Raw genomic sequence first — 72,089 nt, forward strand, 5'->3', positions numbered from 1 at the left:
TAATGGATCACCTTTTTTCCTTGTTTTCCATTATATTTGTATGGCAAACAACCAAACTTATATTTTCGTGGCATGTTCTGATCACTTTGTTGGTCACAAGTAGGGTTTATGAAATTTTGATCCAGTGTTTGATATCTGCCGCAGTGAGTTTTTTCTTATACAAAAATAATTATCTAAAAAGGACCTAATGCAAATTTATTAATTAGGCACCTAACTCATGAGATGTTTTCTTAACAATTTCATGTCCAAACTTAGCCATCCTTTTATCTCAATTTTCCCTTGATATCCATGTCAAGGTCACAAAATATGACACTTCTTTCTCTATTTTTTATGCCTTAAAAAACTTTCTTCTCCAAGAATAGCTATATTGTTACAACAGCTTGTCCGCCTACCTAACTTTTCTAAATAATGATTGTTAGCTAAGCTATCTGCCTGATTAAATAGCAGCACTTCACACATATTTTTAAAAACAGACATTAACACAAAAAAGCAAATAAATAATAAGTGAGCAATAAGTAACCAAATAAGCAAGACCCACAATGCAAGAAAGTAAGAAAGGAAACAAATATGAGAATCAGTAGAGAGAGTGCAATGAGTTACATGACATGAAAAGATAACAATTAAGGAAAAGAGGTAAGTAATTCAATGGAAAAATTTCACAGACTGAAGCAAATAAGAAGCAATCAAAAATTCTGCAGCAGTCACGATAATGAGCAGCGCATTTCAACAAACTACAACAGGTATGAGGAAATATGCAGAAATAAAATGAATCAATTCAAGAAAAAAATAGTAAAGTAATAAATAGATTTAAATTATATTAATTCAGTAAACAGAGGAGTTTTTTTATTGATTTTTTTAAAATATCTAAAAAGAAGTCCTGCTTCTAATCTTTCCTGAACAGTTCTTATACCCAGTTTTTATCTAAACATTCACTACTCGTTTGGAACATTGTGGTAAGTCTTGAGTCTATTCATGTTCATCTGTCTAAGATTTCCCATCATGCAATGTGAGCTTAGTTCTCGAGACATTCTTGTTACAATTAGTGTTAAAAATCCGATAGTTTCTGTTTAACTTTTTTACATTAAAATCGATTTGAAAAATTATTGACTGGACTAATTTGAGTGTGCTGATGATAATTGAGATTCTGAAAGTGTTTTAATGACATGAAGTTTATTATCAACTAGAAAATTGTTTATATTTAGTTCATGTTAAAATCTATGGCTATTCCTGTGGATTATGAAACCTTTTTGAATAATGGACGTACACATACATAGTTGCATCAAAAATTATGCCTAGATGAATTAACCCTAAGAAGCAAATTATTATTGAGCAAACATCTATGTTATCTTTAAATAAGAAAACAACATTTGAGTAACTTTTCTAAAAACTTGTATAACTTTAGTTAAAATGCATAGAATATATTTTAAAAGAACAGCCAGGTTACATTGTTCAATCTCATTACAAGCTGGGCAAATGTGATTGGCTCACCCCCATATGACACAAATCTGTTTGGATAGTTCCAATAGTGGCTGTAGCGTACTGTTTCTGGTAGTACAATGGCAAGACAGTCATAGTCACAGACATTTTGCCACCATGAAACAATTGAACAGCACAACAGGTGCTTGCTGCTAACCAGCTATAGCTGATCTTTTAAGTCTCTTTTAATATCTTAGTTATAATACCCTATTTGCTCTAAAGAAGAGGGAGTTGGAATCTTCACCTAATGGTTCAATAATTTGATACAGTTTTTTTTCATCATTTTAGTGTATATATTAACATTTAGAATTTCAATTGTCATTACTTGCGCTTATTTGTACTGTCAGAGCTCAACTTTCAGCAAAGTCTCATTTAAGCATTATCTATTGTAATTTCATCAAATAAGACTGACATTCATGTATATTTGTCAACTTATCTCTAGAGGCAGCTTGTGGAACAGTGTAAAAGTAAACATGGATTTGTACGTGTATTACACTTTATGCTTGACAGTTTAGGTATTATTCAGAAACATTTTGATGTTAAACTTTTGTAGATTGTGTTGAGTATTAAACTTTTAAATTTATTCACCAACTTAAACCCCTTCAAAAGGACTAATATGTTAGAGTGTTTTAGTAATTTTTCACTAGATTTCAACGAAAACTTACTGATATTCAATCTCAAGATGCATGCATATATTTATGCTGCCATCACAGAATTTTTTAGAGAACTAGCTCGAAAACGTTTTGTTGCAAATACATGTAAGTTCTCCTCTCTCTTTTTCTTTTCCCCTTTCTCAGAGCGAACAAACATTGCTTGGCCTAATTTAGTTTGCTAGCAACTACATTTAATAAATTAACTCTAAGACAGCTAGTCTCGTTTGCAAATGGTCATTGGCTGTTTTGGTTAGGTTGGTAATATTGAGTGAAGCATGGATAATCCAGTTATAACCAGTTTTTAGCCAGTTTGCCTTATATGATTCATCCTGGCACAGCGTGTGTTTAGGATCTTTTCCAATGCAATTAATGCCTTGATTAGCAGCTCTATTGGCTGTTAGTTCACCTTTGTTAACTTACATACACATCTGGTAGAGATCACCAACTTCAGAAACCCTTCAATGCCTGTCAGCTGTAGAGGTTTAGTGTGACAGTCAGGTTTTTGGACATCAGTGGGGTGTGCCATTATCACAACAATTGAATGGAATTCAGCTAGCAACTTTGGTATGATTCTTATGGAGTCTGCAAAGCTTTCATGCTCTGTCCTGTTTCTTTCACACACTGATGCACACTTTGAAGCTATTTGCCACAATTTTCCCTACTAAAGTACAACCTAGTAGTGTTGGATTTTAGGTGGAGTTCTCCATGCATAGTCAGCAACTTGTGAGTTGGTACATGTATGTTTGTTTCTTTGATGGATTTGCAGTTCAACTTACTATGCATGCTGGTTATCTCATTATTGGCAGTGTGTAGGCATAGCTATATTAATTATAGCATAAAACTGTCTTTTCATATACATGTATTTACATGTATATTTATACATATAAAGTTATATACCATTAAAATATTCTAGTAAGGGCAAAAGAATAAATCTTTGAGGTTGTTTTGTTAACGCATGCACATTGAAAGGAGATTTTAGCTGAGCTTTATTTATGTAGCTCTTACATATGTAGTAGGTATAGGAAGTTTTGGTAGAGCCATCAGAGAACGATCAGTTGTGCTGCCTCCAAGCCAATAGTGATGAAAATTTGCTAAGTACAGAAAATATTGATGTTGAAGTACATGGTTCTTGGTTGTTCATGAAACCTATATGAATTTCTTTCTGGGAATATCGACGCAGATGGATTGTGAAGTTAGCTGTCAAATTTTTAGTTTTTGCAACACTTACGCTTTTTTCTCTAAGAATTCATTTCTATACCTCTGTAACTGCATGTGAATGAGTCTGGATGTAACAATCCTATGATAATCTATTCTGTGGACATGCTAGATCTGTTAATGACATGAAACTACCAAGAGCTTCCATGAAAGTGAAACATTTTTTGCAAAATAAACTTTCATTCTCTGTATGGGTTATGTGTATGTTTTTAGCTAACAAAAAGTTATTGACTTTTTTTTCAAGTATAGTAACCAATGAAGCACATAAAACGTAACCAACTTTGCCAACTGACACAGCTGTAGCAAGGTCCTCATTTTATTGCCTCTGGCTATAGAGGCCATTTATTAGAGAGCAGAAATTATAGAGGGCATTATAGAGACCACATAAAGGTTATATAGTTGGCATTATAGACAGCAGAAATTGCTACATGGCTTTGAGACTGAACCAAATTAGACCAGTATTCATAAACTAGTTTATTATTTTGCTAGCTTATTTGACATTTAACTCCTAGAATAGCAACCAATGACCTGTATAACATGTCAAACAACTGCTCTCTGTGAAGTCTCCTGCATTATCTCGCAACTGCAAATAACAAATTAGTCATCCGATAAGCAAAAATAACTTTATTTGATTGATGATTTAGAATACTTTGGCAACAGTTAAGCTATTTTTGCAACATATAACCTCTGTAAGATCTTGAGATATGGCTAGATGAAAAGAATGTGATACAAAAATGCGTTTGAAAATTGAAAAACAGCCAATTATTGCCAATACAATTGGCACAAACGCGATCAGATATTATTTATTAAAAGTATGTCAATTGAGTTGGCCAGTTTTGCTAATTTCTTTCCAGTTTTGCTAAAATCTGTCTTATTATTACGTAAAACAGCATGAACAGAAGCCCTTCTCTAACTAAAAATCAGGTTATAAACGCACATCACTTGTACTATTTCTATAAGCCTACTTTCACTTTGTAAATGGGGAGTTAATCCTTGGGTTGCACATGTGCCAATAATATATTAACAGTTTTCACCGCTAACACTACTGATAACAATTTTCAATTGTATATTTTTTAACAAATTCATGCACCATTCTAGGCTGGTAAAAAGATTTTACCAATATTATTGTCATTATAGAAGCATAAATAATATCTGAACTATTAAAATGTACCCTCGTGAACAATGATAGTTGTTCCAGCTTTACTTACTAGTGAATTGGCTATTAAGTTATTATGTTAGCTTATGAAATTATAGTGAATATATATATACATATAAAATGGTTTCCTCACCTTGTTTTATCCAAGCGGGTAGTAGTCTCTACTCAAACTTGGCTCTCATACCAAAGACATTGGAGTTTGAGAACTTGTTTCAAAATTTTTGCAACTTACTTGTGGTAATTGCTGTCAGTATTTAGCCAAGCCACATTTGATGTGCAGGTTTTATTGCACAAAATTGCTTTAACGACACCTGGAATTACATGCCTTCTCACATGCCAGCACTTTTTAATCACCTCACGCAGAGAGAAATAGTTCTGGTGATAGTGGACTTCTGACAATTTTATATACATGTATATGTATATACATTTAGATAAATGTTTATATACATGTATGTAGGTATATATATTTATATCAAAGTTTATATTAGCGGGTTAAGCAAATATTATATTGTTTGACTGCTATACCAATGTTTTTGCAAAAACCCTTTTCTAAGTTTACATTTTCGATAAACTTCTTAACCGATTGCAGTTTGGAGTCTGGATCAAAAGCGCCATAAAATTGAGTTACGGTTGCACATGTACTATCAAAGCAATCATCAAGGACCATAATGAATCACAGCTAAAACTGACAAAACAGCACAAATAAGCAACAATATATCTGCAATCAATCCAGACAATGTACAATAGACTGCGACAGCACGGAACTGCCGGTAGCTAACCAAAATAAGTATTATATCTACTATCTATAAGTAGATAGAATGAAACTCCAACCCACAGCCGGTTTAGTAAATTTTTGAGGATGTAAACTGAGGAAAGGATGTTTGCAAAAACATTGGTGTAACAGCCAAACAATATAATCTTGCTTTAACTCGCAAGTATAAGCATTACCATTTTATATAATTATATGCACATATATAAGCATTTACATAAATAAGTATATATATATATATATAGGTGTTATATATTACATATACATACATTTATGTAAACATTTTGCATGAGTCGCAGAGCTTAGCATAAAAATAACTATGCTAAGCTCCTCAGGGACTTCTACACCTATACTGACAACATGTTTTAGTAAACTAGCCAGGTATTGCAGTGCTGGACAAGCAGAACAAGAGAGCAACTATGATAATTATAATCGTGCCTGATTACTACAGAATAGCCAGCAAAAAGTTGGAGAAATATCTCTCTCTGCATGAGATGATTCAAAATAGCTGGCACGTGAGAGCACGTGTAATTCCAGTGGTCATAGGAGCATTAGGTGCAATAACACCTGCACATCAAGTGTGGCTTGGCTAAATACCAACAATAATCAACGCAAATGAGTTGCAAAAGCCACACTATTAGAAATGACTTAGATTTTGAGGCAAATGCTCAAACTCCAGTCTTTAGTAAGAGAGCCGGGCTTGAGTAGACACTTAGCAAAACAAATTATATTAATGGTTGAGGAGATCATACTTCTCTGTAAAATGGTTTGAACAGGATATAACCTTTGTCTAGCTTTTTAATCTATTACATCAGTAAGTAGAAATCAAACCAGAACTGGAGTTATCTAAATGTTCACAGCCACCAAGCTGCAACAGTGCTGGTACACAGGCAGATAAGGTACATGCCACATTGTACCATCTACAAGAAGACTAATAGGCAGAAAGTTTGAGCACACGAGTTGAGTGGAGCTGCTCTGTAGTGAGAGTTTCATCACTGACTCATCATTTGCCACATACTATTATAGGCTACAGCTTTTACAATTTGAATCTTCCACATTGTTAACCGATGTGTCAATTTTGTTATCAAGTTTGTTGAGTCTAGGGCACCTACAGTCTCATCAGCTGTCAGTAGAAAGTGATACTTTATGAATAACGTATAAAAATAGTTTAGATACGTTTTATGAACAATAACTATAATATTTTATATTTCTGATAGCTTGAGAATAGATATTACCAAGAATTGTGTTTTATTTCAAGACTGTAGCTCAGGTATTTAGATTTTCCAATTACATGGTCTATATGTCGTATGGTAATCGTAACCTCTACTCTTGTATGATGGTCTATAGGCGTGCATGGGCAAAGTTCAGCTGCTGCTTTAGTTTCACTTATTAAGGACTTATATCATCTATATTTGCAACATCGACTATTGCAGGTTTTTGTCTAGGAGATAACATAAGCCAAATGTCGACTATAGGTAAATGACCTTTTAGTCACAGCGAGAATCATGCGAGAGTCTGTAGACATAAAGACATATAAGTTATATTCAGTTGCTGGAAGAAAATATTTATTATTGCATATAATACACCTATGCTCTATGTTTACACTTCAGACGACTGTGTAATTTTATCAACTGGTAATATAAGCCACATGAAGACCAAAATTCAATAACCTAGCTAATAGCCGATCTTTAACCTATCACATCATAATTGAAAATTGGTATCCTTTGTGTTGGTGAAGGTAGGGTAAAACTGGTCATGGATTATTCCTAGGACAGCAATTTCACATATAATTTAAGGAAAAATCATTTTATATATCATTTAGATTTACTACTCGCTGTAATAAAGGAAGGAGCTCTAACGCTATACTTTATTTTAGCATCTTTCATACAGATTTTTATACGTGAAGACGCATAACAATTGCCACTGTCTGCCGTGTGATGTCTAGTCATACAAATATGTTAGCCGTGTACTTGATAGAAGCATCAGTACACAACTTAACCTCCTATGCATGTTTAAACAACTATTTTCTTAGTTTTTATACACAATTGGTGCTTTTTTGAGAATGTCTTCTGATCATCCAACAGATTGATAAACTGAACTTCATGCTATCAGCTAACACTATCCTCCCTAGGATTACTTTTATAATAAATCAAATGCCATGCTTGCTAATTCAGCTTACATGCAGTCTCTTTCATGCTATATAAAGAGGGATACAATTCTAATCACTCTGGCTGAAGTACACTTAGATGTATCTTGTTAATTTCCAAGCAAGGAATTTTCAAAGAGCAGAAATAAACACTACTAGTTTATAGTCTATAAAAGTATGAACATGCACACATAAGTTTTTCAGATTGAATATAGTGCTCAATGCATACCATTACATTCTGCTCTCAAGCCTAATGTTTCTTTCTATACCAAAGCACCAATCAAGGGAAATCGAAACAATAGTTCATCATCTTGTCACTGCCTTCATTTCATTAACTGATTTAATACGACACTCATACATATATTAACTGATTTAATACGACACTCATACATATATCAACTGATTTAATACGACACTCATACATATATTAACTGATTTAATACGACACTCATACATATATTAACTGATTTAATACGACACTCATACGACAAAAATATTAGTCGCATAGAACTTGAGGGTTATTGAAGGTTAAGGGTTAAAAGCCATCACCTCATCATGTTTCCATTACATCACACCATTACTAACATGCCTATCAAATAATTTTATTTCTAAAATTACACAAAAATATGTTCTTTGCACATATTTCAACTGTAGCAGAATGATGCTTGCAAATAACTGTTGATGAAAATAAACAATCTACTCCCAACAGTAGGACCACAATTTACGAGAACAAGTCTTGTCTATATATAGACTAAGTATAGTTTATATATAGTCCACATGTGTTTATAATCTATAGTCTATATATAGTTGGTAAGAGAATGAACACTCTTAGAACATATATTTTGACAAGTAAAGGGTTTCAGAAAAAAACTGATACAGTGTTTTCCAAATAAACTTTGAAACCAATCAAGAAATAAGCAAAACTACTGTTTACATAAAAGTAAATACTGAGCATATTCAACAAAGCATTTGCAATATAGCATAAATTAAATTTAGGTTTGTGTATTTTCAGCTAAAAAATTTTTTAAATAACTTATATGATAAGCCTCTGTGATCTGGCAGTTTAGCTCTGCATAAGAGTGATAGTGTCTTTAGCCACTCAACATTCTTGAGTGAATTACAAAATTTAATCTTGAAGAATGTCTTTCAATGCCTTACATCAATATTTGTCACAATTTTACTAAGTATATCGCAAGTGAGTCTTGCTTTTGTTTCTTTCAAGTTGTTTTGAACTGGAAATTTGTTTAATTCTTTTTGACCATGAAGTCATGTTACACGAAGATTAATCATATAATTACATTGAATACTGTAATGTAACTTAGTAAAATATATAGGCTACTAGCTGTATTACCCGCCTACAGGAACAGATTCACGTGCAGCATAAGGATTATTGAGAGTTGTCTTTCATACTGTAAAAAAAGTCCAAATATGCAGTCTACTGAAAAAGTTGTCTTGATCAGAGTATGCATACACATATACATGTCAATAATGTTGGGGAGAACAATGGAAATCTGCAAGGTGTTTTACAGCTAGATGTGTGTAAAATCTAGTAAATATTTCAGATTCATGTGTCTAGATTCATGAATCCGTTCATACCCGTCTATATTTGCGGTTGACAATCGCGCACTTCTGCCGCTGAGCCCTCGCCTCAGCTGACCAGTCTTTACCTGTCTCGCAGTTGACAATTGCGCTCTTGCACTCGCCTCGCAATCAATCGTTTCGCACTCGCAATCAATCACTTCGCTCTCGCAATCAATCGGCCCGCACCCGCCTTGCAATCAATCGTCTCGCAATTAATCACACTCGCTTTGCAATCACCTTGCAATCACCTTCCTCTCGCCTTGCAATCTATCACCTCGCACTCAATCGCCTCGCACTGGCAATCAATTACCTCGCAATCAATCGCCTCGCACTCGCCAACTCATTCATCCTGAAAGCCGCGCCTGGAGACTCTCGCTGCACTTGGGTGAAAAAGGTCTCCCGCGCATTCTCGGGTGACGCCACGGCCTCGAAGCCTAGCTGTGTTACCCAGGTAGTAAAAAAAGTTTTTGAACAGAAAATTGATTTGTATTTAACATATAGCAACATTTTCCATTCTAACTTTCCAACTACATATCATGAAAGAAGTCTTTTGTGCAGTTGAAATAAATTAAGAGAGAAAATAAAACAACTGTAAAGATTTTCAAACTTTTTCAAACAACTACAACTTTCAAACTTTATATCATGAGGAAAAGGTTTTGTGCAGGACAACTGATTTAAGAATAAATAAGACAACTGTAAAGGTTTTCAAACCAATGTAAATTTAAAATTTCATAACTTTCAGCGACCTATATCTTTTGATAATTGTATAGTGGAACCTCAGTTCTCAAACATAGTCAGTTACGGAAGGTAGTTCGAAAACCGAGTTTTTCGAGACCCGAAACAATTTTTTCTATTAAAATAAAATAATGTAAATTTTAATTCGCTCCAAGGTAAGAAAACAACTTCGGTAAAGTATTTTTTCAACATTTTACACCATAAGCTGTACTTGCTAAGCTTGTACTTGTAATTGCTATTTTACACCATAAGTTGTACTTGTACCCGGGCGTTGCCCAGGGGATAAAAGAGTCTTTGCACAGAAAATCTATTTGTATTTAACATATATAACAATATTTGCCATTCTAACTTTCAAACTACATATCATGAGAAAAGTGTTTTGTGTAGTTGAAATAATTTGAGAGAAAATAAAAACAACTGTAAAGTTTATCAAACTTTGTCAAACAACTGTAACTTTCCAACTTGATATCATGAGGAAAATGTTTTCTGCCAGTCTAATAAATTAAAAAATATAAAACAATTGTAAAAGGGATTGGATGTAAATTTAAAATAATTAGCAAGTAATAGCTAAATTAAGTCGGTTTTGCTACGATTAAAATATGAGATGATTCGGTAATGATACAATTAATACAAACTGAGAAAACAAAATAAAATTTGTGAATATGTTGAACTAATAATAACAATTCTTGCATAAAAGTGGGTGTATAAAAAAGTTACTGTTCCACCAGCAGCTATCCATCAAAACTTTGAATACAACGATACTGGTACGGCGATGTGTAATGAATGAATAAAATATTGTAGTGTCTTTGTCTGATCGAATTAAGGTGATAGAATCTAGATGCTATTCCTATTCGAGATAATACAATTGTCTGTGTAAAAAGTAGTAACCTTACATGTAACTGCAATTTAGCAATTGAACCTTAAGAAAAGCCGGAAATAGAGGTTCACAAAAGACGCATCGTGTTTCATAGAGTTAATAGAATTTAATCGCCAAATTCTAATATCGCAAGAATCTATTGTCGATATCGTTTTGCCGAAAACAAATTAGCCCTAATATGTTGAGGGCAAAAAGCATAGCGTTTCATGAAGATAAAAGAAAGCCATAGAGTTGTAATTATTACGTCAATTTTGTGTGAAAACGGCAATCGATGAATAGGTTATGTGTAGAGACGCACTAACCGGAGATTCTCGTTAATGCGCTTTAGATACCTGGTAGTGGCTAACAGCTCGAAAAGTATGGTACTATATAAGGCAGACACATAAACACACACACATACAGACAACGATTGCCGTTTATATAGTAGATACTTCAACTTTAGCGCTGAAATTTTTTTAACATTTTGTTAGTAGGGGTTTATAAGGCTCTCTTGATAAACTAACTTGCAGTAAGTCACTTGAAGCCGCTGGGGTAAAATAATTTAGTTTATATTTCACTTTAGTCACTGATACTTCCTACAAAAACCACTGTAGCTGATTCCACATTAATTCTGCATAATTGACTTTAACTGCAAAGGAAAGTTTTTAAGTGTTTTCAGATACTTGGTTCCAGACATGAAAAAATTAAGCAAACGGCCGGTACCAAAAAATATATTGTGTGTAATAGAGGGAATCTTTATGTTTAGTATTAAAAATCTTGTTTGTACTTACAATGTACATGTAGCCCACACTTGTAATTACTTATTAATTTTTGTTGTCAATACAAAAGCCATTCAATAAATAAAGTGAACTCATTTATGAAATGAGTTCTATTACGCCATATATGTTAAAAGAAGACTACATGTAATTTCTTTTCAAAATTTTATAACCTCCAATGATGACTTACTAAAGTCTTTTGAAAATTTATTTCTATGTGATAATTTTTGAGGCTTTCCAAAATGACCAACCAATAAAACATGCTCCAGATCTGAGCAAATATCAGCTGTCAAACTTTTGGTAGTTGAAGGGCATAAGCCTTTCGAAATTTATGGAAAATTGGTGAATGTTTACGCAGAAAAAGGTTGTGGCCAGAAAAAATATCTCTAAATAAGCAAAATTGTTTAGAGAAAGAAGAAAAATACTGATGACGAAAAGAGATCTGGTAGACCTGTTTATGTGGCAATATCTAACATGGTTGAAGCAGTTAATGACTATGTTCATTGATAGAGAGAAGGTAACAGTGGCATATAGTCAATTATATTCCAGAATATATATTGGATCTTACAAGATTATTCATGGAGGCCTGGCTTACTCTAAAGTCAGCAGTCACTGGATTTCCGAACGACTGACCCAAGATGACTGACAAACGACGGTTGAGTTCTGTCAATAGAACCTTTCTCAATACTAAAGAGAAGGTGATGAGTTCCTTAAAATGATTGCTATTTGTGATTTGACCTGGATTTGACACAATAAAACCAGAACCAAGCATCAGTCAATAAAAAAACATAGAAAATCTCCCGTTACGAAAAAAAAGTTTGATTTACAGCCTGCTTGTCATGAAGTCATGCTTACTGTTTTTTGAAACATGCAAGAGCCTATCGCTATAGCTTTTTTTTAAAGGCACCACTTTCAATAGTACCAACAACAGTAAACTTTCAATGTAGGTCAAGGATGCCAAGAATAAACATTTAGTTTGCAGGAGTCATATTCATCAGGAGTCATATTTAATCAAACAATACTATGCCCCATAAAGCAGCCAAAGCAATAAAAATAATCAATAGATTTCATTGGGAATTGCTTCCAAATTTTTCCTACAGTCCAGATTTTGCACCGTCTGACTTCAACCTGTTTGGGTCTGAGTAAAACCCATTGCAATATTGATAACAAGGTTAAGATTGCAGCAAACAACCTTTTAAAAGTAAATCTAAAGATTTTTATGCTAAAGGAATTTAAAAACTGGGAGTTCAATGGAGAGAGCGTGTCATTTTCACTGAATGGAGATTATGTTGAGAAATGTAAGTTGAGAAAATTGTAAGTTTTTGTTTTTTAATAAGACTTTTAATAAGCCAGTTTACCTTACTAATTAAATTTCTTTCAGAGTTTGCCATTATACTTTTAATGTAAAATAATTTTTACACTCATGTTGAGTATATTATTCTTACATGCAATCTTTAGTCTAGAACTAAAAAAAAACTAGTTAATTTTTTTAAGTTTTGTTGAGATTCGCTGGCATACAGCATAGGGCAACATATTGGGGATATGGAGTAAATCAGTAGTTGTTTTCTTTTGGCAAAACATATTTCATGACATATGCAGCTGTTTTTTCACTTGTCACTTATGCAAGACTGGCTCCTACCTTTGTAGTGATTACCCAGTATAAACTGAGAAACTAGATTTTAGAGTGGATGGTGAGGAATGAATAGGAGCTTTTAGAAGCACCAAAATAGCATGCTTAAGCATTTTATTTTATGAGTTTTAATGGGATGCGGACAGCCTACATACCACATTAAAAAGTTATGTTTTATGGGCAATTGGTTAACCAGTGTTTCTAGTAATCTTCCACTTAATTAGGTTTTATCTTCTGTTTAGGTAGCTGGAATGCAATAAAGTAGTTGGTGCTTCTGTAAAGTTGTTATAAGAGTTGATGTGCCTGAAACAGCTTTCTGGTTTAAAAAGAATTTGGTTATTTAAGAAATTCTGGAATTTTGACACGTCACTGCTAATAATAGCTCATCAGAACGGATGCATCACCACGGTTCAATCAATAAGTTGGTGTTGACCTGTTGATATTCATTTGATTTAATATGTTTCACCAAAATGACTGCTCGTAAACAAGTTAAAACTAAGTCTCTTTCTGAAACTATCAGGTAAATTAACGACCCTAATGCCATCTTTCATAACAAGCCTGATTATTAACGTTGTTTTGAAAAAGACTGGTCCGTCTTAGCCTGTCTTGACAAACTGTTGTTTTTGCGGAGTTGTCTCCTGGCAAGTGCGGCAAGCGAAGCAACAGCTAGTCACAAGACGCGCTGCACCTGATGCAACAGCTGCGCTTATGGGCAGTTGTTTTCTTCAGTCTATGCGGCTTGGCTGTGATGTTATGTCGGTCTCTCCATCGGTAATGATAATGGATTTCGCGCAAAAAATTTATATAGAAAAAAAAGAAGATTAAAACGTTTAACCAAAGATCAGTCTCTGTGGTAAACTTTAATTGAACCTAGGAATAAAATAAATTGAAGATAAAATCAATAAAAACAAATAAAACTGACTGATACAAAAATAGAAATAAAACTGACTGAGCACACAAATAACGATATGTTTAGTTGCTGTTGTTGCCTAAGTTCTCAAGTTCTACTAAAGTTTACCGCGGAGACTGGTCTCTGGATAAACGTTCTTATCTTAATTTTTCTACATAAATTTTTGCGCGAACTACGTTATAATTACAAATGATACGACCGACATAACATCGCAACCACGCCGCATAGACGGAAGAGAACGACTCTTTTGCAGTGCAGCTGATGCATCAGGTGCAGTGCGTTTTGTGAAAAGCTGTCGTTTTGCTCGCCCCGCTCAACGGGGGACAACTCTACAAAAACAACAGCTTTTCAAAACAGGCTAGGTCCCTGTTTTTCTCCTGAGGGTTTTAATTACAATCTAGCTTTGTCAATTTTAGTTAAGAAACATCCTGACAGTAAGATCACCTAAAGCAGCTAAAAAACCTCAAATGATAAAAGAGTAAATAAGCATTTTAAGGATATTTGCTGGAATTTTATGTGGCCACACATATTAATTCAAAGTATATTACTAAAATGTAATGAAAACAGCTCTAAAAATATATCCAGCAAGTAAATTTCCACTCTGCAAAAAGTTTGGTCAAATTTTATCTGCTTGCTTATACAAGTTTCATTTAATAAAAACAAAATGATAACGCTACTATATTAACACTTGACTAAAGTCTTCTATTCCATAAGTTTCATAAGGTAGTAAACCACAATACTAGCTTATCCTAATGAGATGCCAGAACTTTATGCAAAAAACAACATATTCAAAATAATTGTTTTTTTTCTTTTGTGGAAAGCTTTAGTCTTTTATCTAGTTTCAGAAGCAAAAAGATAACAGTAGTTTCAAATTTGAATAAATATTGTTTCACAAATTAATCTATCAGTATTCAGAGTTACCAAAACAAGAAGAATCTGGAGAACTCAATAGGCTCATAAGAAGCAATCAATCACCCTAATATTTACATACATACTCGTACCACATCTAATGACTAACCAATGAGACGCTTTAATTGCTGTTCATTGGCTTCTGAGTTATTGCATTCCTAATTTGCTTGCTATAAGAATATATCCAACATACAAAATAAAGATTTAGTGTTCATAGCAGACATACATTGGCAAACTTTCGCACAGTTGATGTCAAGATGTTCAATAGCCATTTATTTTCAGCGAGCAGGTACAGGTGGCTAGTTGCATGCACTGGTTTGATAACTAACATACTTAACTGCGGCTATGCATTTTCTACAATGGCCATGCTGCCTCTACATTTACAGAGGCACTATGGAGAAAGAACTTTATCGGTCAATATCGGAACTGTACAGCTTGCAATGTGCTTCATGGGAGGTAAGCCAGCTGAGTAGCAAATAGATTTCCTAATAACGATGTTTCGCAAGTTGTTTAGAAACCTTTTAAAACATAGATGAACTACCACTGTTATTAAATATGTTGGTTCAATATGATTATTAGGGATTGAATAAACCAGCATTGTTTCTTTAAAATTGGCAATCTCATTTAGTGTGTACTATTATTACTAAACTTTCTGTAGGTTCAAGCGAGATTGAAAAGTTAAGTTCAGGTATATTTCACTACTTGAAACTTACTCTGTATTAAAATTTTTTAAAATAGCTAAGCAGGTAAAGCTAGCCTACAAACATACAGAATCAGCTCTACGAAAATTTACTCGGAGTTATGTGGGCACACAGAGGTATTAGCATTTGCATATTAAAGTAAAATATACTTACATGTTTTTTAATTACATTTACATACATATAGGCCAACTAAAATCAAAAGTGGTTTCATAGTATGTAGAAAATTATAATGAAATTATTAGATGTCCTTGATTAAAGTTAGTAAATTCTGAAGCTGAATGTATATATTTTCAATAAGACCAATGATATAAATTAACCAATTGTATTCTTGATGCAAAGTAAATGTTTTAATGAATGCTCAATATGTATTTGATTTAGGAAATGACTTGATTACCCAATTATGATTACAATTGTTTGTAATTATTATATAAGTCAGCTGCTGATGAACTCTAGGTTTTACTCTTCATATTCTTCTTGAAAAGCAAATGTTTGAGAAACGTAATATTCAATCATTTGTTATTAACTGTATGCCTATTTAGGACAGCGACTAAAGATATGTACATATATGTATATATAGCTAACTCGAAATGTTGATCATATATTTACTTCACACTTAATTGCTACAAAAATAAACTTTGAAATATTATTTGTACATAAGTATACTTGCATACAAACAGGAAAGAAGAAAATTTGATGAGAGGCACAGAAGTCACTCTCAGTCTTACTCAGTTCATTGTGTATGAAATATAGTGAAAGGTTAAACAGAAAATTTGTGGCATTATTTTTCCATCTATTATTTATTCTGTTATCAGAAATGTAGCTTATGAACACTTTTATGTGTATCACATAAACTATAGTTTGATATTCTACCTAAGAGTACTGGCATGTATATCATCTAAGTTATAACATAATACTCTACCTATGATTACTGGTAATTATATAGTCTAAGATATAACATGATACTCTACCTAGTAAAAATAGTATATAGGCTATATAGTTTAGGCTATATCACAACTTTTTGTATGAAGTTGACAGAGTATAGGTAAATATATAAGATTTAGCATCATTGAAGTACGTGCCCTGTATTGTTTGCATCAACTATTATAGCACACGACTAACCAGGTGTTGCTCAGCACTACTTTGTAGGGTGCTTTATCCGACATTTTCTAACGGAGTTGTCAGTTTAATCTGATATATATTTTTCAGTACTACCGGGCAATCTAATAAGGCAAAAGCTTGGAGAGAGACGGACTCAAGCTATTGCTGCTGTGCTTACTGTAGTAGGATTGACTTCTACCGCCTTTTCTAGAGAGCCATGGCAGGGCATGCTAGCAAGTGGTGTTCTATATGGTAAAATAGTTGTTCTAGACTTGGTAATTATATCTTAATATTATTTTTAATTGTGAGGTCTTGTCCTGTCAATGCACTATCTATTCATAATTGCTAAATGAATTTAATCCATTTTATTTAAAGTTTTAAACACTTTTTTTATATAAAAGTGTTCAAGTGTTAACAGAGCTCTAAACACACACCTGATTGCAACCATCTGACTAATTTTAAGACTACATAGACTCAATATATGCAATGCTTATTTGTTAGTTATGGGCTGCTTTTTTAAAGCAGCTTCTTTCTAACTTGTGAAATATTACCAACATTTGATAGCAGTGCTGGTTTGTTACTATACTGTTATACATTGTTTATTCTTGTATCAAAACACCACAGATGACTCACATAAATAAGAAACATTAATTAAATTAAATGCAAAATTTTCAGTCAATAAAAAGGTCACATTTTATTTTGAGTAAAATAGCTGCCGACAAGTTAATGTTCAGTTAAATTGTTGCATGTCCCAATAGCTGCAATAATTACAAAATCAAATACATCGAAACCTCTATTTGAATGCCATCTTTATTTGAACGCCACTGCTAATAGAACACCACTAAAAAAAGTTAAAAAGTACAACTCCACCCTTTAATTATACTCCACTTTTGTTTGTCTGCTACTTCGATGTTTTTGATTTTTACAAACCAATAATAGAAAGTGATCAGTAGAAAGATATCCACAAAATAGTACGGATAATGACTCAGTTGCATCAATAACAATAAACTTTTGTGTTTTTGCTGTACTGGCTGCCATGATTTTAGTGATTATGTACCTGAAAGAATGATTGTCACGTTCATCAGAACTATACTCTTATTCCAAGTCGCTTAGGTCTAAACCATATCAGTTGTTGTCAGATTCGTTCATGTGGTTTAAAATTTTATCTAAAGACTTTAAAGTGTTTTGATGAACAATGAGCATATTCTCTTTAAAAGTACTTCATTGTTTTTACTGTACAGCGTAATAGCAGCCATTATTATGGCGTATTCCAACTTTAAAATGCTAACATTACCTTTAAGAATTTTAAAATGTTATGTAGGTTCCTCTAACTCTAAAACTTTAAGTTTTTTTCAAAGTTTTAAAAGCGACACCTTCGAAGTGCTTAGCAGCACCATTTTGATATTTTGTAATCAAAGTAGTTTCTTGTTTGATCTGATACTTCGATGTATATGAAAAACAGCTTAGGAAAAATGCTGAGGCAAACAGCATTAATGTTGATTTGCCTAAAGGAGAGCATAAAATATAAGCTAAATTAGCATCATTTTGCCCCGTGAAAGAGTTACATTTATTTTTCAGAATTCTTACAAGCGAGTCGAAAAATACAACCTCATCCTCTATTTAAGCGCCACCTCTTATTAAACACCCCTATTAGGCAATGGTTAAAATAGAATGACATGACATTCAAATAGATGTTTTACTGTACGTGAACTACATCCAACTCTTTAATCTTATCTATAGAATTATAAATTCATTGCGTGTGTAGTAGTAATCATTTTACTGATAACTTCTACAAATGTTTATTAGAGACTGGCTCAAAACTCTTAACAAGAACACAAAATTTCTAACGATTCAGGAAATAAAATATTTAACACATAATAAACATTTTATAGTTCACGTAATATTTTTGGTACTTTTCTTTTGAGATAAAAACGAAGCTTTTTCCATGCTAGACTTATTTATAAAATAAGTTTTTTCTCTTTTAGGAACTGGTGCAGCTCTAAATCACGTCGTGTCTTACTCCATGAACAACATATATTTTCCCTCTCACCAGCTTCCTCTCTCAATAGCCATGATGGTGAGCTTCAACATCGCTGAAATTGGATGGCCTCCACTAGTAGGTAGGTCCAGTTCTGCTTCCTAATGAATTACTCCTAAAGTATTAAAACAACTTTTTATCTTTAAACCAGTTCAAATGGTTTCTATACAATGATGCAATATCCAAAATGTTTTGCAGTGTTGTTCGTTAACTTTTTACTGGTTTGAGCATGCACCGGGTCTGTTAGCATACACAAGATTTATGCAGTAGAAACTACTACAACACAAATAATTTATTTCAGGAATGCTTGCGCTATAGAGATTTTATGTTATAGAGCAGTAAAGTACATGCAAATTGCCTAATTTGTGCTAAGACCTTTTCAAAGCTATCCCTTTGGCCATACAAAAACTATACCTAATTATTCTAATTGATTGTATTACATGCAGTTGTATTGCAATACAACTGCAGTTTCATTTATTTGCATTTTAATTGCAACTTTTCTGTTTTTTCTTATCACTTTCGCACATTTTTGTCTTTTTTTAACTCTTTTGCATTAATTTCACAACAGGCTAACAACAGGAAGTAGTTTGAAGTTTAGTAATCAGAACAGTTTATTTATTTTTCTAGACAAGAAGGTGTATATTGCAAAGGAAAACAACCAACACATATCTTAAACAAAAAACGTATATATATAGTTTACTGTAGTAAGATTTTGATAATATAGTTTTACAATAGTTTAAGAGAAGTGCACATCTTTTACATCTATTCACTAGCTTTTTTTATTTTCTTTAGATAGCAAGGTCAATTCTGCAAAAAAAATTAATAACAAATAAGTTATACACCTACAATGAAGTAAAACAAAAAATTATTTTAGCATAATAAAAGTGGTGTCTATCTATTTGCTGTTTATTTATCTTTAGAGAGACTAGCTTATCATAAAATACAATATAGCTTTAGACGATGCTCCAACTTGCGATATTCAGATTTGTAGACTGATGCTATAATACCTGCTCCATCCAATAGCTTTTAATGATATGCTTTTACAAATATTTCTCAAGTACGCAGTTACCTATTCTTTTTTTTGTCAACACCTGTGATAATTTATTATGAGGAACTAGAACATCATGGAACTTGTGTATATAATAAAGACAACGCCATAAGTGAGTCAGTTTTTTTTACAAGTGCGACAAAAGATAAACGCACATGTTACCATAACTTTAGGTTAAATGAAACTTTTTACATAGTATAAAGCAAATACTTTACATAAACTTTCCACATTATGTGAAAATAACATTATAGGAGGTATATGATATAGAAGCGTTTACTGTAGCAGCAGTTAACAAACATAACAGCAAACAGATGATTTTAAACACAGTTTGGTTGTAGATTCAATGATGGAGAATCTCGACTTCAAAATGACATTCATCGCTCTCGGAAGTTTGAACACACTGAACTTTGTGGCCGCACTTATTTACACTCCAGAATATGCTAGTAAGAAAGATGTTACCAATCAGAATACTACAGAAACACAAAAGAAAGAACTAAGTATTAAAGGTTCGCCTGACTGAACTAGTTGCTTCATTGTTGTGAATACTACAAATTTCGTTCTCAACTTAACACCTAGTTTTACGTAATAACTAAAGTATAGCATCAGAAGCTTTCAAATTTATTTTATTACAAGCAATTTTTCCGTAGTACTGTACAAATATGAAAAATACAAGCAGCCTTATTTATCTAATATGTCCCTTGACGTTGTAACCTCCCGCACAGTTTACGTAACCAAATTTAGTAACCCGAACTTGTGTAGGTGGAAGGTTTGCTAAACAGGCCATAAAGGTAGGCTCTCGTAGGCCAGAAAGCAAGAATATATCATAGCTGGTAGAAATGTAGTGCATCAGGTAAAAAATTAGTCCTGCAAAAGGTTTGCTAAACACTTGTCGGCCAAAAGGCAGGAATATATCATCTCCAGGATGCTGGTGGAAATGTAGTGCATCAGGTAAAAAATTAGTCCTGCAAAAGGTTTGCTAAACACTTGTAGGCCAAAAGGCAGGAATATATCATCTCCAGAGGTTTGGAGGAAATGTATTGCATCATGAAAACAAAACGGATGAGCCTGAAGGAAAGATTTCGGATTGCATATTTGAAGACAAGGAAATGAAAAAAGAGAAAAGGTACTTTATGTGTCACAAATATATTCATAAATATACAGAACATCATCATACAAATGCCAAAATACGCCAATAAAGTCAGAGTATAAAATATTTCCTGAATAGTTGTAAAGAATCAAGGTAGAAGATCAATTTAAGCATGCATGTTACATATCTGCTTTTTTGATGAAATGAATTGGAATGTTGCTTCAGGGTTGCTTTGAAAATTTTTAAACTTAAGCTTGAAGGTTTAACAACAAATTTTAAGTTTGACTTTGAGGTTTTAGCTACTTTACACTTTTTTCAGTGAAAGAAAAAAAACTGATTTGAGAGAGGTGATACGGATTGTCCGTCAGTCAAGCCGCATTTCACAGGTGCTTCTTGTCGGTAGCTCAGACATTGGAATTGATGTAAGAAGCTAATTAAATTTTTCAATTTGAATATTTATTTCTCATAATAATCTAGAGACAGCTGAAATAGAGCCAACACTACTAGTAATGTTTTTCATCAAAACCTGAACTGCATTGAAATGTCAGGTTATTGCACATAACTGTTTAGAACCCTGTTTGAATTGAGCATATTTGCTTATCAGTTACATTCATCATTTGAGAAGATCAAAGGATGACGTTATTGTACTTGCAGTTGCATGGGCGCAGCGTGTCTCAAGGCATTTTTAACTTTTCTTATGTGTCATCATCAATTTGTGGTTAATTAGTCTCATATGATGTATGTGTCTGCAATACACATTCAGAAAGCATATACATAAAAAACTTATTCTCTCAATTGCAGAGCTCATATTAAGAGGTCAGTTTTTTTCATGGTATATGTGTCTGTGGCGACATAAAATAAATGTGAAGTAAGCTCGTGTGGCTAAATAGGTAGGGCGTCGGACTAGCAAACAGGAAGTTCTGAGATCAAGTCTTCTGTGGCAAGGTGTTTTTAATTCTTGTATTTAATAACTATAGCTGGACATATACAACGACAACAAACTTTGCAAAAGAGGTATAAATATTATATGTGTCCTCATGAGCATATATACATGAAAATACTAGGTGGATGCCTGGCATAGTGTGAGTGTAAAAAAATCACTTTACTAACAATAACAGGTAATGTGGTTGCCACTGGCTAATATGAGTAATTTACAATCTATGTTGCTAAACTTACCAATAAAAACTGTTAGAGCAAGCTTTAGTGACGTTGCGTGTAACGCCGTGTCGCTTTGCATATTTTAACTTAGATAATGAATCATCAACCAATGAGTCTATTGCATCATGTGTAGCCTAGTAGATTAGCTTGCTGCTTTGTAAACAAGAGGTTCCAAAATCAAACCTTCTGCGAAATATAATGTTAGTGATTGGATTTTATTCGTTATAGCTGGACAAACCCCGAATGATAAAATTTAAGATTTATAAATTTGTATATACATGTATGTATACATGTATACACACATATATATATATATAAATATATATATATACATATTTATATATATATATCTAAATATATATATATTTACATGTATATATATTTACACATATCTACTATATAAACGGCAATCGTTGTCTGTCTGTCTATCTGTCTATCTATCTGTCTATCTGTCTGTCCGCCTTATAGAGCGGTCTTTTCTTTTATCGTCGTACGAATTTCGGTCGTACGAAGCGAACTGAATTAATATGTGTAGTAACGGTAAATAAATTATAGAGTGATCTTTCTTTTTTCATTCGGTCGAACGAAGCCAACCGAATTAATATGAGTACTAATTATCGTAATTTCATAATATCGTAATTTCGTAATATGGACTATTAACCGCTACTTTTCTCTGACGATTTGAGCCAAGCGGCTTATATAAAGGTGTGGCGATTCTGTTGTTTTTCTTTCACCGCTCGAGCGCATTAACCGAAATCCCCTTTTAGCACGCTTTTTAAACGGCAAATTTTCTGCCGTAGTAAAAAGAACCTTTCCTGAGTTCTGCGGCCTATACAAAGGTGTCTATACAGCTATACAAATGTACTATTCATTAAATAAAATAAATTAACGAGTAGTTATTTACATGCAATTAATATTTACTGCCAACGTGTAACGAGAAGGTCACGTAAACGTTTGTTTCTTGGAGCCACTAGAAAAACGCGCTTCTCACCTACTAAATTTCCACATCAAAAAGGTAAGTGTTTCTTACACGATGTTGTATTGTCTATGAATTGCCACATCTCCACTACTTAATAACGTTGGATTTGCCGCTTTTCGTGATAGTGGGTCATGTTCATTTCCTTCAGCAGCCGAGTTACTAATTTTTTCCAGCTACGAGTAGGCCTACTGTAACTTACTATTACAGAACTTTCACGAGTAATCCAAGGGTTGTGATACGCTATTGTGAAAAGAAAGAGAGCAGCTGCTATCGACTTACTGTCACCCTGCATCAGCCATGACCAGCTATACGTCGCCTGCTCAAAAGTAGGCACACGCCGAAAACTGTTTCTTCATACGCCCGACAGAAAAACCAAAATTTTTTTCTATCTGCATGTGTTGCATCGAACTAAGGGATAGAGAAAGGGAGAGAGGGAGAGCGAGGAGGAGAGAGGGGAGAGAGGGAGAGAGAGAGGGAGAGAGAAAGAAGGGGAGAGAGAGGGAGAGCGAGGAGGAGAGGGGGGGATAGAGAGGGGGAAGAGGGAGAGAGAGAGGGGAGAGAGGGGAGAGAGGGGAGAGACGGAGAGAGGGGAAAAAGGGGAAAGAGGGAGAGAAGGAGAGAGAGAGAGGGAGAGCGAGGAGGAGAGGGGGGGGGGAGAGAGAGAGAGGGAGAGAAAGAGGGAGGGAGAGAGAGAGGGGAGAGAGGGAGAGAGGAGAGAGAGGGAGAGAGGGGAGAGACGGAGAGAGGGAGATGTAACTGCATAGTTGGCGTTGTTTTACAGTATGAAAGACAACTCTCAAAAAACCTCTTGCTGTACAAGAATCTGATCCCGTTGACGGGTAATGCAGCTAGTATATATATATATATATACTAATATATCTAGTGGAAATCTTCTGACTAAAAAGTGCTCAATGCCATAAAGGCAGTGCATATAAAATAATTTAAAAGAAGATAAAAATTGTGACTATTATATTTACACTACTAATAGTTTCGTGTTAAAAACACTCATCAGGTGACATTCATTTATGCGCAGAAGCTTATATATACGTAGGAACATACAAGCTAGGCAGTGATCTTATAATGAGGCATGCAAGCACTGTAAATTCCCAAATTGATGGCAGTAGTAAAAGTGCAAAGGCTAAGCAATAAAATTGTAAACAATAAATGGGATGAGAAAAGCTAATCTATTAACTGTTTATTAGCAAAAATTTACTTGACTGTCTACACCCAGATACCATTTCAGATTTCTTATTCAGTGTCGCCATATGTGGCTTGTACATAATGTAGAATTTTTCCCACAGACATAGTTCGCACTTCTTGGCACGATTATTGTAAGCTGCTGATCTGTGGATAATATTCCATTTGATGGTATGCATGATGTTTTTCTCTTTGAGGGACCATACATGTTCGCTTAGCCTGGTTGCTGATCTTTTGCTGGTATTGATGAAGGAAGACTTGTGGTTGGCGTACCTCTTCTTAAACGTATTTTCGGTTAATCCGATGTAGGTCTCTTTATTGTTATTTGTGCTTACTGTAGCTTGATATATAATTTGCTCAGTAAGGCATTGACCATTTAATGGACACTCGGTAGGTTGTCTGCAATTACAGCCTGGGTTTATATTGTTCCCGGTCTTAGTTGGTGGTATTTTCTTATTATTGCAGTTGTTAATGATACCTTTAACGCTTTTCATGCAACTATAACTAATCTTCACAGTGTTTTTGTTAAAGACCTTGTGTAAGTTGCTCATTGGAGGAAAGTATGTTGCTATTAGTTTGAGAAATTGTCTCCCTATATTGGTTCTGACTTCTTTATTAAACGGAGGGTTATACCAAGTGATGTTTCGTTTTCTTGTTTTGTGCTTATTGTTGTTGTTATTCTTTCTATATATCAGTTGGTGGCTATATCCACTTTTATTTATTGCTTCTTGGTATGGTTTAATGTGCTTGTTGAATGAAGCTTCATCAGATGACAGTTCTGATAGTCTATTGTTGATGTTCTCAGGGATAGCTTTTAGGATGCACGGTGGGTGGTTAGATTGTTGGTGCACGTACACGGGTATGTTGCCGGGTGTATATAAACCCAGGCTGTAATTGCAGACAACCTACCGAGTGTCTATTAAATGGTCAATGCCTTACTGAGCAAATTATATATCAAGCTACAGTAAGCACAAATAACAATAAAGAGACCTACATCGGATTAACCGAAAATACGTTTAAGAAGAGGTACGCCAACCACAAGTCTTCCTTCATCAATACCAGCAAAAGATCAGCAACCAGGCTAAGCGAACATGTATGGTCCCTCAAAGAGAAAAACATCATGCATACCATCAAATGGAATATTATCCACAGATCAGCAGCTTACAATAATCGTGCCAAGAAGTGCGAACTATGTCTGTGGGAAAAATTCTACATTATGTACAAGCCACATATGGCGACACTGAATAAGAAATCTGAAATGGTATCTGGGTGTAGACACTCAAGTAAATTTTTGCTAATAAACAGTTAATAGATTAGCTTTTCTCATCCCATTTATTGTTTACAATTTTATTGCTTAGCCTTTGCACTTTTACTACTGCCATCAATTTGGGAATTTACAGTGCTTGCATGCCTCATTATAAGATCACTGCCTAGCTTGTATGTTCCTACGTATATATAAGCTTCTGCGCATAAATGAATGTCACCTGATGAGTGTTTTTAACACGAAACTATTAGTAGTGTAAATATAATAGTCAAAATTTTTATCTTTTAAATTATTCTATATATATATATATATACATACTAGTCAAATGCTCGGCATTGGTCGGGGGTCATAAAATTTATTTTAACATAAAACAACGGCTACTACACCAACTTTCAAAGTTCATATCAGGAGAAAAGTGTTTTGGGCAGTTCATATGAATTGAGAGAAAAAGAAAGCAACTTTAAAAGTTTTTAAAACTTTTCAAAAAACTGTAACTTTTAAAGTTCATCTAAAAAAAAAGTGTTTTGCTGAAATATGTTTAAAAAAACAACTGTAAAGATGCTTAAAAATAACTGTGAAATAATTAGCAAGTGATAGCTAAATATAGTCTGTGTTGATATGACTACAATGAAAAATTATTTGGTATACAAATACAAGGTTTTAATTCATTTCATTGTGGTAGCGAAAATATTGTATAGAGTGATTTAGAAACATTTAGCAATTATCTAGAGCAAACACTTCTTGGTTAACATCATCAAAAGTTAATATATGTACTGTAGATATTAAAGATTAGTAACAGAATAATTTGTCAACTTTATTAGCTATATTACCTACAGTAACTTTAGTGTATTTATTATGTTTAGAAAAAAAGTGTAATATTACAATGTACTACATGCAGTTCATATCGTGGAGAGTACTTAAATTTGATACGGATGTATAACATGAATGTTGAATTCAACTTAATTGAATTTAGCTTCCTAAACACAGATTTACTTAAAGCTAAATTTTATTATGTATTTTGCTAAACTTCAAGTTTCAACTAAAATTGTATCGCTTACCTGTTATCAAATTTGTTTTTGCTATAACTTATGAAAATAATGCTGAGCTGCGAGTGCGAGCGATGTATATATCTTTTAGATCTTATAAAAAGAATTTTGGCAAATCGGATAATGACATTGTCATTTGATTGTAGCCAGTACACCAGTGTCAAATTTTCATTTCGAGAAAAACTTTTGTTGATATCGTATTGTAGAAAAGAGTATCACCTAATGACAAAAAAGTATCGCATTTCATAGAGAAAGGCAAAAAATCTTTCAACAGGGCCATGGTAACCCGTGGAGGCACTGTGTTATTTAATAATTTAGCATGAGCAATTGCAAGAGGGTTTACAGTATATGAAAAGAGCTAAGCGAATGGTAAAACAATAAGAACCTTGTGGTTTGGAGTCCTTGTTTACAAACTTGTGGTTGTGACCTTTGTCAGCTTAAGTAGAGTACGAAGCGTAATTTTCATTCATAGATTTTAATCACTATTGTACTTACACCAAACGACGACGATGGCGGCAAACTTGGAGATTTATATAGATATATATGTATATACATGTACATGTATATAGGTTTATGTATATATAGTTTTTAGTTTTATTTTACTAGGTTTCACACAGATATGGATTTTAACAGAAGTAAGTACAATCAATAGCTAATCACTGATATTGACAAAATGGAAAAGTAGCAAATGTGCAAAAGTTGGTTTTCAATCTATGTTTGTTAAATAACAATAACTTTGTAGGAAGACAACCTTGAGGAAAAGTTTAATGAGGAGACAAAGTCTACGAAGAGTTCAAAAAGTGATAACTCCTTGCTGCCTATCTTTAAAACTAAAGGAGTAAGTGAATCAAGCTTTTATATAACTTTTATATATCAGAAGTCTGTATTTAGAGATCTGAAAAGTTGTTAGAGATTTTTAATTGTTCTTTTTGTTTATTTCAATGAAGGTGTAAATAGAGGGCAAGTACTGTGCACTAAAATAGTGTCAGTTGAAAAAGCCAATTATATTAGCTGCTATTCATGAGACATGTTAGATTTGTTGTAAAGGACAATCCATATTCTACATATTGTTAAACTTAGTACAGAATTTTGATGTTTTATGATTGGTTAAAGGCTAAAAACTCGCTAATACATTGCAATGGGGCTTAGCTCTGCCTCAAAGTTAATTTAACAGATTTTCGTCCAGAGAATAAAGACCTGCGTCATATTTTACTCTGGCTATTGTCATGCTATATGAATGTTTGTTAAACTGGTAGCTCAAGTGTAACAGGAAAAACATAAATGTAAAACTTGTTTTTATTTTTCAATGTTTGTAGTGCACAGGCAAATGTAAAAAGTTAGCTGAATTTTGTTTGTAGCAGTCTGAAACTTTTGTAGCAGAACAAGTCTGCAATAAAAGCTAAATTTGAATTTGCAAGCTGCATTGCAGTTATTTGAAAAAAAATTGAATAGTTTCTAGCTTTAAAAAAATAACATTTGTTTGAAGTAAAACCCAAATTTGTGTACAAAGTAAAAACATGCATGTATGACTGCTTTATGTCTTGTTCCTATTATCATTTTTTAAGCATTTTATTAATATGAGCTTTAAAAAATATGAATATTCAAGGATTGATTAAACTCAACTAAAAGTAGATGATTCATATAAAATGTGTAAAGATGCATGAGTATCAATCCGGTTAGATAAGATGATTTAATAATTTCAAAAAAACTACAGTTTCATTGGTTATGCCGATGCAATGTAGACAACATACTAAATACCATACATAATGTTAATGTTTGAAACTGAAACAGCTGTTTTCTATAATTATTTACATCTGCGAGCCAACCTAATTAATCTTCATGGAAAAATTGGTGAATTAATAATGTGTTGCAAAAGTGCCTCCTAAATCCTCACAACATCAGGGTAACAGTACATAGTCGGTCATTGGTGTAGGTTTTAGCTAGTACAGTTTCCAAGAGACAGAGCTTCTAGAATGTTAGTTGTCAAAATTTTAAACAAGCTGCCATCATTATGCTAGGTTTTTGTACCACTCATCTAACTTTGCTTGTCAACAACATACTTTTTGACAGAATCAAGTTAGGAATTTTTGTTGACCACTGAGCTGCAACGCTCAGAAAAATTCCTCTTGTTCAGGTAAGGAATGTTAAGGCAACCTGACTGGCGTGACCTAAATATTAGTAGCAACTCTGTATGTGCCGGTGTGAATAAATTAGTTACTAATTTAACACGTCTCTTTATATGGGGTTTTATATTGGGGTTGGATATAAATTTAGATAATAATTGATACTCGTATAAATGGTATGTATGTCTATCCGTAGGCCTACTTCGTCTAAATTAAGCTACCTAAACCCTACAACCGCTATATATGCTTGATCAAAAAACCTAGGAAAATAATCTAAGTCAAAGAAATTGTAGATTAATCTTGTGAAACTTACCAAAAGCTTTTCTCAATAAGCAAATCATTACTTTTAGTTCAAAAATGATCAAAAGAAAAACTTATGGCCAAGTTGTTTCCAAATCTTTCAGATCAAATATGACTCGGTGAAAAGGCCATTTTTAAGATTGATGCTCTTGATTCAACCAATTTCAAAAACTCCTGTACAAGCTACCTTGGAAACACAAGAGCTACTAATCGCTAAAAAACTTGATCGTCTAAAGGAAATTGTTAACTCCCCAATAAAAATCTTAATTTGTCCTTGGCCTGTAGAGTCGCCTCCTCATAATCTTATTTGGAACAATTAATCTCCCGTTATTTTCCATAGAAACTTTGCATTCAAACTTGATTAGTTATTAGACAGATGATGGCCTATGTTTTAAAGGCCATCATTTTGACACCATTAGAATTCAAGAGACTTTAATTTTCAAGCAAACTGAACTTTGCGATGTCTGTGACTAAGAGTCAAAGACAAACACTAAAAGTCTTTTGACTGAACCTTACAGAGACTGTGGTCTCTTATGGTCAACTTTATTTAGACTGTTTAAGTGTTGGCAATCCTAACTTTTGTACATTTTGTACCAAGAAGCATGTCAGAAATAGTGTTTCAAAATCTGCCCAGTAAACCTTTTACAAGATCACATTTCAGTTATCTAATTATCATTACCATGAAGTACTATCATAATTGGCGTTCACATTTATTTTCATACAAAACAAAAATATCCTCACGACATATTTGCTTGGTTACATTTTTTAAACATCTTCTACTATCCAGGCAATAAAAAATATCTGCTCTAGTTTAACATGTTGTGCAACAAACTGTTTTATTAAAAACAAAAGACAGCTCTTTCTAGCAACCGAAAGCGTTCATGAACTATTAGCTGCTAATTCAACTTAGCAATATCTCGTTTTCAGTTTAATTTTTCATGACATCTTATTTTATACTACTTTCAAATTTTAATTATAGGGATTGGCATCATAAGTAAAACCAACTATATATTTACGATATTAATAGAATTTGCCCCAAGTTTGCACGTAGCGACCTCTTCATATTTTTAAGAAGATGGCTAGATATTATCCTTAAAACAAAGTGCAATACAATTTCAGGCCAAAAAAGCTTTTTATTATTCTGATTTTCTATCATAAATTTTTTTTACAAAAAATGGCTTAAAAATATTACAAATTGCTAGCAACTTGTGAAATTTGGTAAAAATTTATTTTTGTAGTTAATGTGAACTATTCAAGCAATTGTCCTCTTACTTCCAATATAGTAAGTTAAAATGACACCAAGTTTTGATGCTTCTCATACAATACGCTATTACATCATTTATGTTTGTATTAAAAGATTACCAAAGACGGTTTTCAGTTTTTTGGTCTTGTTAAAACTAAATATTTTGTGAAAACTTTTGTTTAAAAGAAAACTACTATCAACCGTAATAAAGGAGTCAATTCATATTGATTACAGTAAATGTGTAAACTTTTGCTATTTTCACACCTTGAACGCTGAACATGTCAAACTGACAATATGCATGTTTTCTAGCTTGATATGCAATTAATCATTACAATTTCGCTAAAATATGTTGGGTTGAGTTTGTTTAATAAAGTTGCCCAGGCTTTCGATACGGTCCGTATTGATCAATAAAACAGGCTCCTAAACACTTTTCTGCTTTGAAGCAATTCGCCTTTCAAATCCCTTGGAAACCCTGTAATTTAAATTGCTCTAAATAATGACCGTTGATATAACTATGAAATAAAACTTATTTAAAAAATACACCAAAAACTTTGAGTCAGGCACAAAATAAATCACAAACATTAAGTAAAGATAAAACCAAGTACATCTTCCAACACCTAGCTTCTGTGTTTCTTGCAAACAATGTTCAGATATACTAGTGTAATTGAAACGTAAAATTTCTTGATCTCTAATTGCAGGCGTATCATTAATTGTAGATGTCAATAATCAATTGCAGGTGTCAATCTTTAATTGCAGATGCTCAGCTACCTGCTTGTCGCTCTGCTAACCACTGGAGGACTCGCTTGTTTTTATGCGGTTCTTGGCGACTACACCTACCACAACCTTGGATTTACTTTGACAGAATTTAGCTTTGGTGAGCAAACATAAAAGATGACTTCCATCTGACCAACTGCATTATAGCATTTCAAACATTTTATGCAAAGTAATTTATGCTGTACATACAAGCATCACAAAACGTGGTTATTTTTATGTCTCTTATTGGTTAACCTTATAGTAGCTGTAAGAAGGCCATAAATTGGATTTGTTTCCATAATGTGAACTCAGTTAATTTAGCTTCTGTCATACTGACTAGCGGTTACTTTGGTAACATTCTTCATATTTTTCTAATACCAGATAAGATCTTTCAAGCTAATTAGTTTCTATAAATATGTTGTTATTCAACTAAGAAGATTCAAAGAGAAAATTTTATAAATACTTATAAATTTGTTTTCAAAGAGAATAGTGAGACCACTAAGGATACATAACAGAATACTGAGATAAATAAGTGTTTGATTGAAACTGCTAGAATGGAGCTTAGGAAGGTCATTAATATAGCTAACCAATAGACACAGAGAGGTCAGTAGTACAGCTATACTAGATGGTTGAACAGGGTGGTATGTTTGGAGAAAACCGTTTACCTATAAACCTTATTTCACATTTTGATACTAGCATTTGTTGACATCTACAAAACTCATATCTGTTAAAATCCATAAATGCATTGTTATTCTTTACTTTTCATCATATAGCTTTCTTTTAATTCCCCTAACATAAGACTATATACTGTATGCCTACTTTTAAATATATTAATATACTTGACATCTAAGTTTTAGTATCTTAAAAGGACTTCACTCTTTTCAACTCTGAAGGATTCTTGTTACTCATATTATTCAAAGTTATCTGACCTGACATCTGGTTAATGAGAGTCATGTTTAAAAAGTGCATAAAAAGGCTCTGTTGCTATGAAGTTTAATTTTATTTAACTTCTCTTTACACTTTCTTTACAATTACAATGCTAGTAGTATTTGTTGAGGCTGATTATGCTACTAAATGAGACTATTTATTACAAAGTTGGGCCCCCATAGTATATGTGATATTAACACTTTTGAAAATCTAAAAATTCTATAAAATAAAAGTCGCCTAACGACACGCTAAAAAACACCAATGAGCTTCAATGAGCTGAATTTGCAGACCTAAAAATAAAAATATGTGTGTGATGCTATAAGTCTATTAATAAGAAGGCTGCAGTTTTTTGGATGTAATGAATAGACTGTAGTCTGTGGTTATAATTGGTATTCTGTAGTTTACAGTCATGATTGATACACGGTAGTCTTGGCTTATAATGTATATCCTGTAATCTGTGGTCATGATAGTTAAACTGTTAAATTGTCAAATTGTTAAATTGTTTTAGTCATAATTTATCCGTGGTAATCTGAGGTCAAAATTCACACTCAGTAATATGTGGTCGTAATTGTCACACTATAGTATATAGTCATTGATACACTTTAGTTTGTTTTCATAATTCCTACACTCTAGTCAGTGACCATAATTGGTACACAGAGTATGTGGTCATAATTGATACAATGTAGTCTGTTGATATAATTGATATACTGTAGCCTGTGGTCGCAGTTGTTAACCTGTAGCTATAGAAACTGTGTAGACTATAAATAAAGAAAATGTACCATCTACATAGGCAATTTTTTCTAGCACAGCTTTTAGGCTTTGTTATCAAGGAAAACAAAAATGATACATGAAACATGAAAACCATGGATGATATTTGATAAGCAAAGTTTATAGCAAGACTGACCAGAAGAATAAAGCTTGAGTCCTACAAGCTGATTGATATGCTTGCTCGGCTAGTAAGTTGCATATTCTTATATTTGTCAGGAATTGTTCTCAAAGGAGTAGCACAGCTGATAGTAACCATTGGACTCACCCTTCTCACCAACTACTTCCTGGTCAGCTCATCTGTCATATACTGTGTGGGACAGATGGGGATGCTTTCAGCAGTTGGGCTTATGCTTGTAAAGCCCTCAACAGGTTAATAGGCTTAAAGCTACTTTTAGAGTATTTATACTGACTTGTACAAGAAAATTAATAAACTTTAGGGGCATGCTTTAAAATAGCTTGTGTTCAAAGTCAATTGAGTTAGTTTTATGGTACAAAATATATAAAGTTAAAAATAAGAAAACAATGTGAGTTATTTTCTAATGAATAATTTATTTAATTGCTTTACTAATATCAGTATCTATGCAACCTTGACCTTTTTAGATGCACAGGGTATGAGTAGTTGTAAACAGTTGATAACTAAACATACTAATAGTATGTTTGTAAATTAATTTCAAGTCAAATGAATGTATATTTCTGTATATTCTTTTTTAGAGGTTTTCTATGTAATCATGGTAATATGTGGGATATTCAAAGGACTGCAGTTGTCATCTTTTTTTGGAGTCTGTCTTGAGCTGACGTCACCAGAGCAGTCCGTTACCGCCTACTCTGTTGAGTTATTTTTTGATGGACTTGGAGCCTTGACCCTTCCCTATCTTGCTAGTATGTAACTTCTGATCTAATGTTATTGATAAATTTTATCTGTTTTGTTAAATCGTTCAAGGTAACTCAGTTTACCTCTTCACATAATTATGGGTTTAGCTTGGATGGAATTTGTGCAACTATTACCTGCAAAATTACTCTAAAAACTTTTATCCCACTGGTCTATTTTAATGACAGCTAATTTATACATAAAACACAAAATTCTAAATTTTACAATTAAAATTACCACATTTTCATAGATGGCTATAACTTACAATGGTACAACTTACAACTATGAAATGGTTATAAGTTACAGCATCTAAAACCTATTTAAATGTACAATAAATTTATTCAATACAGTTTGTTGTTCTTTCGACTATGCTATTCACTTCATAAATGTACAATTTTGTTTCAGTTGAAGCTCAAGTAAATTGGAACATAAATGCTGGTCTGTATTTGTCAATGGGAATATTTGGACTAGGAATCGCCTTTATGATGCACCTCATCTGTACACGACTCACATCTGCTAAGGTTTACAAGCCAGACACTGCCAAAGATGACATTAGGTCTACTAGTATTGATTGGTTAAACAAGACGTAAAAGACTGAGAATTCTAAATTTTACTATCAAAGAGCTACTGCAACTCACTCTCATATGACACGTGGTGTTTTTACTTTAAGTAAGGTTTGTTGAGTATATGAAGTTTTTTATTGCTAAATAATACTTAGCAAAGTTTCTCCATTTTTTAAGCTGTATAGTCTATGTCAGTCTAAATTAACCATTAGTTACAACCTGCTGTTTTGGAAAGACTCTTAGTTTTTCTGATGACAGGAAAAAAAATACAACATTTACTTTAATGGCTTTTCTAAAACTAATATATAGCTTCATTACAATGATTATGGACATTGAAATAAATGGCTACATAACACTCTCAGCTAATCTCTCCAGCATTATGTTATAAGTTAGCTGAACTATTTTAAGCTTCATATTACTATAAAACTGCTAGTTATGGTTTTTGAGCTCATGAAATGTTTGAATAAAGGCTGAAACATGAACATACAAGTTTGATTGAAAATGACTCTATACTTGAGTTTAATTACAATAAGAAGCTCAATATAGTTATAAAAATCAAGTTTGTCTAAAAAACTGCCAATATTATTTTAAGGCTTAAGTTTCAATTTACTAGCTCCTTCAGTCATAAACATTACTTCAACATAACGCAATGAGAACTGTAAAATTTAAGTGCCACAAAATAAAAAGTGAGATCATCAAACTTTCTGTTTGAGATGAAACTGACATATCTGCAAACTGGAATGGAAAACCTAATATAAAACTAAGTAAAAGGTGATCATCCAGAATGGCTGACAAAAGGGTCAAACTGTATTCATAGAGAAAGAGCAAATACAAGGAATGATTTTCTAGAACAACCAGCTAATAAAATGTTTGCGCATCATCTGAGAACGGTTTTTATGAATAGAGGCAAACAAGTTTGTCAAACACATAAATCAGCATATGACCAGTCAGTGTTCAAAATGAATCGTACGATACACCTACAGAGCTAAACACCATCTGCTAGTAAATTGAACATTCTACCAAAACAACAGAAAACATACTAATCTTTCCTAAACTATGGTTGACCACAAGAATGTCAATGACCTAATTCCCCATGGTTAGGTCATTGAAAGCCTGAAGCTGTAGAATGCCCAGCCTTCTCACCCTGTGGTGTTTATCAAGATTTCATAAATCTACTGGAAGACAGCATTGATGACTAATTGCAAACAACTAGTGTCAAAATCAAGCTTTACAGATACCAAAGTGACTTCCTATCACTGCTGCTCACTATCATTCTAAGCAACATGATGGAGTGAACTTGTTATAAGCTTAAAGCACATAAATTACATAATTTCTTTTATTATATATTTCAATACATCAGAGTCTTGGCTTTTGAATGAGCCTATATTCAATACACAAAGAAGAATAGAACTATGAAAAGCGGGGTGTCAAAAGTATGTCCTGCAAAAAAAACCACTTGGTTCAAGTACTCAAAATGTGACGACATAATTTTCATTTAGCCTTAGGTCGTCGATCCCTTTTGCTGCTATTGAGGCTGCGTTATTCTGTGACAATCGGTGCTGTTAAACCCGGAGAGCGCTAATAATAAACTAAGATTCTGGATAATCAACAATGCCCACGAACGTGCTAACGCCCGACCAATACAAACACATGTTCTGGGTTAATTAACTATGCTTCAATAAATGTACTGTCGTTGATAAATGGAATGAAATCACATTGATTAAATAATGACCTGCGGTTGCGTGGCCCTAGGACTAAATGTCAATCGCACTTTCGCCGAGATCACGCAATGCTTGAAATTAATTAGTCTCAGTCCTCACCCTTAACATCACATTAAAAATAAAGAGATAGTGCATAATATCATCGGGGAAATATAGTATGGTTCTTGGAGTCTGAGGTACTTATCATAGAAATAATATGTACATGGAGAACTAATGACACTGATTCCTTTGTCATCTTCATTCGTTCTCTGGAGTTTTCCTACCTTCGCCTGCCACTAGCGTCATTATCGTCATTATGGTAGTCGATAAATAAGCGGTAAGACCACACAATAACGAATATGAGAATTGTGACGTCACAATTTTCGAGACTATGCCAGTAAACCTTTGGCAATTCACCTTCGGCGAATTGCCAAAAGAAATGGTTTCTTTTTTGCCGATTTCAAAGTAACTGTCATTTTGGAAACTTTTGAGTACTTTGGTATTCTAACTGATGTCCCAAGCAGTGAAAGTAAAGGAAATGATGATGATATTTTTTTCTAGCGATTCTTATGAGAGTTTTACAATATTTAATTATAAGTTTGGATGACTATTGAAGTGTTATAGTTACACTAACAACATCGATGATGGGCATACCTGCCAACCCAAGAGTGGGGTAATGCGTGCAATTTTGTTTTGGAGCAATTGATGTATCAATGATAGTATAAATTTAAATTGTAGAAATTGGGGCAAAAATCTCACGCATTTCTCACACATTTTCATTTTTTTTGGTGATTGCGTGAGTCTCTCGCCCAATGCGTGAGAGTTGGCAAATATGGTGATGGGCAACATATTACTCTTATTATTTTTCTAAATAGTTTTGTTAAATAGATTTTCTAAAAATCTACATAAATATCACAACTTCTTGATATTGTTAGCTATGATGCTTTGAAATGTAAACAAAATTGTGCATTGGTTTTCTATTATTACTATAATAATAATATGGGTTATTCTAATAATATCGGCGCATTTTACTTTTAATATTGGCCAATATTGCATTTCTCCTAGTGCAGGGGAAAGATATAAACATATAATCTTTTCCTTTCATTATTGCTGTTTGTTGTATTTAATAACACCCACACCCAGTACATTACAGCTACCATTGCAGTTATCCTATTGCACTGCAGTACCATTTGACTGCTAATATTGCATTTCTCAACCATCTGTACCCTTTCTTTTTTTCAATATCACTTTGGTCGTGGGCTGTATGACAGTGGAATTTCCAGTACATCTTATTGAGGTCTACAGCATGAAGAATGGAATGAGTTTCGATATTGAAAAGCGTAGAAGGAAAGATCCTCAGGAAATATTGTATCATTCATGCAGATGACTCGGAAATCCCGACTGGTACCACCAATAATACAAATAAAGGGTACATGTCCTTAAGAATTATATAAAGCAACATTAACTGCAAAGTAGAAGAGCATCACAAGGTTCTTAGCAAGTACAAGAAACAAGTTTGGCAGGTCTCACAAAACTAGCTCAAAGCTAGGAACTAGGTCATGACTATAACTACCTATCAGTGCCAGCAATGAGATACCCAGCATGCATAAGATAGTGGATTAGGGAATTTAAGGAGGTGACATACATGGCAACTCGCAAGCACTGAGCATGCATAGAGCACTCTACCCAAAGTCTGACACTGCTAAATTATACTTTAGAAAACAAAAGAGGAGCAGAGAAGTGTACAGCTGGCTGTGAAAAAAGAGTCGAGTGTAAAAACCTATCCAGCCTCTATGGCCATCACGGACAAATTGCTAACAGAATTTTCCTCAGTTGCTACGACAATGGGACAGGAAACTAATGAAGAAAAACTTGACTGATACTAAAATATTCCCATGGTGACTTCTATCAGCAGGCACCATAAAGCAGGCATCGGTAGTTACAACTTTCAGCAGACATACGCATGGCGAAACAAAGGTTGCCTAACAGCCAATACAGAGTTAGGAATCAAGGCTCCCAATTAGACAACTTCAAACACTGATCTATTGTATTACCACCAAAAATGATCGGTCTGTGCGGGGATGAACTATCCACAACATTGTAAGTAGATGCAAATAGCTAGCAGATAATACCTGCATTGAGCAGCATAACCATGTTGCAAGTGTAGTGTACAGAAGTTTATGCAATGAATATGGCTTCAATAAGCAACAACACTAGTAGGAAGCTCCTGATAAGGTCAAAGAGAATGATTGCGCTAAGCTCTTCTGCAACTCCTATATTTGAACAGGCAAGCACATCTTCGCAAATCAGCTAGATATTATGAAATTAGACAGATAGCAAGAGAGCGACTATAATAGAAATAGTAGTACCCATTGATTTCTACAAAGCCATCAAAGAAGAGATTAAAGTATTTACATTTAATCTGTATACGTTGTAGATTTCAGCCAGTTATTAAATTAAACTGACAACTCAGTAATAACGTTTTATAATCAGAGTCAAGCTCCTCAGCCTTTCGCCTCAACTTCTAAATTCTTCTTGCAATCTATCCCAAGCTCTAGCTTGCTTTGCTATCAATTATGTCTATTGCTAAAAAAAATTTCCATTTGCCTCCGTCATTCATATTCCAAGTGTTTTCATTGCTGTTTTTTGGTAAAAAATTGTATGAAATGTTTATTTAACATAGTATAGTACTTTATTTTACAGTGTCATTTTGTACTGAAATGATATCAAATTTGAGTGCACTCAAAAAGTGAACAAGCATGCCAACTGTTTCTCCCTAACTAGCCAGTTGAGACACTCTAGGCTTTATGGTAGGTGATTCTGGGTTGTAGATGATTAAAAAATAATTCGTTCAATAAACTTTTTGTCGGTGCAGAAAGGTACTACCTTTGACTCGCAACAGCAGTTTTACATATGAATTGTTTTTTCATGAAATCACTGTGAGGGAATAACTCCTAAACATGTTTTTTTTAAAATTTAGTATAGTCTGCCGAGTCATGATCTAAAAGCGTTAAGTTATTTTTAAAGGATAAACTAGTTGGCACTGGTTAGTTCTGTAGTAGTACTAGTCCAGATATATGGAGCCTTTGCTTAGCCTATCAATATAGGTTCTTACCGAACTCATGGATTAGAGCCGACGCCCAACTTAACCACAAGGATCAGAAGACACTTGATTTATGGTGTTATCTGTCTTTCCTACAAGTAGGTAAGTACTAAGCAGTACTCATGAAAATATAACACATAAATATATAATAATAGATAATATACATTGTATAATATATTGTATAAACTATAAAATGTAATCTATATTTAGCCAGAGTGAGAGAAAAAGATCATTAGTTAAAATTCCTACATATATGATTCACTCAGCTCACTCTTCCTGCAACAAGCTGTAAAGATATTCCACCGGCAGTCATCTGAAAAGAGCAAAAGTGCAAACAGAACTTTAGTGACTCCAGAGAGAAATATCAAGCTATAAAAGATAAGTACAGGTAACCTAGTTTAAAACTTGAGTCATTTATATACATGCATATACATATACACACATGTCAAAAGCACTGTACTAATGTAATGAAAAGTGTCTTCTGCTGCCGAAAGGTAAACACAGAAGGTTCCTAACATGGTTTCCTATACTAACTAGCCCTAGTTTTGTTTACCACAACAATTTTTTTCTGTGATCACTTCTTTTTATATATGAGATGCCCCATTTTATACTTTATTTTAATTAACAACATTCAGATATTACCATGCTTAAAAAAACAGCAAATATACCCACTGTTGCTAAGTACATCAGAAACCTTCTTTGGCTTTTATAATTAAACCACAAAAATTTTGCAGTGCACAAAATGTTGCAAAACCTTCCTCTTACAAACCTTGTAATCTTGCAGTTTGAGCATTGCAGATTGTATATTACAGTTGTATAGGTATGCTTCAAGCTGAGGCTGTTCTATTACATAGTTCCATCACCTAAAGCCCTAAAATTATATGTAAGTATCCAAAACCTAAAACAATTATTCATCACAAAATTTTTATCACATTCCAAACACTAGTTTGTGCTTGTTTATAGCTCTCTTTGATGTTAAGCGCTAGCATATTAAAAGCTAAACCTTAGGTATTTACAGCTGCACAATTTACTTGACTTAAAAATACCTTGAACGATAAGAACCAAACAATGCAAAAACTAGATATCTAAAAGAATATATCGTATCTTCAATCTTAACAAACCAAATTCTTTTTCATACACATAATTTAAGTGTTTTACTAGAAAACTAAGCACTTGCACTGATAGATTAAAGGGAAGTTGATTTTATAAATCTAAAATGAGTCAAAAACTGATTTTGTAAGGTAAACTTGGCTGATAGAGCCTTCAATCTGATGGTGATAAGTATTTGATTTAAAAAGCAGTGAGAAAACAACATAAACATACTTGCTGTAAACTAGTTGTCTCGTTATGACTAATAAAAAGATTAAAATGTGATGTGGTGAAAACTGCAAAAGAATTAAGAAATACATTGATCTCTCAACAACACATATTATAGTAGTTTGGAGCACCTGTTATTGCATCATGCGTTCTCCATAATTCTATAAAACGGGATGGTTAATTATTTAAAATTAAGGTGCTAACTTTTCCTAATGTTCTTCTGATTTGATTGAATCATCAATGATTCACTAAGAATTTCTCATAAATCTTTATATCTTAAACAACATCCTTGTATACTTTAACCTAAAAACATAACTAAAGGGGAACTGGGAGTTACCTTCACCATCTATTGAATTAATGTGTAAACTCGTACTGTAAAGGCAGACTCAAGGATTTCTATTTCACAGTCTACCCCTTAGCCAATTGTGCTACCGCAACTAAGTGCATAGTAAAACAGTCTAATAACTGTCCGTTTTCTTACGTTATTATTTATATTACAGCATAAAAGAGCCCAGAAATAAGCTGACTGACACTCAAAGAAAATCTAATCAAAATAAAAACCTACAGTGAAAAATTTATATTAAAACTATAACATTGCTTTAACAAAAATATCTACTGTTTCATATTTATATGTATATTATCAAATATTAAACTATTCATATTTTATTCTACAACATTGGTCTACAATTCTGTAGGTGTATAATATATACATATAGCATATACATTGTACATGTATATAGAGTGCTGTGAGTATCACAACTTACTTGGATATTATTCCTTGGTCGTACACTCTAACTATTTAGCATTAGTTGACCGAAAGCCTATTGTTGTGCTACTGCACATTAGTTTTATAACACAAGCAACTAGCAATAGACATTGTTCTTCAGTATAAAAACCTTTTCTCATGTAAATCTACATACAAAACTTCAAACAAAATGTAAAAAATACAAGGTCTGCTTACATCAGCAACTGGGAGGTATTTAATTGTGATGAATTCTGGCTTCCACTGCACGCTTAACCGATTCCAGGAAATTTTCCTGCTTTTCCATAATGACATCACAAGCTTGTGATCTTATGAAATGTTGTTTTTTTATTAGATTACATGATAAGTAAGTGAAGGCACAACACCATGTTTTTGACTATATATGGTTACACAATAATCTATATAGGTTAAAAGTGTAAAATGTACATGTATTAAACTGTGGAACTAGAAAGTTGGCAACATTTTATTACTATTTAGTTTTGTACAGCTAAAACGATTGCACTCATTAGATAGAATTTGACAAATAGAATATGCTCTATGTAAGGTATACACGATCTGATGGATAAAATGATTTGAAAGGCTTACTAAGAATTACATATATTGCTTGTAAAGTCATGATGTAAAAGTTAGGAAACTGTTGATAAGTGACACAATGGCTTAATAAAATATTCTTGCATTCCTACACTTACAAGTCATTTTGCTTCTTTTGTTAAGAAATGATGAATGTGGTTTGTAAACTAAAAAAAAGTTTTCCCAAAAGCAAAGCACCCACCTCCCGAATATCTTATCAAAAGAGGATGCAGCTCGCATAGTTTTTCAGCCTACGTTCAAATTAATGCTATTGTGTTTTAATGGCTATATACTGTAATAGCTCTGTTGATAGTCTATTATTGGCATGCTTAAATGAGCTTTTGTGGTTAGTCTAATGTGTCTTATTGTGTCTTATCGTGGCTTATCGTGTCTTATCGTGTCTTATCGTGTCTTATCGTGTCTTATCGTGTTTTATCGTGTCTTATCGTGTCTTATCGTGTCTTATCGTGTCTTATCGTGTCTTATCGTGTCTTATCGTGTCTTATCGTGTCTTATCGTGTCTTATCGTGTCTTATCGTGTCTTATCGTGTCTTATCGTGCCTTATCGTGCCTTATCGTGTCTTATCGTGTCTTATCGTGTCTTATCGTGTCTTATCGTGTCTTATCGTGTCTTATCGTTTCTTATCGTGTCTTATTGTGTCCCAATGCTGGTCTGTATTTGTCAATGGGAATATTTGGACTAGCAATTGCCTTCATGGTGCACCTCATCTGCTAAGGTTTACAAGCCAGACACTGCCAAAGATGACATTAGATCTACCAGTATTGATTGGTTAAACAAGATGTAAAAGGCTGAGAATTTTTGTCCTTCCTGCATCTTTAACACAGACTGGTATGACGCATAATGTTTTTACTTCATTCAAGTAATGTTAAGTGACCACAAGTAGTTTTCTATTGTTTTCTATTTACCATGCATAGTTCCTAAACTTTTTAAGATATATTTTGTGGAGCCCTCTATTAATCAATAATTGTGATGCACTGTTTTTAGAAATATGTCATTTCGTGGAAGTCAGCAAGCTAACGGTGGATTTGAATTTATTATCCATTCTGAATGTAATACAAATAATTTAATACATTGGTTATAGACATTTACAATAAATGGCTATACAAATTACATATATTTGCCTATATTTTATATATGAAAGGGTGTGTCTCGAGAAACTTGTGACCCACCAGATTTCACTTCTAGTGAGAACTACACGTACAAGAATAATTTGTTGTGGATGATACAGCATTAACTCTATGATTCTATATAAGTCATTCAGTACACCTATAGTTTTTAGTTGTGACTAGGTACTGCATAAGTTCACTGAGTAATATAGTCATACCTATTGCTACAATGATTACTTACACATCAGCCATACTACTACTTAGAAAGGAAATGAATCACCCTCCTAACACTACAGTTAATTGGCCTCCTAGCTTTTAAGATTATAGCGTGTGCTTTAGTCCTACTGCCTTTACTGATAAGCACTGAAATCATGCAAAATAACAAGGTAAAGTAATTATTATTTATGACCCAAAAGACGATTATTGAGTGAGCACAATAATGCTACAACAAATGGGTACATTTATTTGCGTGGCTAGTTTCAAAGTTGGAGCCCTTTTGCATGTAATAAGCACTTTGAAGGAGACATCTTTTACAAAATAAACTACGCTTTGTTTGAATACCATAGTTTGCTTTTAGTCAGTTAATGTAGAAAAGATGTTCTGCACACTCTAACTTTATAAGAAAATGCAACTAAAGGCAACATTGCTAAACAACCTAACAAGCTAACACAAACCACCTGATGCATTTATGATATGTGGAACCTTTCGAATAAAGTACATGTAGCAGTTGGACCAGATCTAATGTTGCCATCTTCAGTATAAACAAAATTCTTTGGTTTTAGTCACTCAATTGTTCTGGTACTCCAGTAACTAAGTTTTAGAGTAATTAGTGCTAGGTGTTAAAATGTTTACATGTACTATTCGTGGCAATAAAATAAATTTAATTGATTAATATCGGCATAACATTTTTCATTTTCAATCTTGTCTTGCAGTTTGTCAAACTGAAGTTCACTTGTTTAAGCAGAGCTTTGTTTATGTACTGTTTATAACTGAAAGAACTAGTAAATTGAAGGTTGTGCCTAAAATTTAAAGGGTTACCTTTTTAAACAAAATAATAGTTTTATAACTACATGTATATGTAGCTCTTGAAGTGCAGCTAAGAGTTAGAATGTTTTGCTTAAAATTAGCAGGCTGGGTTGGGCTTTCATAAGATGTATGACAAAAAGGACATCAGACATTGTTTAGGTTTTAGTATCAACAGTAACAGTTCACATCAAACGTACAAACTAGTATTCTCTATCACAAACAACCATCTAGTGGAACCGATATGACATTTTAAGCCTCTTACTGTGATTGCCACCCTTTCTTGTGCTCACTTTCACTCCATTTACACTTGAAGAAAATTTTAAAAACTTGGTTAGCTCCAGTGATTTAACTGGTAGTTTGTTAGTAATTACGAGCTTCAATTAGGCCAGTGGCTTTGGATGAAATGAGAGAAAGACTTGATTAAAAACATTTTGAACTGCCTTTTCTTCTAAGTACCAACATTCAACATAATTATGGTATGCTAATTTATCTTTAAAATAGTTAATATTTTGCTTGCGACCATCAAAAATAGCAGTTTTTTTTCAAAACAGCTTATCTCAGCTCTCAGTTAATAGAGTTACCCATAATTTACCCTCAATTGCAGCGATTCATTAAGCAAAAGGTTTAAAGAGAAAAGCTCATAAACTCTATAATTTTAGTTAATGTAAAATGTTGTGTGCATCTAAATTAAGATTGGCATTTCATGGAGCAAAGTCTAGCGTTGCAAAGCAGTGTGACATAGCTATGATTAGTCTAGAGTCATTGATAATTATTATGTAACAATATAAAACTTCATATACTCACTTATTAGTTTTTGACTGACAAAAAACAATACAGATCTTAAAGGCATAATCTTAACATATTATAGGCATAAAAAATTAAAAAAATATTAGTGAAACACAGTGAGATGAATCTGTTTTAACTGCCTCAATAAACTTATTATGCTAGATAACTTTCTAGAGTAGATAGAACGTAACCTCAAAGAGTTTCTCATAAAATTAAATGCAAATAAATAAAGCTTTGAACAAACTGTTAAATAAGATAAAGAAGTAAATAATGAAGAATATGAATAAATAATTTTGTAACAATAAAAGGTGACTCTACCATATTAAATTATCAATGGTTGCAATCAAAGTTTTTTTATTTCCAAAAGCTGGAGGTTTCGACATTATTTATTGCTATTTAAGATTAATATATCATTAATAGATTCAGAGAAAGCATAAATTTAACCCCTTTTGAGCACAACAAAGTAGTTTAGAAAAAAAGAGCATAGCCATACAAACATGCCATGTCTATAATAGTTATTTTGAATGTTAACAGTTTAAGGAAGTAGCATCTTTTCAGCAACAAATAATTGTAAGATTAGCACTATAAAAAGTAAATTACACCATTCAAGTGATGCAAGTGAAAATAATATCATTATCAAGAAAAAACATCGAGCACTAATTTTATGTGCTCTTTCCCTTAGAAAAGTGTTGTAAAATGGGACTTCAAGTTGTTTAAAGTACTAGTCGAAGTTGACTTAAAACCTATATGACTTATGTCTGAGCAACTCTTCAACAGCCATGACCAGACTTTATAATATTATATTGTATTACACAGATGAGATTAACAGCTAGTAAATCATCTTTGGCATGGTATACATGCTAAAGATATTTCTGAAGAAAAACTTATACTGTATTAAACGTTATTGAATATTTTGAGATGTACAAAGGAGTTGGGCTGTAATGTATTCTGAAGATAACGAATCTTTGGGAAGAAGCAAATTTTTAAAGTAGCATATTCAGATGCCTTTTTATAACAAATATACAAATTACATGCGTATCCATGATCTAGCTAGATCCTTGACAACAAGAAGACCACAACACAGTTGCGTCTGTAAAGTAAACAAAGTTTTCAATGACTTGATGTTCACTGCAGGTCAATCTGCATTAGGTTAGCCATGTCGTTTTCTGTATTTATACAATAACAAATATTGGGAACACCAACATGCTTTATTTCATTTTAGACAACTATGAATTATAAAAAACTATGATCTTGTATCAAAATTAATTAAAAATGTGTTTATACAAATTTTAAAGTTCTTATTATTTCTGTTATTTTTCCTACCATACCCTTATTTTTATACTTATACAATAACAAATATTAGGAACACCAACATGTTTTTTTCCTTTTTTACAAAATCATGAATAGTAAAAACTATGTATCATGTAGCAAAATTAATTAAAAAGGTGTTTACACAAATGGAGAACTTACTAAAGATTCTTATTAAAGTTCTTAAAGTTCCCAATTATTTTTCCTACAATATCATTATTTTTATTTCCATCATTCTCATGTGATTTTTTAATAAAGTTCCTATTACAAAAGTTCTTATCAATACAAGACTCCTTGTAATAAGAATTAGTAAGCAGAGGATGACAAAAAACTTTGATAAATAAAAATATATTTTCTACAGTACTGTGACTTTATGATATGAAACAACAAACAAGCTCTGTGCACTGTGATAACTAAACTACAAAAAGCATATATGGCCTAGTTATAATGGTATCCAACTATAATTTGCTCTTTACAACTGAGAATGTTTCCAGTTGTTGGGGTTCCCTTGCCGCTGGTCTCAGAGCCATTGTTTGTGCAACAACGCTTTAACACATAAAGAGCTTCTGTAGCCATTACATGACTTCAGAGTCATATCTGGTCTACATACCACAGTAACCTAGGTGAGCACGGAAAGCTTCTAAATATACTTGAAGATAAACTTGCAAAAGAATGTTAGTGAAAATTATCAGAAAGTATCGGTACCATTTCATCATTTTAAGTGCTTTTCCTGTTTGATTTAATCTAGCTGCCAAAAAGTTTCAAAAATAGAATCAGCAAAACTTGATCGCAGATAAAATATTCAGAAGAAAAACAAATGTAAAATGACATCACTAGTTGCTATCCTTGCTAAAGCTGATATCGACTATTGTGTTACGTTGCAACGATACGCATTTCTATTCTGTCAGTCTTTTCGCAATTACAGATATCATAATCACACTTTTTCTTAATCTGAGCATTCAACTGTGATCGAGTGTTGTCAGTTTTAATCTTGAAACATTGCGGCTGTCCGATCAACACAAACATGAAAAAAAATCTCAAATGATAGAAAAAATAATAATACTTGCTTATAAAATCTACTAAGATTTTGTGCCTATTAATCTTTCCAGCAGTTGCGATCAAAGCTTCAGCTAATCAGGAAATCAATCACTATTCCAGCAGCATGCACAGCTAGTAATATCAGTAATAATGTTATAGCTGAGCCGTAAATCAGTCAATGACTAATGGTGATTCATATGTTATAATGAGTGCTTCATTGGTCAGTTTGAGCAATACAATGACATATCCTACTACAAATGTGTTAGTTGAGTGTACTTATTAAATTAGTATCAAAGAATGTCTCAGCAATCCCAGTGCGCATAAACATAATAAACTTTTGAATGAAGCTTAGAAATAATTGTTTTAGAAGTATGAATGCATCTTTTGTAATTATGAAAAACTAGTCAGGATTATGTAAGTGTGCAAATGCAATATGTAACCAAGTATGTGGAGGCGGAGTTTATTTCAGCTGCTTGAACCCACCAATCGAGCAGCTGTTTGTAATGTATCAATCACCAATAATCTTTAGTTTCTTCAAGGCTGGTCTTCACATATGTATCCATAGTGGCAGCTGAACACTTCTCACACAACTTCTGCTATGACAGTGATTGATATCCTGACCAGCTTGAGCTAAGGTAAAACGGCTGCTAAAAACACTGGAGCCTTCAATGTTTGTTTACCTTGTTGCAGGTTGTTGGTTAGATATCACTGCACATGAGTTCATAAATTCATATGCTAATTAATATTCTGATGTCATAAAATGAAATCACATATATAAATTGGTTTACCAGAGTCAGTACTGGTTTATATTTGAAACAGCAAAGCTAGTAATCATATGCATTTGACTAAATTTGAAAGTAACTTTACTAACTAATTGTTTCTCTTAATTAACAACTTTAAAACCAAGTTCCAGTTTTTGAAATTGGAAAAAGTGTAAGCAGAGAGTAGTGTTCATATTATTTACCATTACATAGGACCAAATGGCAAAGCAGATGTCAATTCCAAGAAAACCATCTTACTCAAGCAAGCGGAAACTAGAATGCAGTGAATGCACAGCCTCTGAAACCGTACTGTACCAGCATGAAGATGAAATTGGGCGGTGCTCTGATTGTGATGGTAAGATCAAACTAACTTAAACACATAAAATATGTAGGTTTGCATTATGTGAGAGATCAGTTAGCCTCAGCAAGAACTACCGCCCAGTTCTATTTTACACCTATGAATCTTCTTCACTGTGCTGTAGAAATTTGCTCATAGACACCATGTGAAACTTTGTTGAACCTGGCTTTGTGTTGAGATGGGTTTATATATTTGTTTACTCACATACAAAAAAACTTTTATTATTAGTTTTTTCTTTAGATTGGTGCTTTATTAAAGGTAACTTTCAAATAAAGGGTGGCACTGTATTTTTTAAACACCTTGTAAGAGTATTAGCAAGACAAATCGAACTCTTTTACGGACAAATTGAATGTCGCCTGTATCTTGTACTATTCAACTGGCAGAGCGAAAATAAGCCGATTTTGTAGATGAAGTTTACTAACTTTTCTTTAACTTGTGGATCTCTAAATAAATATACATGTAAAGCTGATAAATCTTCATCAGTTGATGTCTATTCTTTGCAATTAGTCTACCATGATCTTGTAAACTGTGTTGCTATTTGTTGGAGCTTTCATGTTTTTATTTCTTTTTAAATTTGAAAGCATATTTTCGTTTCATGACTATTATAATATTTAACAATATTTTACAATTGCCTATTACACTCATCGATGAAAAATGAAAAATATGAAAAATATTTTTCATACAGCCCACGCAATCTGATGGGATCCATTGCAAGCCATATTTCTATCAAATTATGCTATCAGATAATATGCTTTACATATGAAAATGTTTAGGCTATATAATAATTAAAATAACCTTAATCTATCAAACTCACAAATATGTATTCAAAAACATGTGAGAAAAGCAAACCATATTTATAACAAAATCCGAAACAAAAATAACATTTTTAAAACAAAAATATTAGCATATTTTGCTCAGCCAATAATTATTGTTTTTTGTTTGTTGCTTTTATTTAGAATCCTTTTATTTTCTTCTAGTTTTTCAAAGTTTTTTACAGCATTTTCTGACTTCAACTCTTTTTTGCACAGCTTAGCTAATTAATGTTAATGTGCAAACCTTTTTTTCACAGAGCCAAACTGCTAATTGTTGCAGTTTTTACGAATAATGATAAACTTTTAGCCTCATACGTGCTATTTATAACTTTTAGCCTAAAACTGTTTTTCGAATACTTCCAATTATCAAGAACAAGTTTAAAAACAAACTGCTATTAGCATGATATACTTATTGATTATTTTTATGATGTTGCTTTTAATTTTTTAACAAATAAACATTAAAGACTTGGTGTTCGAAAACGGACTTCGATACAAACAGAAACAAGGAATGAATTAACTGTTATTGATGTAATTTTTTTACTGATTACATGCTATTAAAGGTTTCTAAAGATCAAGAATTTGACATAGTAGCAGTGAAATAAAGTGAAATAAAAATGAAGGGCAGAGCTAAACTTTCCAATCAGTCTTCTATATCGGCACTTAACTAAAGTTGACATTCAAATAAAGATTGTAATCAAATATCGAGTTTAGGGTATTCGTTTTATGAACTGGCTAAAATAATTGTTTTGCTGACATTAATATTTTTATAGCTCTCTTTAATGATGTTTTGATCATGCATCGATTCAAATTTTATCAAAAACAGAACAAATTTGCCAAATCATACTCGAGGTAAGTTAGTCAGCATAAATTGCCATTGCGTATTACTAAATTCTAATAATATTTCACTAATCAATGCATTCTAGAAGCCTTCAAGTTTTTTTACAAGTATAGACCACAAATAAGTTACAGTAATATGCATGCTTTTGAAAAGTACATTCGTCAAAGTTTGTTTCATGACTCATTTTGCTCCAAGCCGTGTTAGACTTCTTTAATAAACCAATAGTACTCCAATAATAAAGTTTGTGTCGACTAAAATGCGTCTACTAAGAGTTAGCCAAAAACTATTTCTGTACAACAGATTTTTAAACTTACATGAAATATTCATTCCGTTTTGTAACAAAATCATAATTATTTTTTGATTCAGAAATTTTCTGAAGCACTGATTGAAGTACAAATAAGTTGAATAGTTTCCTTTTAGATAAAATTACAATAAGATCAGTGTTAGTAGTTATAGTCATGAATCTGAAATTGCAATAAGATCAGTGTAGTTATAGCCATTAATCTGAAATTGCAATAAGATCAGTGTAGTTATAGTCATGAATATGAAATTGCAATAAGATCAGTGTAGTTATAGTCATGAATATGAAATTGCAATAAGATCAGTGTAGTTATAGTCATTAAGCTAAAATTACAATAAGATCAGTGTAGTTATAGTCATGAATATGAAATTGCAATAAGATCGGTGTAGTTATAGTCATGAATATGAAATTGCAATAAAATCAGTGTAGTTATAGTCATGAATCTGAAATTACAATAAGATCAGTGTAGTTATAGTCATGAATATAAAATTGCAATAAGATCAGTGTAGTTATAGTCATGAATATGAAATTGCAATAAGATCAGTGTAGTTATAGTCATTAAGCTAAAATTACAATAAGATCAGTGTAGTTATAGTCATGAATATGAAATTGCAATAAGATCGGTGTAGTTATAGTCATGAATATGAAATTGCAATAAGATCAGTGTAGTTATAGTCATGAATCTGAAATTGCAATAAGATCAGTGTAGTTATAGTCATGAATATAAAATTGCAATAAGATCAGTGTAGTTATAGTCATGAATCTAAAATTGCAATAGGAACAGTGTGGTTACAGTCATTAATCTAAAATTATAATAAGGTCAGTGTAGTTATAGTCATGAATCTGAAATTACAATAAGATCGGTGTAGTTATAGTCATAAATCTGAAATTACAATAAGATCAGTGTAGTTATAGTCATGAATCTGAAATTACAATAAGATCAGTGTAGTTATAGTCATGAATCTGAAATTACAATAAGATCAGTGTAGTTATAGTCATGAATCTGAAATTACAATAAGATCAGTGTAGTTATAGTCATGAATCTAAAATTACAATAAGGTCGGTGTAGTTATAGTCATGAATCTGAAATTACAATAAGATCAGTGTAATTATAGTCATGAATCTGAAATTGCAATAAGATCAGTGTAGTTATAGTCATGAAGCTGAAATTACAATAAGATCAGTGTAGTTATAGTCATGAATCTGAAATTGCAATAAGATCAGTGTAGTTATAGTCATTAAGCTAAAATTACAATAAGATCAGTGCAGTTATAGTCATGAATCTGAAATTACAATAAGATCGGTGTAGTTATAGTCATGAATCTGAAATTACAATAAGATCAGTGTAATTATAGTCATGAATCTGAAATTGCAATAAGATCAGTGTAGTTATAGTCATGAATCTGAAATTACAATAAGATCAGTGTAGTTATAGTCATGAATATGAAATTGCAATAAGATCAGTGTAGTTATAGTCATTAAGCTAAAATTACAATAAGATCAGTGTAGTTATAGTCATGAATATGAAATTGCAATAAGATCGGTGTAGTTATAGTCATGAATATGAAATTGCAATAAGATCAGTGTAGTTATAGTCATGAATCTGAAATTACAATAAGATCAGTGTAGTTATAGTCATGAATATGAAATTGCAATAAGATCAGTGTAGTTATAGTCATGAATCTGAAATTACAATAAGATCAGTGTAGTTATAGTCATGAATCTAAAATTACAATAAGATCAGTGTAGTTATAGTCATGAATCTGAAATTACAATAAGATCAGTGTAGTTATAGTCATGAATCTGAAATTACAATAAGGTCAGTGTAGTTATAGTCATGAATCTGAAATTACAATAAGGTCAGTGTAGTTATAGTCATGAATCTGAAGTTACAATAAGATCAGTGTAGTTATAGTCATGAATCTGAAATTACAATAAGATCAGTGTAGTTATAGTCATGAATCTGAAATTACAATAAGGTCAGTGTAGTTATAGTCATGAATCTGAAATTACAGTAAGGTCAGTGTAGTTATAGTCATGAATCTGAAGTTGCAATAAGATCAGTGTAGTTATAGTCATGAATATGAAATTACAATAAGATCAGTGTAGTTATAGTCATGAATATGAAATTACAATAAGATCAGTGTAGTTATAGTCATGAATATGAAATTACAATAAGATCAGTGTAGTTATAGTCATGAATCTGAAATTACAATAAGGTCAGTGTAGTTATAGTCATGAATCTGAAATTACAATAAGGTCAATGTAGTTATAGTCATGAATCTGAAATTGCAATAAGATCAGTGTAGTTATAGTCATGAATATGAAATTACAATAAGATCAGTGTAGTTATAGTCATGAATATGAAATTACAATAAGATCAGTGTAGTTATAGTCATGAATATGAAATTACAATAAGATCAGTGTAGTTATAGTCATGAATCTGAAATTTTGATTAGGTGATTAGCAAAGCACTATTTCTTAGTGCAAACATATGTAGATAATTTTTCATCGGCAATGTTTCTTTTCTAGCAGCAATGTTTTTACTGCTCTGAGAAAACCAATAGACAACAGAAAGGCAATGTCTAAACATATATTTTTTTACGGATTAACAAAAAATTACCCAATTTTTATTAGTTTACAATAGCTCCATATTTTTAAACACTGTAGCAGCAGTGTACAATGTGACTAAGCAAGGATTTTTTTACAATAGAGTGTCTTTAGTTTTCTTACCTAAATAACTATTTATTTGGTTATTAGTTCAATTTAGCTACAAGTAGGTTTAGATTTCTATCTTGAACCAGTTATTTTAAAAGCTTTTTAAAATTTAGGTCTAAACATTTTGTCAATCGACAAAATTAAAGTGTTGCTCAAAGGTTTTGCATTGTTTGTTAGCTAAAATATTTTTTACAGTTACTATTAAACTGACTGTGAACTTGGTTTGCTCATTTGGCATGTTTAGCTACATGTATGTTTATTTTCAGTTTTTTTTATTGTAGCTGTATAGTACATATATAGCTACTCTACAGCTACTAGAATGAATAGCTATCTTCAACAATTTTTAACTTTGCTAAAACCTATTTTTAGAACAAAGATATAACAGTGATGTAGAAGACCAAGAAATAGAAGATGCTAAAGAAAGTGACTTCGAAAGTATACAGTTATCGTAAGTAGCATTTTCAAAGCAACCAATCATTGTTAGAAAAGGCCTACTACACATTAGTCAATTAAATTGACATACTGCAAGCTTACCAGGTTGAAGAACCATTATGTAAAATTAGCATTGCGTAAAATCAAAGAAAGATCAAACAACCATAGTATCCATTACAAACATTTTTTATTTAAAGCACCAAGATTCAGGATGACCTAATAGTTTTTAATGTAATCGAACAACTTCAATACACAATTCTATGTTATAAAACCTTTAAAAGGTAAGTTATAAGCTGAACTAAACATTTTTTTAGAGATGATGCTGTGGCTGATTGTACTACAAATGAACCAAAAGACAAAGATGAGCTTAATGGTAAAGTTTTGTTCTTTTAAAATAATAGAAGCCTTTAGCTATGCTTGTTAAAACAATTGGTCTAAAATTATACCATAAGTCTTCATGCTCAAGTTGCGCGGTTTGTGCTCAAAAAAAAATTACTAACACAAAAAAAATCCTCCAACAAGCCGCATATGCCCACAGACCGTGGCTAATGACTGAGGTTTTGTCGTCCTTGACCCCTTCAGGAGCAAAAGTGCTAAGAAGGGTTTCGCTGTACCCCCGTCTCCTTGAATAAGAAAACAGGCTACATCAGTACGTGTGAAACAACATTTCTTTTACTTTCAAGTTCGAACTAAAATTCCTAAACCCTTGCATCAAGAACTTGCCATGTCTCAGCTAGATTTTTATTGCACTGTTAGAGGGTTTCACGTTTATGGAAAGTTGCCGGTCAAAAATGAAATGGTTTTAATAACCTACAACTGTGGTGAGTTAAACATTAGCAGTAAATTCTTCTTTAATCTAAAGTATTCCATAAACATTACTTTGAAAATAAACGAGTAGGTCGCCAAAATCCTGTACATAAAAGTGTATCATGGCTGCGGTTCTATGGTTATAGCACGGAACTGAGCAGAGACCGCATTTATCGAGAAGCTGCCCTAAGCCTCATGTAAGTTGTAAAAACTTGGCTTTAGCCGCGGCCTGTGACCTTGAACCAGAAGCCGCGCCCAACGACAAGCCGCGCGGCTTGAGCATAAAGACTTACGGTACATTTCCATGTTATGATATTGACAGAGAGGCTTGAAAATAAGCAAATGTTCTGTATAGGTTGGTATTTATTTTGCTATTACAATAATGGTCAAATGTGAAATACGGAAGTGACGTTATTATAAAAAAAATACAAAAATTCAGGCTATTCTAAAAAGCTTGTCTAAATTTTTAGCCGAGCAAATTGTGGAGCAAGCTGAAAAGGATGTTGAGGCTGTATTATGTGAAGCAAACAGCAAACTGATGACACTTGGTGTAAGTATAATAGGAGTACAATTTTTTACCAATATGCATTTTCTGCCCCCATTGAATAAATAGCATTAGAGATACACTTGCACAAAGCTTAATATATGTGACCCAGGCAGTCAGAATGTACAATCGTGCTAAAACCACAGTTTTGAGTTATTTAAAGAATTGAAACCAGCAAATTCTGAGGATTTTAATGCATTTTAAATTTTTTAAATTGGATTATTTATGCCCAGGTTATGCAAGATTTAGTAGAGAAGGTCTCGTGATGAACTAAAACTGTTGTTTTGAGTTTAAGCAGGATAAAGTTGGTGATTCATGAACTGTAAATCATGGTATTTGTTTACCAATCAAAATGCCATAGCAACCGACCACTTAATCTCAACCTATATTGATGAAACCTGGCATTATCTACAATAAAACTCTGAAAAAGATGATGGTTGCATTTTTATTCTAATTCGATTGACGGTTGACCTCCCAAAGGTCATGGTAAGGTTAACAATATATGTGGCTAAAAGCTCACCGTCCTGGAGTTTTTCGTTAAAAGGGTATGCTTCAAACTGGGCACTTCTCATCAAGCTATATTGCTATGACTGCATATAATGATAGTCCAACAACTTAACAAAGTGTTAGAAGTGCATTCAGATTTGTCCACCTATACAGAAGGTCATGGTAAGGTCAAGGAAAAGTGACAACAGGGGGCATCAGGATGCGGAAATATCAACCCATCCATTGACCATTCAATCTAGAGCTTTTTTTATGTAGTTTAACACTCACACAGTGTAGCACGAGTACGCTGCAGAGAATTATTGTAGTGCATTGGAGGAGTTTGTTTATTAAGCTAGTGGCAATTTGTCCCAACACAACCATATTCAATGTTTCCTTCGGTAATTCTTGATACACAGTTCTAATGAGGCTTAATTGTTCAGACGACATAAAACTAGCGCATAATTTTCTACATTTGCACCCACTTATTAGTTTGATGTCAACAGCTAGAATAAGAATGTTATCAGCAATGATAGGCTGATCTTTGATATGGGGTAATTTGATTTAATTCATTAGGATTACCGTTATTACTTCCATTATCGTTAGCAGCCTCATATTGCGTAAGAAGCTGTATTTCTAAGGTTGCCCTATTATCACAACCCTCTCTCATCATTGCTTTCACTATGATCTGAGGGAGCTGACTCAGATTCTATGTAGAAATACTCATCTAAATTAATAGCAGCAACGAGCCGTAATTTTTGCGATGGTTTTATTTTGTTCTAGCCTGAAGCATCAAAACAGGAAATAGGCACATACATGCGCGGACCCGTAGTTAGAGCCTATATTTATGATCTTGGGTTATGCAAAATTCCATAGCAACCGCCGATATGGGCATAGTTAAATGGCAATTATGACTTTTTGATTGGTCAGACACAAAAATAAACAAGACCACGTGAAATAACAGGGTTTAATGCACTACATACCACTGTTTACTAAAATAGTGACGGTGAATCATACAATAGCGTAAAGCACGCTTACCGCGCTATTGTGAACAATCCAATTACCGCACGATTGTACATTCTGACGGCCGGGGTCACATATTTGAACCTTGAATCTGAGCTTTTTAACCATCGTCAAGTTTGGTTAATTTTAACCTTGAAACATCCTATAAGACAAATTACTTCAAACATCAAAAACTACCACAAATGACAGAAAAATACTGATACTCGCCATTCAAATTTACTAGAATTGCGTGTAAATTCATTATTAATGAGAGTTAAAACTACAGCAAACATGAGGAAAGCATGAACTTAAACGTTTAAATTGTTTTCTACCAAATTGAACATTTTAGGAGCATAACTGATTTTTAAAATATTTTCAGCATAGTAAGGCCTATAACTTTTCTTTTGAATTTTATTTTCAAATCAGTATAATTATTTTTAAACAAACAAAACAGTTTGTTGACGAATAGTCATAATTTGATATGTTTTTAATCGCATGTATATTTCTAAATACTACCTAGTTCTAATATGGTGGATGTATGCGTTTAAGTCTAACAGAGCCTTCTTATGTTATTTAGGCAGGAGCTATGCAAGTGAGAAAATCACAGAAGAGAATGACGGAACTCAAGGATAAGGCAGAAATCTTTTTCAATTTTCTTTTGAAAAAGATAAGAACTCGTGCAGATTACAGTATACAAAAGCTTCGACAAAAGATCTTAAAATTTTTCAACTCCACCAAAAATAAAATTGGGAAAATTTTAAAAATAAAAGAAAGCTAAGTTGTAAAGTTTAGTTTTTCATGTCAAAATTTCGACAACTAAAAGCATATTTTGTATTGTTGTTAAACTTTTATAGACTTAAAAAGATGTTTCATTATACATACCTAAGTTATTGTAATAAGTTTCTAGTTGTTTTATTAAAGCTGGCTGTTATATTCTAACGCTGGGAGAAATAACTTTTATAAACCTTCTAAGCTTAAAGATTAAAACTACTCTCTTGCAATGTAATCTTCTGCTTGAGGATGTTCGTTCCAATAAAGTTATATTTAAAAGTTCCATCTTACCATCAATTAAGAAGGAATGGCTACTGACACTCGAATTTCATCACCAACTACATGAGATGCATTTACTTCATTTCTCTAATGTTTATATTTATCCTCAAATCTTTCATAAGCTGATTGACGAAATGCGAAGCAACAACTTTCTTAAATGGTTACATTTGTAGCTTACCTGATCAAACACCTCTCAGTAGTTTATCAAATACTCTCAGTAATGCCTAAAGTCGATAAGATAACAATATTTTATATCACCACACTTATTGCAGTTTAATTAGTACACAGTCATCAATTGTCCTGATGTCCGCTCGTTGATATAAGTTCAAGATGTGTCCATTTTATTAATATACAGTAGGGTAGTCTGTTTACCAACTGTGGCTATTCAAGCCACGAGGTCGCATTACAAGCTATTTTAATTGTCAAAGCAGCTGCTCTTGATTGAAACGTTACACTTATGAAGCTTTGAAAAAATCGGCAACAATGAAAGTATGTTATTTAATCAAGAATGAAAAACGAACAAAATTAATGTCAACAAATCAGGGTTGAGCTGTCGCATTTGCACTAAATATGTAGCCGCCTAAAATTGGATCAATACACTCATGGATAAACCTTTCTTTTTTATCAGTGTTCAATTAGGGAGAAAAAAAACAAATTACAAAATCTCACCAAATAGTTTCCAAATGCATGCAACAAACAAAGCTTACATATCAGTAATTATTCAAAGTATGATAAATTTCACTTTAGGCGCTATAGGTTTGCTTTTTAAAACTCAATGAACTTAGAATTGTCTCAAGGCTGTTTTCATGTTGTCTGTAGCTCAAAAATATATTTGTATTTTAGTTGCAAACACTAATTGGCAAACTTCAAAATAGAAATAACATTGATAAAGCTCATCCTAAAATTTGATAAAAAACTAGTTGGTTGTTGCCACAGAGGTCAATAATGAGATGTCGCTGCTTTAAATGCACTATTACAAGTATTATTGAAATTCCACTTTGGTTCTACTCTCTTAAGCAATACCCTAACTTTACAGCATTGGTTAGTGACACTGAAGCTGAAGCTTAGTAAAAATTGAGTAGGGTGCTGCATTTTGTAAATTGGTTTATTTTTTTGCCTTGAAAACCAGTACTCGTTATATCTATATGTATCATCAAAAAAATTATAAACATGAAAAATTACTTTAATGTACATTAAATTTCTCTGAAATATCAAATAAGTTTTTTAATTACAGAATGAAGTTTTGCCAAAAGTAACTGCCAAACAGTGAGTACTAGCAGTTGGCAAAGTATAGCAAATTTTAGCTATACTGAATGGCTCATTAACTCTGAAAGAAACACTGATAAGCGTCAATTAGAATATTGTTGTTAAGGAGCCTGTCTAGGGTAGCTGCCATAACAATTCAGTATCAGTCAATTACACAAGTAAACATTGAAAGAATGAACATAGGTTTATTATTCAGTTTACCTACATACCTTAGAGTCATAATTCATACATAATTAGCAAGGTCATTACGGTCATGAATATAAACAATGAAAATGTTAAATGAAAATGCTCAAATGAAAATATGTTATTTTATTCTATTGATTTAACTTTACACTGAACATTTTTCATGAACTTAAATGTTTTAGACACAAAAAGCCATTACACGCTATCAATAGCTGCAATCTGGTATTGTTTTTACTGATATGGAACGTGGAAAACATTGATATGAACTATGTTAGAGCCAGTCAATGGCATGCAATTGAAAGTAAGTTTAGAAATTTGTAGCTAGTAGGTTTTGTCACGACGTTCATAGCATAGAGAGCTAAGAATGCAGTTACTATAGTAGAATATGGACTAGACTGCTAAAATAATCCTTGGTTTGCAAAAGGACAGAATAATTGCAGTTGACTTTTGCACGTTGTAGGTCAAACTTTCTGAGCAGATAATAGGACTATCAACAATTGCATGCTAACATAGCTACACTACGCTTTTTTGCTGTGCAATACCTGTATAGGATATGTTCCTAGTTCATAACGTTATTCACCTATGAATTCTATTACTTTTTGATTAAGCCTTAGTTGTTTGGCCAGTAACCTTATGATAGTCCCGAACAAGTTTCTTTAATATCAGATTTTGCTTCAGAAGTCAATGATTTTTGTTTGATGTTAGATGCCTGACATTTTGCAAATCTTGATATAATGGCTAAATAAAACAAAAAGATTTTTTGGTTTTGCTGTTAATATCACAAATAATGAAACTGTTGAATGTTTAAAGATACAACTGCTTCTAAAAACACAAGTCATTGCTAGTGTGAATTATGTTCTGCATACCAGTTTGGACTGTCGTAGTTAATGATGCTGCTTTGATGGCAAGCACTAAAAGTTTTCTGATGAAAACATGGGTATCAGCCCCAATTTCACATCAGAAGTGATGAGGTAGAACATTTTTATGATACCTTTTGTGTGATAAATATAATCAATTATTAAGAAATCTTCAACAATAAAGAAAATTTACCAACAAGAGAGTATTCTTAAACGCAGAATGTAGACATCCAGTAAAAATAACATGTCAGGTATATTAAAATTAAATATTAAAATCTGCCAAACAGCAGCTAGTAACACTTTCGGCACGACTGAACCGAAACACCAAAGAGCGGGAATACAAGAGAATAAACAAACTGTTTGTCAATAATCCATCTAGAGTGTATTCCGAGTTCAAAGGTGAAGTGCAAAGGCCAATGTCAGATCCTCCCTGATCAAGCACTTCAAAGTTCTGGAAATACATCTGGGAGAAAGGGACTACTCATAACACCACTGCAAATTGGCTGAAGAGGCTTAAAGAGAGCCATCAACACACTGTGGCTCAGCAAGGACTCACCATCAGCAAAGTGGACAACAAGTGCAGAGTGCGGCATATGAAGAACTGGGTAGCACCTTGCCATGACATGATTCAAGCCTTCTGGTTGAAGAAATTGACATCACTTCACACTAGAATGGCTAAGCAGATGGAATGCCTAATAGAAGAAGGTGACAATCCAGAATGGCTGACCAAAAGACGAACTGTACTTCTGATAAAAGATCCAAAACAGGGACCGATTCCCAAAAACTATTGACCAATAACGTGCCTGCCCACCATCTGGAAACTGCTCTCAGGAATAGTTGCAGACAAACTGGAAGAGCACATGAGTCACTATATGACCAGTTCTCAGAAAGGAATTGGGCGCAACACCTGAAGAGCCAAACATCAGTTACTGGTGGATCGGACAGTCTGTCAAGACAGCAGGAGAAGGCAAACCAATCTTGCCATGGCTTGGATTGACTATAAAAAGGCCTATGACTCAATTCCCCATAGTTGAATATTTGAGTGCCTCATTATGTATATGTTCACTCTGCTCTTGTGGCATTCATCACGATGTCAATGACCAAATAGAATATAGAACTGGAGGCTAATGGCGAAAAACCGGCGCGTGTAAAAATTAAGCGAGGCATCCATCAAGGTGACTCCTTATCACCGCTGCTCTTCTGCATATGCCTAAACCCTCTAAGCAATATGCTGGAGGATACTCAATATGGATACCAGTTTAAGAGTGGCACCAACATAAACCACCTCTTCTACATGGATGACATCAAGTTGTAGGCTAACAAAGAAAGGAACCTTGATTCGCTAATACACCTCACTTAGGTATACAGCAAGGACATCGGAATGACTTTCGGTATTGAGAAATGTAAAAGGCTAATTTTTAAGAAAGACTATTCTATGCTCACAGATAGCCTAAGAATGCCAAATGATAGCATCAAAGATATAGAAGAAGAGTACAAGTACCTGGGCATTATGCAAAGCAACATACCACGAGGCCGAGGTACGTCCCAAAGCCATTACCAAATACAAAAAACACCTTCGACAGGTCCTACGGAGCTAGCTCAATGCCAAGAACTAAGTCATGGCAATAAATACCTACGCACTGCCAGTAATAAGATATCCAGCAGGCATAATAAATTGAACTCAGGAAGCCATCAAGAAAACATATACAGCAACTCGTAAACTGCTGACTATGCATGGAGCACTCCACCCAAAGTCTGATACTACTAGATTGTATCTTGATAGGAAAGATGGCTGTAGGGACGCCAAAGTGTACAGCTGACAGTGAAAAAGAAAGAGCAAAGCATCAAAGCATACGCAGCCTCCATGGCTACTTCAGATAAGTTGCTAGCTGAATTTTAATCGGCTGCTCTGACAATGGACCTTCGCCCTGATGATGAGGAAATTGACTGGCACACGAAACCTTTTTATGGTGCTTACCACACACAAATATCTAAGGTTGGCAATCTTCACTAGACATATATGTTGTTAAACAAAGGAAACCTAACAGCCAATATAGGGTTGCTAATCAAGGCAGCCCAGGAGCAAGTGCTCCTAACAAGGCAACTCCAAACAAAAATCTATCACACTAGAGACGGTCCTACATGCAGACTGTGCAAAGATGCCCCTGAGACCATCCAACACATAATCAGTGGATGCAAGCAGCTAGCAGGAAACGCATACACTGAGCGGCATAATCATGTTGCAGGTGTTGTGTATAGAGGTCTATGTGACGAGTATGGACAAAAGTTGAGCAGCGTGCTGCAGTTTTTCAATTGGTTTATTATCTGTTTGTCCTCTCAATAACAAGGCTCATTATATCTACATGTAAGTGTACTATCAACAATAATTAAAAGCATGCGCAAATTGTTTTTTCTACATCGAATTTTTTAAAATTTAGAATGTTTTATCTAATAAGAGAATAAAGCTTTGCATGAAAAACTGTGAGTATTAGCAATTAGCAAAGTATAGCAAATATTAGCTATACTGAGTTGGCTCATTAACTCTAAAAGAACGCTAATTAGTGTTAATGATATTATTGTTGTTAAGCAACCTTTCTAGGGTAGCTGCCATAACCATTTGGTATCAGTCAATTACACAAGTAAACATTGAAAGAAAGAAAATAGGTTTCTTATTCAGAGTTTACCTGAATACTTTCAAGTTGAAATTCACATATAATGGGCAAAGTCATTGCACTCATGAATAACTCAGAAAACAATATAAATAGCTCCAATGAAAGATCTTATTGCCTTTTATTGATTAAGTGCATGAGAAAGTTTACATAGAAACTTTCTCATGCATCTAAATATTTTTGACACAAAAGGCCATTACACTGAAATGGAAGTCTATCAACAGCTGATTATTGATTCGATTTTGGTTTTAGTTATATGGAATGTTAAAAGCATTTAAAAGAACTATGTTAGAGCCAATCGATTACTCGTGGTTAAAAGTAGGTTAGCCAGGTAGTATTGACAGTACCTAATAAACCATTATAGCTTAGAGAGCTTAGAATACAATTCTCTATAGTAGAATATGGACTAGAATGCTCGAATGTTAAATGGTTTGCAAAAAGACAGAGTCATTGCAGTCAATTTGGCACATTTCAAATCAAAATTTGCTAGCAGATAATTGGACTATCAACTATTTTGTGCCAACACAGCTACACTATGCTTTTCTGCTATTTGATGACGATATGAGATCTGCTCTTAGTCCACACTGATATTCATAGAGCAATACTATTAATTATTAATTAACCTTTAGGTTATTGGTCAGTTTTGCAATGAATATTCCAAAAAAGTTTCTTCAAATTCAGAATTTTCTTCACAAATCCATGATTTCTGTATGACGTTGCATGTATGATATTTTTAAAATCTTGATCTGATCACTAGATAAAAGGAAGTACTTATTTGGTGCCGCTCTTCATATCACAAATACTGAAATAGTTTAACTGTTATGTTTCTGCACAGAAGCAATTAAATAGAGTATTAAATTAGAGAAATGGTTTATTGCACACTCCAGAGACAACTAATTTGATAACAGAAAACCCAAGTATTTATATGTTTGGTCATAGAAAAGCTTTGTAAAAAGCTACAAGCATTATTAATAGCTATAATGAGACAGTACTATATAATATTAGCTTGTATAAAGCTTTAGCTAAAAAGCATAATGTTTGTTGGCAAAGTACCAATAATACTTGGCACTTGCATGACACCTCCTCACTAAGCTAAAGGTTCTTTCTGGTTCTCTTAGACCTTCGGGGTTTGTCTCTGCTATACTCATCTCCATCAGGTAGACGAGGGTTGCGTGGTCTTCTTCTAGACGGAGATTGCTCTGTTACAGTTGTAGGGGCTGGTAGTTGCAGTTTTGTCTCCTCTGTTATATCAGGTTTATCTCCAGGGTCTTGATCTTCTTCTGTTGAGTATCTTGGTCTGAGTTGTTCAACATGTCTTCTCCAAGTAGGTCCCTTTGGTACCACTTTGACATTGAGACTACGAGTTCCATATATCTTAGTAACAATGGCTGGAACCCATCTAGGTTGTCTGTTGCGTCTAGGTCCATGATACAAGGCATAGCATGGTGCTCCAAGATTGTAGCTGTGTATCTTGCTAACTGTCTTTTCTGCCGATCGGTTGACTTCTCTGGATTGATGAAACTGTGCTATGTGTGCGGGTGATGGCAATAGGGTGTCAATCTTGCATCTCATCTGTCTTCCATTCAGCAGCTGACTGGGAGAGTATCCTGTAGGAAGTGGTGTCCTTCTATAGTGCATCAGGAACTGTTGTAGTGCAGATTTAGGTGAGAGTGACGATTTCTTCATGGCTTGTTTGAAGGATTGTACTAGTCTTTCAGCTGCGCCATTTGTAGCTGGATGGTAGGGTGCTCCAGTGAGGTGAACAATGCTTCTCTCTTGACACCACTGCTGAAACTCTCCTGAGGTGAAGCTGGTAGCATTGTCAGTGACTATGGTGTGAGGGTATCCAAAGTGTGCGAATATCTCCTCTAAGATGTCTGTGGTAGCTCTGGTAGAAGTAGATGACGTCCTGTGTATGCATGGATACTTTGAGTAGGCATCTATCATCACTAGCCATTGGCTGCCCATGAAGTTCACTGCATGATCTAAGTGAAGACGACTCCATGGCTTCTCAGGTAGCATCCAGGGATGTATAGGATACTTCTGTGGAAGCTTCTGGTGTTCAGCACAGGCAGTGCACTGTCGGCTTGTCTCCTCTATATCAGAGTCAATGCGAGGCCAATAGACAGCAGTTCGAGCTAGCTTCTTCATTCTTTCCATTCCAAAGTGTCCAAGGTGAAGGATCTTTAATACTTCCTGTTGTAACTTGACAGGAATGACTACTCTGTTGCCATATAGAAGACAACCTTCAGTGATAGAAAGTGAATCTGAGATCTTGTGGAAGAGTGACAGCTGAGTCTCCTTCATCTCTTTGTTACCAGGCCATCCTTCTGCTGTGTAGCGCATTACTGTGGCTAGTGTTGGGTCTTTCTTTGTCTCCTTTGCTAGAACATTGTAGTCTGTAGAGTTGAGCTGTTGTCCAATAGTGTGAATAGTGCATACTGTATCAACATCATCCTCATCTTCTCTTGCATCAAACTCTTTATCAGGTCCAACTGGCAGTCTTGAGAGGGCATCTGCATTTTGATGATGCTGGGTAGATCTGTATTCTATGGTGTAGTCATACTGATTTATTACCAGTGCTCATCTTGCTAGTCTGTTGGCTGCTAGAGCTGGAACTCCTTTGGTAGGTCCTAGAAGTGTGAGAAGAGGTCTGTGGTCAGTTACCAAGATAAACCGTCGACCATACAGGTACTGGTGATACTTCTTTAGAGCAAATATGATTGAGAGAGCTTCTTTTTGTATTTGTCCATATTTCCTCTGTGTGCTGGTCAGTGTTTTTGAAACATTGGCTATTGGTCTCTCACTTCCATCAGGATAACGATGAAATAGTACAGCTCCCAGTCCAGTTTCTGAAGCATCACATGAGATTCCAATGTCAAGATCTGGGTTGAAGTGTGCTAAGACACTATCAGTTGATAGCATATCTTTCAGTTTGTTGAAGCTCTTTTCTTGTTCAGTGCCCCACTTCCAGGTCTCTCCTTTGCGTGTCAGTTTGTGCAATGGTCCTGTGAGTTGTGACAGATTGGGTATGAACTTGCTGTAGAATTGTGTAGCTCCTAAGAAAGATCTTAGCTGAGTTAAGTCTGTTGGGACTGGCATCTGTTGTACTGCATCTGCCTTCTTTCCTTTAGTGATTCCCTTTGAAGTGAGTTTGTGTCCCAGATACTCTACTGTAGGTTGAGCAAAACAGCACTTGTCTTTTCTACATCTGAGCCCTCTTTCTTCTAATCTTTGAAGAAGTCGACGTAAGTTTTGTAGATGGCTCTCTGCATTGGCTCCACTCACTAGTATATCATCTAGGTATACTGCTACTCCTGGGAGGTCTTGTGTCAGTTGCTCCATGATTTCTTGAAAATACCCTGGTGCTGAGCTTATGCCAAAGGGCAACCTCTTCTGTAGTAGTACTCCTCGGTGTGTTGATAGTGCTAGTCGTCGTTGACTTTCTGGTGCCAACAATATTTGATTGTAGGCATCTGCTAAATCAATCTTTGTGTAGCAATAGCCTCTACCTAGTTTTCTGATTAGATCTTCTGGTAGTGGGATAGGTTTCCTATGTGTTTCTAGCTGATTATTGATAGTCTTGGAGTAGTCTCCACATACTCTGATCTTCCCTGCAGCTTGACCTGTTGTAGGTTTGCGTACAGGTACAACTGGTGTTCCATACTGGTTGAATTGAGTTGGTTCCCATATGCCTTTAGCTACACCTGCTTCGTATGCTTGGTTGAGCTCTTCTGTCAAGGCAATAGGAACTGGTCTGGGTCGGCAGAAGACTGGCTTTGTTGAAGGTTTGAAGTTTATCTCTAGTTCAAAGTTCTTGAGACATCCTAGCTCGTCTTTGAATATTTCTGGAAATTCTTTGCACATCTCCTTACACTTGATTTGTAACCTCCCATCTGGCTGGTTCTCTGTGATTGTTGATACAAGGTTCTGTTGTAGCTTGTCATCAATAGAGATGCCTAGTTGCTGTATAGCAGTTCTTCCTAGTAGGTTGAGATCTTGTACAGCACTAATCACAAATGGTAGTCTGACTTCTTTCTGTGCATCCAATTGGGCAGTTAGCTCACATCTGCCAAGCGTCTCTATGAGATGTCCTGAGGCTGATTTGTAGTTAACTGTAGTAGGTTTTAGGTTTGGCTTTCCTAGCTTCTCCCATATTGATTTACAGATGAAGTTGTCACATGCTCCAGTGTCCAGTTCAAGTGTGAAGTTGTCTCCCTCCAGTTTGATGCTTTCAGCAAGTTTCACCATCTTGGTTGATGTGCATTCTATCATCTTTACTGGTTTTTCTGCTGCAGATGATTTCTTTTTCTTGCATGCTCTTTCTATGTGACCTTGTTTAGAACAAAAGTTGCAGGTGGCTGCTTTGAATCTGCAGTCATCTGCTGTATGGTTAGTTCGGTCACATCTGTAGCATAGCTTTCCTTCCTTCTGCTTGTCAGGTGTAGAGTTGTTTTTCTGGATTGGTTTGTATCTTGATTTCTGTTGAGCAACCTTGTTGACTTTAGACGAGTTTCCATAAACTGTCTCTTTGGCAACTTTAGCTGCTTCTTCTGTTTCCTGTGCTACCTGTATAGCTTTGTTGAAGTTGAGTTCATTGTCCTTGACCTTGAAGAGAGATTTGAGAACTGCTTCATTGTTTACAGAGCAGATAAATCTTGTTCTGAGAGCCTCATCTAATGGATCTGTAATGTCTATGAAGGCACATGTAGTTGCATCTTGACGAATTCTGGCAGCTAACTCTTGAATAGTTTCTCCAGGTTTCCTCTGCATGTCACTCCAATACTTGTAACGCTCTCTAACAATGAAGCGCTTAGGGTCATACTGGTCTTTGAGAAATTCCAGTATTTCATCCATGTTGAGGTCGTTGATCTGCTTGGGTGTTGAAAGCTGAGCTGCCATATTACTAAGCTGCTTGTAGAGTGTAGGCTGTTGGTTGGTGAGAAAAGTGCCAGCAATCTTGTCTTGATGAATAGAATTTGCTGCAATGAATGTGTTGAATCTGTCTATGTAATCTGTTAGTAGCTCTGCTGTTGGGTCAAAACCTGGGAAGGCTGGAACAGCGGTTGCAGCTGTTTCTTGTTTCCGTTGTAGGTTTTGTAGTAGTAGCTCCATCAGTTTCTTATTCTCCTCCATTCTTTCATCTTGCTGACGTCTGTATTCCTCTTGTTGCTGCTTGAACTCCTCATGCTGCTGTTGTCTATGCTATTCTTGCTGCTTTCTCTGCTCCTCTTGCTGCTGTCTTTGGTCCTCCTGCTGCTTCTGCATTAGCTTGATCAGGTCTGCTACTTCTGCCATTGTAGTGGTGCAATTTTGAACAGTTACTCTTGTAATAAACTAGAACTCTTTGTATCGATTTTATCAATGATAAAATCTGAACAAAACTCTTTGTAACTGTTCAAAAGAGAAATCCTTGTCGCCAATTAGCTTCTGTTATGTTTCTGCACAGAAGCAATTAAATAGAGTATTAAATTAGAGAAATGGTTTATTGCACACTCCAGAGACAACTGATTTGATAACAGAAAACCCAAGTATTTATATGTTTGGTCATAGAAAAGCTTTGTAAAAAGCTACAAGCATTATTAATAGCTATAATGAGACAGTACTATATAATATTAGCTTGTATAAAGCTTTAGCTAAAAAGCATAATGTTTGTTGGCAAAGTACCAATAATACTTGGCACTTGCATGACATTAACGTTTAAAGAAACAACTTCTTCTCAAAATAGAAGCAGTTGGTAGTGGGAACTGTGTACTGCATAACAGCTTAGCCAAGTATGAAGGCATCTCATATAGTCAATGATTTTGCCTTGATGATGAAAAACACCAAAAGCTTTCCGATGAACCATGAGTATCAGTCACGATTTCACACCAGCATAGGTAAGGTAACCTTTTGCATAATAACTATATTGTGATTAACCTTAACATTTATTGAACAATCTTCAACCGAAGTTTTTCTTTTCATACAAAAAATATTCTTAAACATAGATTGTAGATTTTTACTAAAAATAACATGTCAAGTATATCAGAATATACTGTAACATTCAGTTTGATTGAAATATGTAAAACCTAATCAAGAAAATTAAATTAGCAGAATAATCAACCACCTTTACTTTCTGTAGCCGTATAATCTGTTTCATGATGATACCATTGCTTAATCCTTAAGTTAGTCTAAATTGTAGAATTTGGTCAATTTTGGCTTTGGTAAAGTTGATAAATTTTGAAAGCTTGGCCGTAAGCAAGTCTAAACCGTAGTACCCCCGTATGATAGCCAGTTTGAAAAGTTTGTCATAAAAAATGTTCGCTTCCTCTTTAAGTTTTTTGAGGATCTTCTGCCATCGTTTTTGCTGTGCATCTCCTGCTTAAAAAACAATTTTTTTAAGGCAATTGATTATTTTAAAACAATTTAATTGCTGCGTCAAATGACTCTCGCAAAAGCAATAACAGTTTAATAGTCTAAATCTGCTGCTCTACCAGTGACATATTGGAACCCATTACCAGAAAAGCCAAATTACATTAGTTTTTGTAATTTTTCATTTAAAAGAAGCGGTAAACGTAACATTCCTCAAAAATGTGTTGCTAGACCTACCTCATGACTACTCAGTCTTGTTTCTGCTCGCTCTAATGTGTTTTGAAACTCAGTTCGGGCTTCCTCAATAATCTGCCTGCCTAAACATTTTAAAAATGCAAATGAAAATTATAATGCCACTTCTACATACTGTAAAGCGATGGCATAACAGAAGCAAGAAATTTTTCGGTCTATACCAAAAAACATTTAATGTTTTAACATTTCTCTGAATATTACTAGTTAAGATTAGTAATTAGAAAACAGCGATTCTAGCCATCTTTGCTCAAAAACTTTAAAACAATAAACAATTAAGACGTTACCTTGCACGTTAGGCTCTTCTTCTGCTGTACTAGAATTGCTGCCAGCTGCTGTCTTCTCTCTAAAAACAGTAAGATTATGTTTAGTGCAGATATAAATCATAGTGTTCATTATTGTTGTATCTTGAAGCAAAGTGGTGTTACTATCTTTTTTGATTTTGTCCTAAGCAAAACTTATGAAATCCTCGTTATTCTATTGTAAGCTCAAATCAGTGGATGAGCCTCGGTTTATGCCAATGTTTACCTTATAGTCGGCTCTTTGTTTCTATTGTTAGATCAAAAACTCCAAATTCTTCCAAGCTGCTTCATGGACAATCGACAAAAGCAAGTGGAATGTAAGTGTATCAATGTTGAAGGTGTAGAAGTGAAAATAATATTTCAGCTTCAGAAAATGCTGCACGGAAATAACAAATATGTGCAAGAGTTCATAAAATACAGACTTTGTAAAATACAGATAGGTTTACGGTTGTTTTTTGTGCAAAAAAGATATCCATTAGAGAGTGTGAACAGAGATATAATGCACCAGTGGTAAATTATGTTACAGTTTATGTTTCAAGTTTCGTAGAAATTAAATGAATCAATTTTCTGAGATGCACCACATTTATAACACATTACAATATCTACTTATCTTCTGTGCATGTGTAGTTGGATACACTTTCGAAATTAAGCAAATTCTCAAAAGTACCGATTGGCCTGGCAGGCGAAGTTTCAGCATGTGCATATATATGCATATGCTGAAACTTCTTATTCCTATGAATATAATTTCATAATGATTGACAAACATATAAAACTGTACAGCATTGATGTTTAAGAGAAAGAGCTTTAACTACATTCAGAGAGGTCGAAGGTTGTTTGTACAGTTTGCAGTAAAAATTTATGCAAAGACTAAAACTAAACTATTAAATTTTGTATCTTAATTTGGTGCAATCATTCAAGGCTTAGAACTAAAGAATACATTTATCTGTGGAATGCTCAGGCTGATGATGAAAATTCAAGTCTAAGTGGTAATATGTCTATTCGTCTGTCATGCTTAATCTGTGATTCGCATTATATACATAAACCCACACACTAGGTAATAGCTTATGTACTTTATTATTGCTGATGTCAACCAGTACTACTATGTGCAAGATGGTAGGGCTAAGATAATTGAGCTATTACTAAGTAAGTAAAGCCACGGCAGACAATAAACGAGACTTGGTTACAAGACTATTTTGAATGAAGCTAAAAAACTCATAAACTGTATCATAACAGGTGGAATATTTGGTGCTGTATGATGACATATGGACATATCAAATGGCAAAAGTGTGGATTATTATATACCAACATTTTTATTAAATAGTGCTGCATGACATTGTAGGCAAAGTGTTTTTTCAGAATTTAGAAACTGTAGAACGTTGAGTATGCAACACTTTTTAGGAAGCTCGCCAAAACCTAAGGCGCTATCATAAACTTGTTAATTTGAAAAATTGGTAAAAAAATTTACATGCCGTAAAATACTAAGTTTGATGCTAAAACTTGCTGCTCCAAATATTACTCACAATGGCCGATGACTTTCGAAATCAAAATCTCTGGTATCTTCTAGTTCTTCATCATTAAAAGTTCTGTACCCATTTCCTTCTAAAACAAAATATTTATGAGAAGATTTATTTATGGCCAGAAGATGTTGATAATGTTTATTACTAACAAAGAAAGAAAGTAGTTGAAGACAAGCATAAAAATTTGCAAGAAGGATAGTAAGAAAAGTACCAAATGCACAATATTTGTAGTTTAAAAGCAGGATAGCCGTTTTGAGCTGCAAACAAATTGTGTAACTCCAGAAAAAGTAAAAGAACCAAAAGGGAAATACTAAATTATGATTTGTTCAAAATAAAAAGCTAATTCAACTTATAGCTCAAATTAAGCTGCAAACTTAAAATTAACCTTTTACAAAAAAATAAAACATGGATAATGCAACTAACTATAAGCACTTTTTGGGTGTACATTTATGACTTGTTACTGTGTAAACAGCTGCCTGCTTAATACACTGCTAGTAACAGCAGTAGCTGTTAAAATATGAAACCTCCATAAACTAAATAAAAGTAATAGTTTTTGGACTTGAATTTTATACTTTCCACAAAACTTAGCTGTTGCAAACATTGTTTCCATTCACCATTGATTAATCAAGGACAATGAAAATAAAAGATGTTTCAAAAAGAACAATGATATTGTTCTATCGTCTACGTTAGATGGTACGAAAATGGGTGTTCCTAAAAATTCTCAAAAATGAATTTTGAAAAAAATAATGTCATGTTAAAAAGCTCTATCTATTACTCAGCATGACATATTTATAAATGCAAAACTTAATTCAGGCTGTAATTGATCCTGAGGGGAGCTGATTAAGGACATAAAGCCAACACACCAAATATCCATTATAGCCGACTTTAAGTAGTAACTATTTCATAGCAACTAAGCATATTTGCAATGTATCTAGAATCCTCGTCAGAATAGGAGGACAGCACACATGTATAAACGTCTGCAAATGGATGCAAGTTTTCAATAGTTTGACACTCACTGCAGGCCAGTCTGTTTGATAGGTTTGCCATTTTGTTTTATATAACTACAAGCAATACCAATATTATTTTTGTATTAAAGCTTTTACTAAATTCTACATCGTCAAAAACTGCAAATACTTTGTAATGCCACTATAACTGTAAAATTGAATTAGTATTTAATAGTACCTGCTATCAAATGTTTTACTAGTGCCTGAAAACTTGCAAAGCTATTTTGACACATATAAAAACAGTTGGCTTTGTTTAAAAGCATGTTACCCTAATGCTACTGACAATGAAAGCAGGATGACAGAAAAAGAAAGTAAAAAATGCCACCATGTATAAATTTAAAACTAATCAATCAATTACTTAAAATAGTTGAATAATCTAAAGTGTGGCGCCAATCTCTGTGAAAGAGATGGCTAGTAACCAACTGTCAGCCAGGCATCATTCTAGCTTGACAGATAAAATATAAGTGGCTTGAAAGGAGGAACAAGGATTTGCACAAGAAAGTTAACTAGCTCACCAAAAAACTCCACTACAGTTTGGAGTAACCAAATACAAAGAAAACCCTTTTAGAAAGCTATAGAGCTTATTAAACAGCTTACAATAGCCTCCTCAGCATAACTACAGTGGCATACTAAAGAGCGGAGCCACAACAGTGTGAACATAATGCCCACTAAACTTTATTGAGTTTTACTTTCAGTTCAAAGGTGAAAAGCCGAGGCTAATGCCAGATTTTTTGAATCCAGTTCTTTGAAGTGCTCGATAGACTTCTGGGAGAAAGAAATTATTCCTAACACCACTAAAGATTGACTCAATAAAAGCCATCAATGCGTTGTGAATTGCCAAGAATGCATCACCATCAGCTAAACGGACAGTAA

At 33.7% G+C, this 72,089-nt stretch overlaps 1 protein-coding gene across 2 annotated transcripts; it reads left to right on the top strand.

Moving 5' to 3' along the window:
* The first annotated feature begins 15,048 nt into the window (after positions 1-15,048).
* LOC137397650 (uncharacterized) lies at positions 15,049-34,455 on the top strand. Of its 2 annotated transcripts, none has more exons than XM_068083953.1 (11): positions 15,049-15,268; positions 16,720-16,886; positions 18,597-18,731; positions 20,036-20,203; positions 20,688-20,820; positions 21,104-21,206; positions 27,171-27,266; positions 30,851-30,968; positions 32,759-32,911; positions 33,254-33,421; positions 33,816-34,455. In XM_068083953.1, exons 3-11 carry the CDS (start codon positions 18,635-18,637, stop codon positions 33,998-34,000), a joined length of 1,221 nt encoding a protein of 406 aa, XP_067940054.1. In that variant the 5' UTR covers positions 15,049-15,268; positions 16,720-16,886; positions 18,597-18,634; the 3' UTR covers positions 34,001-34,455. The 2 variants fall into 2 exon arrangements, with proteins under 2 accessions (XP_067940054.1, XP_067940053.1); XM_068083952.1 differs by having other exon boundaries at positions 16,720-16,863.
* The last annotated feature ends 37,634 nt before the right edge of the window (positions 34,456-72,089 follow it).

This window comes from Watersipora subatra, chromosome 5 (genome assembly GCF_963576615.1).
Source record: "Watersipora subatra chromosome 5, tzWatSuba1.1, whole genome shotgun sequence".
Taxonomy (NCBI): domain Eukaryota; kingdom Metazoa; phylum Bryozoa; class Gymnolaemata; order Cheilostomatida; family Watersiporidae; genus Watersipora; species Watersipora subatra.

What these genes read in the sequence shown, in the direction of transcription:
- LOC137397650 (XM_068083952.1), top strand. Translation starts at nt 15,070, where the DNA reads ATGTTCAATAGCCATTTATTTTCAGCGAGCAGGTACAGGTGGCTAGTT. An exon ending in TGCAATGTGCTTCATGGGAG is followed by an intron (nt 15,269 to 16,719) that starts GTAAGCCAGCTG and finishes TATATTTTTCAG; the next exon opens with TACTACCGGGCAATCTAATA. An exon ending in GACCCTTCCCTATCTTGCTA is followed by an intron (nt 33,422 to 33,815) that starts GTATGTAACTTC and finishes ATTTTGTTTCAG; the next exon opens with TTGAAGCTCAAGTAAATTGG.